This window comes from Triticum urartu, chromosome 5A (assembly GCF_056163025.1).
Source record: "Triticum urartu cultivar PI428250 chromosome 5A, HENAU_Tu73, whole genome shotgun sequence".
NCBI lineage: Eukaryota > Viridiplantae > Streptophyta > Magnoliopsida > Poales > Poaceae > Triticum > Triticum urartu.
In genome coordinates this window covers 86,143,997-86,216,085 of record NC_141877.1, presented here as the reverse complement: position 1 = coordinate 86,216,085, position 72,089 = coordinate 86,143,997, and the positions used below count along the sequence as shown (strand labels likewise).

General features: G+C 47.1%; 3 protein-coding genes across 4 annotated transcripts; 2 read left to right on the top strand and 1 right to left on the bottom strand.

Annotated features, from left to right (window-relative positions):
* Window positions 1–20,888: 20,888 nt before the first annotated feature.
* Window positions 20,889–22,747, top strand: LOC125555690 (putative FBD-associated F-box protein At5g56820). The gene is given in 4 exon segments (XM_048718557.2): window positions 20,889–21,245; window positions 21,248–21,945; window positions 22,072–22,206; window positions 22,307–22,747. Coding segments are annotated over 4 exon segments (1,419 nt in total). The 5' UTR covers window positions 20,889–21,010; the 3' UTR covers window positions 22,658–22,747.
* A 3,206-nt stretch (window positions 22,748–25,953) lies between these two features.
* Window positions 25,954–27,834, top strand: LOC125507973 (F-box/FBD/LRR-repeat protein At3g26920). The gene is made up of 3 exons (XM_048672519.2): window positions 25,954–26,967; window positions 27,083–27,217; window positions 27,308–27,834. The coding sequence occupies exons 1-3, from the start codon at window positions 26,056–26,058 to the stop codon at window positions 27,665–27,667; spliced, it is 1,407 nt and encodes a 468-aa protein (XP_048528476.1). The 5' UTR covers window positions 25,954–26,055; the 3' UTR covers window positions 27,668–27,834.
* Window positions 27,835–29,344: 1,510 nt separating this feature from the next.
* On the bottom strand, window positions 29,345–32,293 carry LOC125507972 (cation/H(+) antiporter 15). 2 transcript variants are annotated; one of them, XM_048672517.2, is made up of 2 exons: window positions 31,893–32,292; window positions 29,345–31,785 (listed from the first exon to the last, which is right to left on the bottom strand). In XM_048672517.2, exons 1-2 carry the CDS (start codon window positions 32,106–32,108, stop codon window positions 29,587–29,589), a joined length of 2,415 nt encoding a protein of 804 aa, XP_048528474.2. In that variant the 5' UTR covers window positions 32,109–32,292; the 3' UTR covers window positions 29,345–29,586. The 2 variants fall into 2 exon arrangements, with proteins under 2 accessions (XP_048528474.2, XP_048528475.2); XM_048672518.2 differs by having other exon boundaries at window positions 29,349–31,808; window positions 31,893–32,293.
* Window positions 32,294–72,089: the final 39,796 nt, after the last annotated feature.

The window sequence follows — 72,089 nt, the reverse complement described above, 5'->3', positions numbered from 1 at the left end:
GCACAACAGATCCCGCTATATGGATTGAGGATTTCCTCCTTCACATCCACATGGCTCGCGGTGACGATCTACATGCCATCAAGTACCTCCCACTAAAACTCAAAGGACTAGCTCGGCATTGGCTGAATAGCTTGCCAGCAGATTCCGTTGGCAGTTGGGAGGATTTGGAAGATGCATTTCTTGACAACTTCTAGGGCACTTATGTGCGGCCACCGGATGCTGATGACTTGAGCCACATAACCCAGCAGCCAGGGGAATCGGCCAGACAATTCTGGACACGGTTCCTGACTAAGAAAAATCAAATTGTAGACTGTCCGGATGCAGAAGCCCTAGCGGCATTCAAGCATAACATCCATGATGAGTGGCTCGCCCGCCACCTCAGCCAGGAGAAGCCGAAATCTATGGCAGCCCTCACAACACCCATGACCTGCGTTTGCACGAGCGAGGACAGTTGGCTGGCTTGCAGCAACAACACATCAAGGAATTCGGATACCTCGGATACCAAAGACGTTAACGGTAGGCAGCGTCGTAATAGACCAAAGCGCCGCAATAACGGCGATAACACCGAAGATACGACAGTCAATGCCGGATTCAGAGGCTCTAAATCCGGTCAGCGGAAAAAGCCATTTAAAAGAAATACTCCGGCTCCGTCTAGTTTGGATCGCATACTGGACCGCTCGTGTCAAATCCATGGCACCCCTAACAAGCCAGCCAACCACACCAACAGAGAATGTTGGGTGTTCAAGCAGTCCGGCAAGTTAAATGCCGAAAACAAGGACAAGGGGTTGCATAGCGATGACGAGGAGGAGCCCCGGCCGCCGAACCTAGGAGGACAGAAGGGGTTTCCCCCACAAGTGAAGACAGTGAACATGATATACGCAACCCACATTCCCAAGAGGGAGCGGAAGCGTGCACTAAGGGACGTCTACGCGATGGAGCCCGTCGCCCCGAAGTTCAACCCATGGTCTGCTTTTCTGATCACCTTCGATTGCAGGGACCACCCCACTAGCATCCGTCATGGCGGATCCGCCACACTGGTCCTAGACCCCATCATTGACGGATTTCACCTCACTCGAGTCCTTATGGATGGCGGCAACAGCCTGAACCTTCTTTATCAGGATACAATGCGAAAAATGGGTATCAATCCCTCAAGGATCAAACCCAGCAAAACCACCTTTAAAGGCGTCATCCCAGGTGTAGAGGCTCATTGCACAGGCTCAATCACACTGGAAGTGGTCTTCGGATCACCGGATAACTTCCGAAGCGAAGAGTTAATCTTCGACATCGTCCCGTTTTGTAGTGGCTATCATGCACTGCTCGGACAGACAGCATTTGCAAAATTCAACGCAGTGCCACATTACGCATACCTCAAGCTCAAGATGCCAGGACCCCGCGGGGTCATAACAGTAAATGGAAACACAGAACGCTCGCTCCGTACAGAAGAGCACACTGGGGCCCTTGCAGCAGAGGCACAAAGCAGCCTGTTCAGGTAGACCACTCATTCGGCATTACAGCCCCCGGACACCTTCAAGCGAGTCCGGAACAATCTGCAACAGGATCGCCTGGCGCGATCAACACTCGCCTAGCAATCCGGCCCCCGTCCCAGTCCTAGTGCAGCGACGAAATTCGTGCCGCGCGTACATAACTATGCATTGAAAATACCATGGACATAGGCGGGGGCACAATCAGGACACGCCCCGCATTGTGTCTTAACCACACCAGGGGTTGTATACCTTTGACATTCCTTTTCTCTTTCAGGGCCTAACTCTTCGGAAGCCCTTTCCGGCAGTCCGATTGCCGCACACATTCCGGAAGCAACAACCAAGGCGGCAGGAAGCTAGGATGAACATGGGAACCGCCAGGTGGTCTCTAGTAATACTTGATATACCTGCTTTTCACAATTTATGTGTAGCTTGCCTTGGGATAGGACATTTCAAATTGTCCTACTTTATGCTTATTGCACTACTTGTACCAGTACGCTTCGACGTATTATTCAAATAACAATGCATATTATTAATCTGTCATTGCATTATTTAAGTTTTTCTCTTTCTCTTATATGTCCATTTACGACATTCTGCACCTGCACGCTCGGGTGCAGTCAGTACGCCAGGGGCTCTCGTTTACCCCGTAATACGGCGCAAGAAGTCCGAACACTTTCGACAGTGCGGCACCCCGAACTTATAGCATTATATGCATCATCTCCGAATCATGTCTTGGGTCAAATGTTGGGTTGCCCGGGTCCCATGCTTTGGTACCTTACGTTCCGCTATATCGGCTAAGGTAGCGGTGGGAGAACTACTGTGATTGTGTCCCGATTCTTCCGGACGAGCACCTCAGTAGAGAAAGCCAAAAACTGACTGTCATGATAAGGCGAGAGATTGGTCGCTGTTCGAGAGGTCTCAAGTCCTTAAAGACTTTTTCCGCTTCGGGCGAGGAGTCGGCCTTGTCTGGCTTAGGCGTGTATAGCGCCCCAAAGTCGGCCCTCCGAATACCAGGGGCTTCGCCAAAAATTTAAAATCATAGACTTCTATGACTAAGTGAGAGTGATAAAGCATTATAGTCTGGTTGCCTGGTTCGTTGCGCTGAGCACCTCCCTTGAAGGACCCAAAATTGGGGTAAAGAGTGTTCAGATTTACCCCGAACACCCCAGTACTAGTTACATGGGGGCAGAAGCCGACGACTGGCCAACTCTCAGATTTTATAAACGGTCGCACAGAAAGTAATATTTTAAATTAAGAAAGCGTCGCATGGCGCAAAAGAACTCGTTTCATATTACAGGATCACATGGGCATGTTCATTCAAAGATTACATCCTTGGCACACTCATCTGCCACTAAGCGGGAACCCTTCGGGACGCTCTCATAGTAATTCTCGGGGCAGCGATGCTCCTTGCCCTCCAGCGGCCCCTCCTTCACAAGCTTCACGGCGTCCAGCTTCGCCCAGTGCACCTTCGCCCGGGCAAAAGCTCTGCATGCACCTTCGATGCAGACGGACCGCTTGATGACCTCAAGTCGTGGGCAGGCTTCCACCAGCCGCCTCACCAGACCAAAGTAGCTGCCGGACAGGGGCTCGCCAGGCCACAACTGGACTATAAGGCCCCTCATGGCATGTTCGGCCGCCTTGTGAAGTTTGACCAACTGCTTCAGCTGGTCGCTCAAGGACACGGGGTGTTCGGTCCCAGTATACTGAGACTAGAACAACTTCTCCGTTGAGCTCCCCTCTCAGCCCGGTAAAACTCCGCGGCATCCAGCACACTGCGGGGAAGATCTGCAAACGCTCCTGGAGAGCTCTGAACTCGGGTAAGAAAAAGGAAAGTCTCCTTCACATGCTTGCTTTGCATATTGAATGCCTTACCCGCTGCTATCTTCTTCGCCGCATCAATCTCCTGGAGGGCCTTGTGGGCTTCGGCCTTGGCGCTCCAGACGCTTTCAAGCGCCTGCGCGAGCTCGGACTCTCGCGTCTTGGAGTCAAGCTCCAAGGACCCGTGCTTTTTGGCGAGAGCCTCGAGCTCTTTCTGCACCTCGCCCACTCGGGCTTCTTGTTTCTCCCGTTCAATGCGTTCTTTGGCCGCTTTGTCTTCGGCCGCGGACAACGCCTTCCTCAGGGTCTCCACCTCGGTCGTGGCCCCTGACAAATTCATGATGATCCTATTACTTTACACCGAACTTCTTTTTAACTATATAAACTGGGGTATATCTTACCTTTGCTCTCTTTGAGCTGCCCCTTGGTAAGGTCGAGCTCGTCCTTAGACCGCTTCAGGGCCTGCTTTAGCGCAGAGACCTCCACAGTACGTGCGGCAGCGGCCAGCAGGGAAGCCTGCACATACACATAGACATACTCTAATTAGACTCCAGAGTTATCATTTGATACTATATTCGGCTTTTCTTCGCGAACGCCAAACAGAGCATCAGGGGCTACTATCTATGCGGTAATATTTTTATATTTTGAATGCTTACCTCAAAGCCTGTTAGGAGGCTGGCGCAAGCTTCGGTCAGTCCGTTCTTGGCGGACTGAACCTTCTTGACCACCGCACTCATAATAGTGCGGTGTTCTTCATCGATGGAAGCGCTGTGAAGCACTTCCAGCAAGTTGTTCGGTGCCTCTGGTTGGATAGAGGACACCGGCACGGATGGTTGGCCCCCTTAATGGGGGATCGCCTGCCAGAGTCTGGAACCATCGAAGGTTCCGGCGCAGTGTCCGGCTGGGGCCCGAACTCGAAGCCCGTAGGAGCCTCGCTCCCTTGGTACTCAGGGTCCGGGAGGTCGCCGTGAGGCGCCCCCGGGATCACCTCCCCTTGGGTCGGTGCCTTTTGAGACACCACCTCGGCGTTGTCCGTAGGGTGAGGGGTGGAAGCCGTCGGAGGAGAACCGCTGTTCATATCCGACGAGCCCAAAGAGCCGCTCGACGAGGGTACGTCGAGATGAGCTCGGGCCGGACTGCATAATCATGTTCGGCATGAGAGAAGGCAGTACAATAAAACATACCATGAAGTACTATGGTGTCCGGACACTTACGACTTCGCCAGGGGCTTGTCCCTGGGTAGCCACTCGTCACCGCTATCGGCGGACGTCGTGGCACAGTCCGGAGGGAGGGTCTTTCCCTTCTTGGACCCTTCGGCCTCCCCGGATGGGTCGGCCTTCCTTTTCTTGTCTCCCCCGACTGGGGGGAGAACTTTTCTCCTCCTTGTTTCCGTGGGAGGAGTGCGGGTCGGACTCATCGGACGATGAGTCCGATAGAGCCACCTTGCGCCGGAGACCCTTTCGGGTCCCCGCGGCCTTCTTCTTGGCCGTCTTTTCCGGCACCTTGTAAGGTGCCGGAGTCAGCATCTTCGTTAGAAGAGCGTTTGCAGGATCTTCGGGCAGGGGGGCTGGGCAGTCAAGCTGCTCCGCTGTCTTTATCCAATCCTATTAATGACATGAAAGCTTAGATCCAGCACATAACCAAACCAGGGCACATAAATACCCTGAGAGATATAAAAGCCTACCGGATGGGCGCGACGCTTTGCGCTGAGTCCGCGGTCCTCGGTGAGGGAGGGAGGCATCTCGGTGCCCTTGAATAGCACCCTCCAGACGTCCTCGTGCATCGTGTCATAGAGCTCTCGCATCATCTGGTGGTGGGCCGAGTCGAACTCCCACAAAACAAATGCCCGTCGTTGGCACGAAAGGATCCGGCGGAAGAGCATAACCTGGACCACGTTGACGAGCTTGATTTTCTTGTTCGTCATGTTTTGGATGCAGGTTTGGAGTCCGGCCAGCTGTACCGAAGAGCCCTAGGATAGGCCCTTGTTTTTCCATGAGGTGAGCCGTGTGGGGATTCCGGATCGAAATTTGGGGGCCGCCACCCAGTTGGAGTCGCGCGGCTCGGTGATGTAGAACCACCCCGATTGCCACCCCTTTATAGTATCCACGTAGGTACCCTTGAGCCAGGTGACATTAGGCATCTTGCCCACCATGGCGCCTCCACATTCTGCTTGCTAGCCACCCAGCACCTTCGGTTTGACATTGAAGGTTTTCAGCCATAGGCCGAAGTGGGGCCTGATGCGAAGCACACGACGATAAACGCCGAGATGTTGAGGATGAAGTTGGGGGCAGATCATGAAAATCCAGCCCGTAGTAGAACATGAGCCCGCGGACAAACGGGTGGAGAGGAAATCCCAGTCCGTGGACGAAATGGGTAAGAAAAACTACCCTCTCATGGGGCTTGGGCGTTGGGACGATCTGCCTCGCATTCGGCAGCCGGTGCGCGATATTCGCAGCTAGGTATCCGGCCTCCCATAACTTTTTGATGTTCTCCTCCATCATCCACTTGCCTCCTGCTCCGGACATGATTGGAGTGGTTCGAGAAGAAGAGCGCGAGCTTGGGCGCTAGAGCTCGGGTGTGCGGGAATGGGTAAGCGAGAAGGAAGAAGGCGTGGGTGAAAAAAGTAAATCTTTGTCCCTTTATAAGGGCAGAGGAGGCGATGAGTCTCCCCACTTGCCTGGCAAAACCGCTTATTCCCCAGGCGCCATAATTGATGGCGCGGTTGGGTTACCCACGTCCGTATTGATGAGAATCCCGTGATAAGGGGAACACGATCTCTGCTTTGACAAGACGTATCAAGAAAACCGCCTCGCAATATGTGCGAAGCTGGTTGAGAAAAGCGGTTCGAATAATAACTGGGCCATGAAGAGATGTCATACTATCGAAACGTGTCACCAGATTAGATTTGTGGAAGTATTATTCTCTCTACAGTGGTATGTGGAACTTATTTTGCAGGGTCGGACACTATCCTTGTATTCAAACTCTTCCGTGGTGTATTCGGAGGAGGAACCCGCCTTGAAATGCCGAAGACAACACTGCGTGCCGGACTCATCATCATTGAAGCCTGGTTCAGGGGCTACTGAGGGAGTCCTGGATTAGGGGGTCTCCAGACAGCCGGACTATATCCTTTGGCCGGACTGTTGGACTATAAAGATACAAGATTGAAGACTTCGTCCCGTGTCCGGATGGGACTATACTTGGCGTGGAAGGCAAGCTAGGAAATACGGATATGTATATCTCCTCCTTTGTAACTGATAACCCACAAGTATAGGGGATCGCAACAGCTTTCGAGGGTAGAGTATTCAACCCAAATTTATTGATTCGACACAAGGGGAGCCAAAGAATATTCTCAAGTATTAGCAGCTGAGTTGTCAATTCAACCACACCAGGAAACTTAGTATCTGCAGCAAAGTGTTTAGTAGCAAAGTAATATGATAGTAATGGTAACAGTAACAAAAGAGTAATGAAAGCAAAGTAATGTTTTTGGTATTTTGTAGTGATTGTAACAATACCAACGGGAAAGTAAATAAGCGTAAACCAGTATATGGGAAGCTCGTAGGCATCGGATCAATGATGGATAATTATGCCAGATGCGGTTCATCATGTAACAGTCATAACATAAGGTGACACATAACTAGCTCCAATTCGTTAATATAATGTAGGCATGTATTCCAAATATAGTCATACGTGCTTATGGAAAAGAACTTGCATGACATCTTTTGTCCTACCCTCCCGTGACAGCGGGGTCCTAATGGAAACTAAGGGATATTAAGGCCTCCTTTTAATAGAGAACCGGAACAAAGCATTAGCACATAGTGAATACATGAACTCCTCAAACTACGGTCATCACCGGTAAGTATCCCAATTATTGTCACTTCGGGGTTAACGGATCATAACACATAATATGTGACTATAGAATTGCAAGATAGGATCTAGAACTCTCATATATTGATGAGAACATAATAGGTTCAGATCTGAAATCATGGCACTCGGGCCCTAGTGACAAGCATTAAGCATAGCAAAGTCATAGCAACATCAATCTCAGAACATAGTGGATATTAGGGATCAAACCCTAACAAAACTAACTGATTACATGGTGAATCTCATCCAACCCATCACCGTCAAGCAAGCCTACGATGGAATTACTCACGCACGGCGGTGAGCATCATGAAATTGGTGATGGAGGATGGTTGATGATGATGACGGCGACGAAGCCCCCTCTCCGGAGCCCCGAACGGACTCCAGATCAGCCCTCCCGAGAGGTTTTAGGGCTTGGCGGCGGCTCCGTATCGTAAAACACGATGATTTCTTCTCTCCTATGTTTTTCTCTCCGAAAGCAGTTATATAGAGTTGGAGTTGGAGTCGGGGGGTCTCCAGGGGGCCCACGAGGTAGGGGGTGCGCCCGTGGGGGGGGGGGCGCCCCCCACCCTTGTGAGAAGGGTGTGGCCCCCCTGGTCTTCATCTTTGGCGGGGATTTTTATTATTTATTGTAAGGTATTCTGTGGAGTTTCAGGTCATTCCGAGAACTTTTGTTTTCTGCACATAAAACAACATCATGGCAATTCTGCTGAAAACAGCGTCAGTCCGGGTTAGTTCCATTCAAATCATACAAGTTAGAGTCCAAAACAAGGGCAAAAGTGTTTGGAAAAGTAGATATGTTGGAGACGTATCAACTCCCCCAAGCTTAAACCCTTACTTGTCCTCAAGCAATTCAGTTGACAAACTGAAAGAAATAAAGAAAAAACTTTTACAAACTCTGTTTGCTCTTGTTGTTGTAAATATGTCAAGCTAGCATTCAAGTTTTCAGCAAAGATTATAACTAACCACATTTGCAATAATTCTCAGGTCTCATGATTACCCATATCAACAGCATAATGAACTAGCAAGGCATAATAATAAATCTCGGATGACAACACTTTCTCAAAACAATCATAATATGATATAACAAGATGGTATCTCGCTAGCCCTTTCTGAGACCGCAAAACATAAATGCAGAGCACCTTTAAAGATCAAGGACTGACTAGACATTGTAATTCATGGTAAAAGAGATCCAATCATAGTCACACCCAATATAAATTAACAGTAATGAATGCAAATGACAGCTGCGCTCTCCAGCTAGTGCTTTTTAATAAGAGGGTGATGACTCAACATAAAAGTAAATAGATAGGCCCTTCGCAGAGGGAAGCGGGGATTTGTAGAGGTGCCAGAGCTCAGTTTTGAAATAGAGGTGAATAACATTTTGAGAGGTATACTTTCATTGTCAACATAACAACCAAGAGATGGCGATATCTTCCATGCTACACACATTATAGGCGGTTCCCAAACAGAATGGTAAAGTTTATACTCCCCCTCCACCAACAAACATCAATCCATGGCTTGCTCGAAACAACGAGTGCCTCCAACATACATCAGGTCCCAGGGGGAGTTTTATTTGCAATTATTTTGATTTAGTTTGCATAAAGCATGGGACTGGGCATCGCGGTGACCAGCCCTTTATCTCGTGAGTGAGGAGCGGAGTCCACTCCTCTTGAGAATAACCTGCCTAACATGGAAGATACAGACAGCATTAGTTGATATATGAGCTATTCGAGCATACAAAACATGGTGATTATTTGAAGGTTTGGAGTTTGGCACATACAAATTTACTTGGAACAGCAGGTAGATACCGCATATAGGAAGGTATAGTGGACTCATGTGGAATAACTTTGGGGTTTAAGGGATTGGATGCACAAGCAGTATTCCCGCTTAGTACAGGTGAAGGCTAGCAAAAGACTAGGAAGCGACCAACTAGAGAGTGACAATAGCCATGTACATGCATTAAAATTAATGAACATTGGATGCAAGCATGAGTAGGATATAATCCACCATGAACATAAATATCGTGAAGGCTATGTTGATTTGTTTCAACTACATGCGTGAACATGTGCCAAGTCAAGTCACTTAAATCATTCAGAGGAGGATACCACCCTATCATACCACATCATAACCATTTTAATAGCATGTTGGCACACAAGGTAAATCATTATAACTCATAGCTAATCAAGCATGGCACAAGCAACTATGATCTCTAATTGTCATTGCAAACATGTTTATTCATAACAAGCTGAATCAAGAATGATGAACTCATCATATTTACAAAAACAAAAGAGGTCGAGTTCATACCAGCTTTTCTCATCTCAGTCAGTCCATCATATATCATCATAATTGCCTTTCACTTGCACGACCGAACGATGTGAATAATAATAAGAGTGCACGTGCATTGGACTAAGCTGGAATTTGCGAGCATTCAATAAACAGGAGAAGACAATGCAATATGGGCTCTTTTTTCAGATAAACAATAATGCATATAAGAGCCACTTCAACAATTTAATCAAGGTCTTCTCCTACTAACCCCCAAAGAAAAGAAATAAAACTATTTACACGGGAAAGCTCTCAACAAGCAAAAGAAGAACAGGAAATATTTTTGGGTTTTCTTTTTAATTACTACTACAGCATGGAAAGTAAATTAATTAAAAGCTACAACTAATTTTTTGGTTTTTTCTTAAGGTTCATCAAACACACAAGAAGAAAGCATAAAAGAAAATAAACTAGCATGGATGATACAATGAAAAAGTATGAGCACCGACATCTGGCAATGACTGTGTGTGAATATAAATGTAATGTCGGTGAGAAATACGTACTCCCCCAAGCTTAGGCTTTTGGCCTAAGTTGGTCTATGGCCACGGCTGGCCTGGCTGATATCCATAATAATAGTTGGGGTCGTACTAAGATGCAGCGGCTATCGCCTCTTGAGCTGCAGCGTGGCGACGAGCGGCCTCCGCTCTCCTCTCGTACTCATCTGCCTCCTCTCTGGTAATAGTATATTCTCCTTTTGCCTGATAATCAAAGAAAGCAGGAGCAGGGAGAGTAATATGGACAGCACGGCGTCTTTCAAAGATTAGTCGGTGCTGGAGAGGTGATTCGTTCCTCTCGACAAAATGGTGGGAAACCATAGAATCAAAATCTAAATAAGCAGGAGGCAACTCCATGTCTCCTTCACGAACGTCTATCTCAAGAAATTTAGCTAAGCAGGTTGCATAAATTCCTCCAAAGAAATCTCCATTATGTCTATTATGATGCAACCTACGAGCTACAATAGCTCCCATATGATAAGATTGGTCTCCTGACACAACACTCCTGAGAATGCTAAGGTCAGGGACACACATGTGACATGCTTCATCCTTAGCATTTATGCACCTACCTATGAAGAGAGCAAAATAATGTATAGCAGGAAAGTGAATGCTCCCTATGGTAGCCTGCGTTATATCTCTAGATTCCCCTACAGTTATACTAGCAAGAAAGTTTCTAAATTCAGATTTAGGGGGATCCCTAACACTACCCCATTTTGGAAGTTTGCAAGCAAGAGTGCCTCTAGGTCCATGGTATAAGATTTATCATAAAGATCAAACATGACTGAAGGATAATTACGTGAAGATGAATACTCAAACCTCCTCACAAAAGAGCTTGTGAGCTCATGATACTGGGGGCATTTGTCTGCCTCAAAGTCCTCAAGATCGGCATTACGCAAATATGCATTAAATTCTTCTTTAATTCCCGCTTGATCCATAAAATTTTCAGAAGGCCACTCACAAGGACGCACTGGAGCGTCTCTTGGTGGCTCTTCGTCAGCATCACGCATTGCAAGCCTGGGTCCTTGCTTCTTTGAAGAACCACCTTGGAACATTTTCCTAAGCATATTTCTTCCTCTGAAAAATTCTGAAATTTTTTTAGTAACTTCAAAATAAATGTAAACCAAACTCAATAATATTGATAGCAACTACTCCTACAAGTGCCTAGGGCCTATATCATGCATCAGAACTACTTTTGACCATATAAATTTGAAATGCAAGCTCAAGAACAGGGTCACCTAAGCAACACAAATTTGCAATGAATAAAGCACTAGAACAAAAACTAATTGGACCAATGGAGGAGTCACATACCAAGGAACAATCTCCCCAAGCAGTTTGTGAGAGGTGCTTTGAGCAAGGAGATCGAAAATGGCAGCAAAACGAGCTTGGGCTCGGGTTTGAGTCGGTTTTTCGTGTTTGGGGGAGGAAGATGAAGTGTGTGGCTGGAAGAATAAGTGGAGGAGGGCCACCGTGGACCCACGAGGTAGGGGGCGCGCCCTCCACCCTCGTGGCAAGGTGGTTGGCCCCCCTGGTGTGTTCTTTGTTTCATAAATCCTCAAATATTCTAGAAAAAATCATATTTAATTTTCAGGGCATTTGGAGAACTTTTATTTTCAAGGTATTTTTATATTGCACGGATAATCAGATAACAGACAGAAAATTATTTATTTTTACTTTATTTAATATAAATAACAGAAAGTATAGAGAGGGTACAGAAGGTTGTGCTTCTAGTTTCATCCATCTCATGCTCGCCAAAAGGAATCCACTAACAAGGTTGATCAAGTCTTGTTAACAAACCCATTCCGATTAACATGAAACCGGAGAAATTTCGAATAACACTAGGTTACCTCAACAGGGATATGCACATCCCCAATAATAAGTATATCATATTTCTTCTTGACAGTAGGAAGAGGAAATTCAAAACCTCCAAATATAATCGATGGAATTTTTTCGATAGAATTGATACTATGAACTTGAGGTTGTTTCCTCGGGAAGTGTACCGTATGCTCATTACCATTAACATGAGAAGTGACATTGCCTTTGTTGCAATCAATAATAGCCCCTGCAGTATTAAGAAAAGGTCTTCCAAGAATAATAGACATACTATCGTCCTCGGGAATATCAAGAATAACAAAGTCCGTCAAAATAGTAACGTTTGCAACCACAACAGGCACATCCTCACAAATACCGACAGGTATAGCAGTTGATTTATCAGCCATTTGCAAAGATATTTCAATAGGTGTCAACTTATTCAAATCAACTCTACGATATAAAGATAGAGGCATAACACTAACACCGGCTCCAAGATCACATAAAGCAGTTTTAACATAGTTTCTTTTAATGGAGCATGGTATAGTAGGTACTCCTGGATCTCCAAGTTTCTTTGGTATTACACCCTTAAAAGTATAATTAGCAAGCATGGTGGAAATTTCAGCTTCCGGTATCTTTCTTTTATTTGTAATAATATCTTTCATGTACTTAGCATAAGGATTTGTTTTGAGTATATTAGTCAATCGCATACGTAAAAAATAGGTCTAATCATTTCAGCAAAGCGCTCAAAATCCTCATCATCCTTTTTCTTGGATGTTTTGGGAGGAAAAGGCATGGGTTTCTGAACCCAAGGTTCTCTTTCTTTACCATGTTTCCTAGCAACAAAGTCTTTCTTATCATAACGTTGATTCTTTGATTGTGGGTTATCAGGATCAACAGCAGGTTCAATTTCTATATCATTATCATTACTAGGTTGAGCATTAATATGAACATCATCATTAACATTTTCATTAGGTTCATGTTCATTACCAGATTGTGTTTCAGCATCAGACATAGAGATATCATTTGGATTATCAGGTGGTTCAGCAATAGGTTCACTAGAAGTTTGCACAGTTCTATCATTTTTCTTTTTCTTCCTTTTTGAAGAACTAGGTGCATCAATTTAATTTCTCTAAGAATCTTGCTCAATTCTCTTAGGGTGGCCTTCATGATACAAAGGTTCTTGAGTCATTCTACCAGTTCTAGTAGCCACTTTAACAACATAATCATTTTTTTACTATTCATCTCATTGAGCAATTCTTTTTGAGCTTTAAGTACTTGTTCTACATGAGTGGTAACCATAGAAGCATGTTTGCTAACAAGTTTAAGTTCACCTCTAATATTAGCCATATAATCACCCAAGTATTTAATCATATCAGCATCTTGTTTTAATTGTCTACCAAAATAAGCACTGAAGTCTTCTTGCTTAAACATAAAATTATCAAACTCATCCAAGCATTGACTAGCAATTTTAGTAGGAGGGATTTAACCTTTATCATATCTATAGAGAGAATTTACCTTTACTACCTGTGTCGGGTTATCGAGGTCTGGAGGTTCTTTAATAAATAAAGGATTAAGATCATATATTTCTTCATCAGGCGGTAAATTGAGACCATGTATTTCTTCAATAGGAGGTAAATTCTTAACATCTTTAGCTTTAATACCTTTTTCTTTCATAGATTTCTTTGCCTCTTGCATATCTTCAGGACTGAGAAATAGAACACCTCTCATCTTCGGAGTTCGTTTAGGAATAGGATCATTAATTGGAGCAGGAGCTGCCTCAGGAGCTGGCTCAGGAGGTGCCCAATTATTTTCATTCGTCAACATATTATTCAATAAGATTTCAGCTTCATCCGGTGTTCTTTCCCTGAAAAGAGAACCAGCACAACTATCCAGGTAATCTCTGGAAGCATCGGTTAGTCCATTATAAAAGATATCAAGTATTTCATTTTTCTTAAGAGGATGATCAGGCAAAGCATTAAGTAACTTGAGAAGCCTCCCTCAAGCTTGTGGGAGACTCTCTTCTTTAATTTGCACAAAGTTGTATATTTCCTTTAAAGCAGCTTGTTTCTTATGAGCAGGGAAATATTTAGCGAAGTAATAAATCATATCCTGGGGACTACGCACACAACCAGGATCAAGAGAATTAAACCATATCTTACATCACCCTTTAATCATAAAGGAAATATTTTGAGGATATATAAAAGTAGCGAGATCTCTCATCATTAGTGAACAGGGTGGCTATATCATTTAATTTAGTAAGATGTGTTACAACAGTTTCAGATTCATAGCCATGAAAAGGATCAGATTCAACCAAAGTAATTATATCAGGGTCAATAGAGAATTCATAATCCTTATCAGCAACACATATAGGTGAAGTAGCAAAAGCAGGGTCAGGTCTCATCCTAGCATTTGGAGATTGCTTATTCCATTTAGCTAATAACCTTTTGAGTTCATATCTATCTTTGTAAGCTAAAATAGCTAAGGAAGCATCTTGATCAAATAAATAACCCTCGGGAATAACAAGTGATTCTTCATCATCACTTTCATCTTCATAATCAGATTCAATATTTTCAATCTCTCTAGCCCTAGCAAGTCGTTCCTCTAGAAAATCACTAAGTGGCATAGTAGTATTAGGCATAGAGGTAGTTTCATCATAAGTATCATGCATAGCAGAAATAGCATCATCAATAACATGCGACATATCAGAACGAATAGCAGAAGCAGGTGTAGGTGTCGCAAGCTTACTCATAACAGAAGGTGAATCAAGTGCAGAGCTAGATGACAGTTCCTTACCTCCCCTCGTAGTTGAGGGATAGATCTTGGTTTTTGGATCTCTCAAGTTCTTCATAGTGTCCAGCAGATATAAATCCCAAGTGACTCAAAGAATAGAGCTATGCTCCCCGGCAACGGCGCCAGAAATTAGTCTTGATAACCCACAAGTATAGGGGATCGCAACAGCTTTCGAGGGTAGAGTATTCAACCCAAATTTATTTATTCGACACAAGGGGAGCCAAAGAATATTCTCAAGTATTAGCAGTTGAGTTGTCAATTCAACCACACCTGGAAACTTAGTATCTGCAGCAAAGTGTTTAGTAGCAAAGTAATACGATAGTAATGGTAACGGTAACAAAAGAGTAACGAAAGCAAAGTAATGTTTTTGGTATTTTGTAGTGATTGTAACAATAGCAACGGGAAAGTAAATAAGCATAAACCAGTATATGGAAAGCTCGTAGGCATCGGATCAATGATGGATAATTATGCCGGATGCGGTTCATCATGTAATAGTCATAACATAGGGTGACACAGAACTAGCTCCAATTCGTCAATGTAATGTAGGCATGTATTCCAAATATAGTCATACGTGCTTATGGAAAAGAACTTGCATGACATCTTTTGTCCTACCCTCCCATGGCAGCGGGGTCCTAATGGAAACTAAGGGATATTAAGGCCTCCTTTTAATAGAGAACCGGAACAAAGCATTAGCACATAGTGAATACATGAACTCCTCAAACTACGGTCATCACCGGTAAGTATCCCGATTATTGTCACTTCGGGGTTAACGGATCATAACACATAATAGGTGACTATAGACTTGCAAGATAGGATCTAGAACTCTCATATATTGATGAGAACATAATAGGTTCAGATCTGAACTCGTGGCACTCGGGCCCTAGTGACAAGCATTAAGCATAGCAAAGTCATAGCAACATCAATCTCAGAACATAGTGGATACTAGGGATCAAACCCTAACAAAACTAACTCGATTACATGGTGAATCTCATCCAACCCATCACCGTCAAGCAAGCCTACGATGGAATTACTCACGCACGGCGGTGAGCATCATGAAATTGGTGATGGAGGATGGTTGATGATGACGACGGCGACAAATCCCCCTCTCCGGAGCCCCGAACAGACTCCAGATCAGCCCTCCCAAGAGGTTTTAGGGCTTGGCGGCGGCTCCGTATCGTAAAACGTGATGATTTCTTCTCTCCTATTTTTTTCTCCACGAAAGCAGTTATATAGAGTTGGAGTTGGAGTCGGGGGGTCTCCAGGGGGCCCACGAGGTAGGGGGGCGCGCCCTAGGGGGGCGCCCCCCACCCTCGTGAGAAGGGTGTGGGCCCCCTGGTCTTCATCTTTGGCGAGGATTTTTTATTATTTATTGTAAGGTATTCCGTGGAGTTTCAGGTCATTTCGAGAACTTTTGTTTTCTGCACATAAAACAACATCATGGCAATTCTGTTGAAAACAGCGTCAGTCCGGGTTAGTTCCATTCAAATCATACAGGTTAGAGTCCAAAACAAGGGAAAAAGTGTTTGGAAAAGTAGATATGTTGGAGACGTATCAGTAACCGACCTTGTGTAACCCTAGCCCCCTCCGGTGTCTATATAAACCGGAGGGTTTTAGTCCGTAGGACAACAGACAATCATACCATAGGCTAACTTCTAGGGTTTAGCCTCTCTGATCTCGTGGTAGATCAACTATTGTAATACTCATATCATCAAGAATAATCAAGCAGGACGTAGGGTTTTACCTCCATCAAGAGGGCCCGAACCTGGGTAAACATCGTGTCCCCTGCCTCCTGTTACCATCCGCCTTAGATGCATAGTTCGGGACCCCCTACCTGAGATCCACCGGTTTTGACACCGACAGCGGGTACATCGCGCTTCCTGACCGGTTTGGCAGTGAACCATGGCGACGTTTTGACCTTCGTCTAGGATCCTGATGCAGCGGGACGAGGCGCCACCTAAGGGGTTGCACCACCAGCTAGTGCTCGCCGCCTCCAGTGAGGCCATGGTCACGCGCCTCGAGCCACCAGCCCCATCAGATCTAAGCGCCATTTGAGTGGATGTAATGGATTCCCATTTGATCGAGTCCATCCACAGTCGGGCGCACTCCTCCTAGGAGCGGCAGAGAGCCATGCATGCGACTATCTCCTCCTCGTCCCCGCATGGTGCAAGGTCCCAGTTGATGGATGAGAAGATCTTAAAGTTTGATCCACTGACTGACATGCAGGAGAAGTTCAGAGCTCGTCAAATAGGAGATTGGGGACAAGTTGGAGTGGCCATGGTTTCGTCCGGTGTGCGGATAGGGATGAATATATATATATATATATATGGGGTCAGGGTTGGCCATAGTGGGCCGGATCCGAAGTGGCGAATGCGTTCGAGCACATCCGGGCATCCCCATATCCGCCCCACATATGGGTCAGGTATGGGGATTATTGGTCAGCCTGGATGTTTGTGTTGCGTTTGTGGCGGCCGGTTGGATGCCTTTTTTCTGTCCAAACGGTGTTCGGGCAGGCCGTCCGAACATTTTGAACGGATATGGGGCGTCCGTTCGTAGATGCTCTTACCTAGCTAACAAGTTTTTTTCGAGGCGACCCTACTAACTAGTTTTTTTAGGTAACCCTCCTAACTAGTGATTTTGAACTTTCATTAGAGCAACTCCAATAGCACCCCTAAAAAACTTGCCATAAAACCCGTTTTACAGGAGAACAATATAATTTAGAGGAAATTGTCTCACACATACTTTTCTTAGTTTCAGTAAATATCTTCTCGCAAAATATTCCTTTTCTATTTTCAATTGAAAATAGCTTAAACTAATAGCTTACGGCCAGCAAGTCAGTGGCACGCTGGTGAAACTCGTTGTAGTGACGGTAATCGGCGACAATGGGTTTGCATCGGCGGCAATGATGTGGTAGTGATGCAAGACCGCGGCGACGTCATCACGGCGGTGTGGTGGCATGGTGTCCGACATGAAAAGTGCAAGGAGTTTTAGCCTGTCGACTTGGACAACGGTCAATTTTGGAACTTTCTGTATCATTTTGGTGGGCGGATAACCGCCCGAAACTTCACATTGCGTTGTGTCGGACCACCTCTCCCGCACGTGCCGCCACACCGCACTGCCCCGCCCTGCCGCGCTCGCCGTGATGCGCCGTTACACACTGCTGCCGCTCGATGCCACGCGCTCGCCGTCATGCCCCTGTCAATGACTTGCGGGCCCTAGGTTTTTTAATAAAAAAATAAAAAATAAAGTTTTTATGGGATGATGTTTACGAGAACTGAGAAAAGTGGTAAAAAAACTTCCTGTAAATTATACGGTCATCCTAAAAAATGACTTCTTACTGGAAGTTTTTAGGGGAGCTATTTTTTTAGACAAACTCGCAAAGCCTTTATTAACCCGTCACAATATTTACAGGGACGAAAGAAAGATTTCCCGGTTGACCTAACCAAACATGGCGGCCAACCTGGAGAGTAAGTGCATGCTTTGCGAGGTTGTGAGCTTCAAAATTGGAGCTCCTAAATTCATGAACTACGTTAAAGAAATGAAACTCTGAAGATCTATCACTAATTTCCTTGATCACCGACCCATACGCCACTGACGTGCCCTTGCTCACGTCATCTACCACCGTCTTGAAATCCGATGCGACATGGATATCTTGGACATAAAGATCTGCCGCTAGTGACAAAGCTTCCCTTATTGCCATCGCTTCAAGTGTTGCTGGATCGATGATATGCTTTACCACAATGGCCGACGCACCAAGAAAACTCCCCTGCTGATCTCTACATACTGAAGCAATAGCGCCATACTTGCTCCTCAAAGAGATAGCAGCATCTGCATAACTTTGCACAGCCCTGATGAGGAGGGAGCCAGGTTGACGGTCTTGAAACAGGCACTGTCATAGGACGTTGAGTCCTACAGCTCACTTGCTTCAATTCTGACAAATATTTCGTTATGAAGCTGTTGGTGGCGAAAGGTGATTGGAAAATATCCTCGTACACAGCTTTCCTCCGCGCACCCCATATATCCCAGGACGTAACCACCAAACGAGTGAACTCTTCCTCGTCTAATATTTCATGCAAAGCAAACAACCATGCCTTTCGGATCCTCCTCTTGGCTAGCAATGACTTTCTCCACAAATTCCTCCGGTGCAAGGGCCCAAATGCTTCTCAACATAGAACATGTCATAAGCGCATGCCTCCATGTATCTCGAGCCCCACGGATTCTGCATGTATCCTGATCAGCCATGTTTCTATGATGTAGCACGTCGCCGGTCAGCATCGACTGTCTCGCTAGCCTCCAAACAAACATCCTAAGTTTTGAGGAAACCTGTAAGTGCCAAATCGCCAACCACTTCTCACTCTCCCTTGCTGATGGACCTTCCTCTTGATAAAGCCACCTGTCCCTGCTCAACTTGGTCCGCAAGATCATCTTATATGCCGACCGGACGGTGAAAACACCCCGGTCTTCCTCATGCCACGCCCAAAAATCCATCACGTTCCTTGTGCACAAAGGTATTTTCAAAATCTCCTCTGCATCAAAAGGAGTAAAGACCGACCGCAATAGTCCCTCATTCCATTCAGCAGTAGCTGACATGATGTAGTCTGAGACTTTAGTTGGAGGGTTAGGGACTAAGGATGTAATCGGGCGTTTGAAATTTTCTCTCGGTATCCAATTGTGTGTCCACACGTCGGTCTCCTCTCCATTGCCAATCCTCCTTATAATTCCTTGGGCCAAGATATCCCTCCCATCCAAAACTGCTCGCCAAATCTGAGAAGGGTGAGTTCCCAATTTAGCTTCCAGTAAAGTACATTGAGGATAGTAAACAGATTTCAAAAATCTAGCACTCAAAGATGTCTCATCTGTCATTAGCCGCCAGGATTGTCTGGCCAAGAGTGCTAAGTTGAATATCTCCAGGTCACGAAACCCCAATCCTCCCAAGTGTTTTGGCCTAGTCATCGTATCCCATGCAACCCAGCTAGGCTTCCTCTTTATGTTCTTGCTTCCCCACCAAAACTGCCGTATGATAGAAGTAATATTCTCACATAAACCCCTTAGCAAACGGAAACATGACATGGAGAACACTGGAATAGCTTGTGCAATGGACTTGATCAACACTTCTTTACCAGCAGCTGACAGAAGCTTCTCCATCCACCCTTTAATTTTTTCCCATACACGATCTCTCAAATACTTGAAGGTGCCATTTTTTGAGTGTCCTACTTCAGTAGGCATTCCCAAATAGCATTCACTCAAAGACTCATTGTGCACATGCAAAGAATTTTTGATCTCTTCCTTCAGAATTGTGGGGCAGCACTTGCTAAAGAAGATTGAAGATTTATCATGGTTTATCCTCTGTTCTGATGCATTACAATATGTATCCAACAGGTTTGACAACTGATCCCTCCACACTAGCCTTGAACAACAACAGGCTGTCATCTGCAAATAACAGGTGGTTTATGGTGGGTGCCGTTGGGGCCACCTTAATACCTGCAATTGATGACTCAGAACTGGATTTCAAGAGGCACGAAAGGCCCTCTGCTGCAATCAAGAATAAGTAAGGGGATATTGGGTCTCCCTGCCGAATACCTCTCGTCGGCTTAAAAGATTCAAGTTTCTCTCCATTGAAAAGGACTGAGAAAGATACTGAAGAAACAAAATCCATAACTGTATTGATCCACTGATGTGAGAATCCCAGCTTAGCCATAATGCCCTTCAGATATGGCCATTCCAGTCTATCATATGCTTTCATCATATCTAATTTCAAAGCACAGGAACTGTTTGACTTTGATTTTGACTTTTTCATGAAATGCAAACATTCATAAGCACATATGATATTGTCTTTGATAAGTCTTCCAGGAACAAAAGCAGATTGCTCCTCAGAAATTATGTGAGGCAGCACTAACTTAAGTCTGTTGGCCACAACCTTAGAAGCAATTTTATATAGAACATTGCAGAGACTTATTGGACGAAGCTGTGATAACAGAGAGGGGCTGATTACCTTTGGTATTAAAACCAAAATTGTATCGTTGATTCCCTCCGGGGTTTCCTCTCCCCGTACAATACGAAGCACAATCCTCGTGACATCCTCACCACAGATATCCCAGTTGCGTTGATAGAAATGAGCAAGAAAACCATCAGGGCCCGATGCCTTTGTAGGGAACATCTGGAATAGCGCTGTTTTTACCTCCTGGGCAGTATACTCAGCGTTCAGACTTGCGTCAAAAACCTTTACTGGCAGTAAACTTTAGGGGAGCTATTTGAATTAGGCAATCTTACTCGTCAAGCTGGAAACCTCAGCGCAAGCAACATAATAAGCAGAAAGGCCCGGCCCACTGCACTGCCCTCCTTCCTCCGACAGGTGAAAGGAAAAAAGACTCAAACCGAAAGGTCGAGACCACGAGTGCGGCGGCGCTCCACCCACCTGTGCCCTAGTCCGGCCGCCGGCCAGACATGGAGGCGCGCGGTCCTATGCCGAAGAGGACGAAATTTACGGCGCCCCCCTCCGCCCACAACCAACAACCGCCGCCCGGAGCGGGCGAGGATGAAGAAAGCGCCGACCGCATCAGCAACCTCCCCGACGCCATCCTCGGCGAGATCGTCTCCCGCCTCCCCACCAACCAAGGCGCCCGCACCCAGATCCTCGCGCACCGGTGGCGCCACATCTGGAGCTCCGCGCCTCTTAGCATCACTGCGAGGGCCTCCCCGCCGATAACGAGGTACTCGCCGGCATCGTCTCGCGCACGGTTTCAACGCATCCGCCCCCCTGCCGCCGCTTCTGCGTCCCCTCGTGCTTCCTCGGCGACCGAGCCTCCACGGTGGACAAATGGCTCCGAACCCCCGCCCTGGACAACCTCCAGGAGCTGGAGTTCTGGTTCAAGCGGTACTATCGACCGCAGCCGCTGCAGCATCCGCCACCATCGTCCATGTTCCGCTTCTCGGCCACGCTCTGTGTTGCCACCATCGGAAACTGCAACCTTCCGGACAGCACCGTCCAAGGGCTTCACTTCCCCCTGCTTAAGCAGCTCGGACTTGAACTTGTCAGCATCTCGGAGTGCTCACTGCACAGCTTGATTGCCAGTTGCCCTGCTTTGGAGTGCTTGCTGATTAGCCATGGATTCGGCTTTCGCTGCCTCAGGATCAACTCCCTTACCCTTAGAAGCTTTGCTGTCAAGAACTATCGGAAAGGCAATGACCAGTTAAAGGAACTCATTGTCGAGAATGCACCTTGCCTTCAAAGGTTGCTGCATCTTGATTTTGACTATGGTCTGCATATATCGGTAGTGTCCGCGCCTAAACTGGAGAGCATAGGCTGCCTTTCGGATGGGTTTTACATTTCCAAAGAGGATGATCTCTCCAGACTCGTGTTTGGCTCCACGGTTATTCAGGTACTCGTGTTTGGCCATCCTACTTGTTGCCTTCATGAGGCTTCTCAGTTTTATCTCTGTCTGCAGGAAAAATAACACCATGTGCACTTGTCGTTGGCCTAATTTTGTCTATGATGCTTGATGAAGGGCTTGCGTGTCGATAGACTGACAAGGGTGGTGCACACAGTGAAGAATTTAGCTGTCAATATGAAGCTTCTTAGTTTGGATACAGTTATCGAGTTGATGCGATGCTTTCCATGCTTGGAGAAGATGTACATTGAGGTGAAAGTTCTTCATTTATAATTCTTTGCCTTCAAATGCTCATTTGATCTACTTGCTGAACCGAAGTGGTTGGTTTCCATTTGTCCATGTTCTTTTTCAGTCAGAGTCGAAGAAGGAAAAAAGTGTGCGCGGTCGCAGACACCGGAATCTTACCAAATGTCCTAACATCCGTCTAAAGACAATAGTATTTGAATGTTATGAGGGTATTAAGTCTGACATTGAATTTGCTTCATTCTTTGTACTGAACGCTACAGTGCTTGAGTTAATGACACTTCAGATCGGGGCCAGGGATTACAATGAAAAATTCTTGGCAGAACAACGTAGGAAGCTTCAGCTAGAAAACAAGGCTTCAAGAGGTGCTCGGTTTCATTTTACAACTGATAGATGTGCCCGTGGTGTTTGGGATGTGCATCATGTCCGTGACTTGGATTTAACTGATCCATTTGTATGAGTAAAGTGGCTCTTGTCCATTTTGGAATTGTTCTTCAATGTTAACCTATCTCAGTTATTATTCTGGCAAAACTTGATTGCTTTTGGTGTTTGCCATTGTTGTATGTTTATATTATCTGAAACCTCAAACATTTAAACTAGCTGTTTGTGTCTTATGATATAACATGTGGCAGCCTTGCAATTTATGAAGCACAGGGTAATCTGATTGTAATATTGAGGACTAACTAAGAATGGTAGGGTAGCTACAACTTATTTTGATTTCTGGTGAAACACCACCAACGTATGGGAAATCTGCCCGACCAGTGCTCATAATCTGGAGTAAAAGGATTTGAGTGCAGTTCCTTTTTATATAACATATGGCCGAATATTGTTATAATTCAAGTTTTGTGTGGTCATTTAAGTCAAAGTTGTGCTTCGAGTCTAATTTATCATGTTTTCTAATCGAAAGAGGAACATATGCATGCCCTGTGTTGTTTTGGCAAGGAAATCAATTGTCCATCAGTACTAGCGTGCTATACTTTTGCTTCTAAGAAATTTTCTTTAAATTTATTTGCTAATCTTAGCATTGACGGCCTTGTTCGGTTGGGCATCATGACTGAAAATTCATGATTGTGTGACCAGCATAGTGTTTTCATTTCGGAGTATTTTGGGACTTGACTAAATTTCAATCTTGTTTGGCAAATATTTGCCTACATCTTCTGCGCGGGGTACATCTATGTATTATGTATATCATCATTCTGCACTTCTGCACAAGCAAATGCTTGTTTACTGCCGAAATGAAAAGGAAGCTGCCTGAATCGTAGCACCATGCTTCGCTTTTGCACACTGCACACAACACAAAAGGCTTCATTACTATATTTTTTTCGAATACGCAGAGCTTGTGTGTTTCCCCATTAATAGGAGAGTGAAAAATTACAATGGTTGGTGCATCGTGCAGCACATACACGGCATGGGGTGTGCAAGATGGCCCGAGCAGAAAGAAAGGCGTTGCTCCTGAGCAGAAAAGTTATTTTTTTTGTGGCGCCGGCTTGTGTGTTTCCCCATTTCTAAATGCTTCTAAATAGCGTTGCACGACACATTTTTTTGTCTTTTTTGCACACATCACAAAAAAAGTTATTTTCCGCGAAACTTTATGCACGCACATAGAATATGAAGACGTACCAGTGCAACATTTTTCAGATTTTTTTAGCATTTAGAAATGTGTTTTTCAAAGTGGGTTCATATGTACCGGGTTCATCCATGCACTTCTTGTTGCTCAACCCCAACAATAGGAAAGATTACAGCTCCGGGAGATACTTAATCATTGTTGTGGCGCTGGCTTTGGCCCAAAAACACGCCTCATTGTGGATGTCGTGGACAAGACAAGAGAGGAAGGGTTGCTGCCCATCGAAGATGTGTCCGTCACGATGTCTCCAAATGGTCCAGGCAGGCCGTGAGCATGATATTGGAGGGGAGACCTCGACGATGCTCGGTAGGGGCAAGCGAGCAGGATGGCAGGAAGTCGCCCACCAGTCAAAGAAGCTCATCACCGGGCAAGCCAGCTTGGCCATGGATCGGCAAAGCACATCATGCCAGACCCGGCAAGAAGGTGATGCATATCCCCAGGAACCTGATCACATAGCACAAATCACTCTTCATGGGGCGAGCAAGACGGTCCGCCGTCCAACAACTGTCTTGAAAGGCGAGGAAGGTGAACACCTTGATGCGGAGAGGCACCCAAGTCTTCCAAGTGATGCGCTAGCAGGGCTTTGTGATCAAGCCTTGAAAGAGGGCAAGACAAACGATTTGGCAAAGTACGTACCGGAATTAGTCCAACGCCATCGAAGCACATCTGGCCCCTCGGTAAGCTGGAGCCTGGAGGGGGTGAAGATGCCGCCAAAGCGTCACACATTGCACCAAGGCGACATGTCCAAGAGCACCATGAATATCCTGCACCCAGGCATGATCGGTCAACCCTTGGCATATAGTGCGGTCCCCAAGCCTACGCTTAGGAACACGTGCATGGACTAGGGGTGCCATCAGATTTCCCATCAAGCCATGCATAAGTACAGAAGCGGCAAGAGTTGTCGTCCCTCGGCGACCATGGAAGCCGAAGCCCTGAAGATCCGGAGAGCCTTCGCATCAGCGAAAAGTAGGGGGTGGTGAACAGTAACATGGAAAAATAGTAAATTTTTTTCAAAAAGTACTGATTTTTTGTGTTAATGTTAGTGTTAGTGTCGCAAGTATGCTTAACAATTTTCATGCGAAGCGAAGCAACAGTGTTTAATCGGTGAAAAAAATTTAGGGCGACATCTGGGGGTAAAATTTGGTGTTCATTGTTTTTTTTGCACAGGCCAAAATATTTGATATTTTTTCTCAAAAATTTACAGGTAGCATTTAGATGTGACTCACAACACATAAATCCTTTATCTTGATCCTTTTTGGACATTCTAAAAATCATTTTTGGGCCCATATTGAATTTCCGCGTCACTACTCGTTTCACATAATATTTTCAGAAGCCCTCATTTTGGGCCCATATTTCCAACAATCAAGCCCAGCTCAAAGGAACAAAGCATCCGCAGCCTTTCGGTGAAGTTTTTCAAACGCAACCCCGATCCTTGAGGTAAAAGCACGGCAGACCCAAGAACTTATTGGGCGTGTGATGTTTTGGCCCACAAACTTGTAAAACCTCACTCCGCCATCCACAAACTTGCAGCCGACGTGCAAAAAAACCCAAAGCCAGTCCTGACACGACATCTAGCAGAGGCGGGGCTGAGGCGGGCGTCGCCCGTGTTTGCAGAAACCCCCCTAGGCTTAACAGTAATAAACCCGCACCCCACATCTCTCGTTCCCCATTCCAGCTGCAGCCAAAATCCCTAGTAATGAACTTTGGGCGTCGTCTCTATCGTGCCGCCCGTACTACTGTCAGCAAGAAGAGCCACGCAGCGACATCCTCGAGGCCAGTGGCAGCTTCCCGCAAGTGGCTGCTCCCCTCCGTCGGGCTGCAGAAGCAGAGTGCGCAGCCAGAGAGCGAGCAAGGGCAACGACAAGTTCCTAGGCCTGTTGTGCTTCTGCTGTTGGGCGATACAGAGGGAGAGACACTAGGGATTTGGCTGCCGCTGAAATGGGGAACGAGAGAGATGTGGGATGCGGGTTTATTATTGTTAAGCCCAAGGGGGTTTCTGCAAAAGCAGACAACGACCGCTTCGGCTCCGCCTCCGCCAGATGTCGTGTCAGGATTGGCTTTGGGTTATTTTGCAAATCAGCTGCAAGTTGGTGGGTGGCGGAGTAGGGTTTTGCAAATTTGTGGGCTGAAACATCACGCGCCTGACAAGTTCCTGGGCCTGCCGTGCTTTTACCTCCCGATCCTCCCCTGCTTCATTCCTCCGGACCCGCCCCGCTGCGGTGCGCATCTGAGATATGCGGCGGCGCGAGCCTCCTCCGCCACTGCCGGCGGCCGGCGGCCCTATGACCCGAAGAAGAAAGTTGGCGGAATCTGAACCGCCGGCCGAAGACACCATCAGCGACCTCCCCGACGCCGTCCTCGGCGAGATCATCTCGCTCCTCCCCACCAAGGACGGCGCCCGCACCCAGATCCTCGCGTCCCGGTGGCGCCACCTCTGGCGCTCCGCCCCTCTCAACCTCGACTGCCGCGGCCTCAACCACGGGGATGAGCTCGCTGGTGCCTTATCACGCATCATTTCTTCCCACCAAGGCCCCTGCCGCCGCCTCTGCATCCACGCCGACCTCCTTGACGCCCCATCCACTACCGTGGACTCCTTGCTCCGGTCCGACGCTCTGGGCAACCTCCAGGAGCTTGAGTTCTCATGCTTCGAGCGGCCGCCGCCGGCATCAATCTTCCGATTCTCGCCCACCCTCCGTGTTGTCACCATCGGATGTTCCAACCTCCCCGACAGCACCGTCCAAGGGATTCACTTTCCCCTGCTTCAGCAGCTCGGGCTTGAATTTGTCTGCATCTCCGAGTGCTCGCTGCATAGCCTGATTGCCAGCTGCCCCGCCCTGGAGTCCCTTCTGATTCACCGCAGTTTTGGCTTTGCCTGCATCCAAATTAACTCGCTTTCCCTTAAAAGCGTTGGTCTTGATAGTTATGCTGTTTGGGAAAATAACAAAGTCGCGTTACAGTTACAGGAACTCATCATCAACAATGCTCCTTGTCTTGAAAGGTTACTGCTTCTTCATCAGGAAACCGGTCTGCACATATCAGTAATTGCGGCACCTAAACTGGAGACCATAGGCTTCCTTTCTGATGGGTATTACGAGTGCAGTCAGGATCACCTCTACAGACTTGCGTTTGGATCCACAGTTATTCTGGTATACCATCGATCCGTCATGCTTCCAAATTGCTCAATGGCATTTCTGTATGTGCAAAAATCACATATCACCTTACTTGTGCGTGGTCTAATGTTGTCGTTCATGCTTGGTAAAGGGATTACATGTAGATAATCTGGAGATGGCGGTGTGCACGGTCAAGATTTTAGCTATCCAGATGAAAGCTCTTTGTTTGGATACGGTTATTGACTTGCTGACATGCTTTCCATGCTTGGAGAAGCTGTACATTAGGGTGATGATTCTTCATTCAAAGTTAAACTATTCATTTGATCTGTTTCTGTTTTCAAGTGGTTGATTTAGTTACTCTGTATGTTCTTTTTAGGCACGTACTTCAGAGTCAAGCAACTTGTGGCGTCGTAAACACCGGAATCTGATCAATTGTCTTGACATCCGTCTGAAGACGATAGTTCTGAAATCATATCGGGGCATCAAGTCTCAAGTTAACTTTGTTACGTTCTTTGTATTGAACGCGAGAATGCTAGAGTCCATGACACTTCAGGTTGAAACCAGTTATTACAATGAGGAGTTCTTGGTAGAACAACGTAGGAAACTTCAGCTGCAGGACAGAGTTTCAAGAGGTGCCCAGTTTCATTTTACAACTGGTATATGTATCCGCACTAACTGGGACATCAAGCATGTCCGTGATTTGGATGTAGTTGATCCATTTGTACGACGGTGCTGAAAAAACGTGGTTTGGTGGTCCATCGAGGACTTACTCTTGCCTATCTGCTTATCCCATCTTGTATTTTTGTCCTACCTTGATTAGCTTTGGTGCTTGTAGTTTCTCAAGTTTGTATTATCCTGGAACATTAGGACATCGATTTAGCTATCTATGCTGTTTGTTTGATATACCATGTGGCATGTCTAGATTTATGAAGCATATATCAATCTCTGCAATCTCACTGCAAGACTGAGGAATAATCAACGGTAGTAGATAGCTACAGCCATAGAAGATAATATCTGGAGGTGCTCATCTTGACTACCACTACAACAACACTAGGACTGCTTGATTGTTAATATTGTAGTTCAAGTTTGTCTGCCAAGTTTTCTCTACTGGGGACAAGGAACAGATGGAAACAAGGGAAAGTTCGTGTGTGCACATAGTAAATTTCCGTGTTTGTAATCTTTTTTAAGCTTTGTATTACTGTGCAACCTTGTGATTTACAAGTTACAATTGTCATTAGTTTTGTTATATACTATTGTACTTGTAATAATGGCAGAAAGTATGAAGCAAATAGTCATAATCAATGGTAGCCACAGGAAGGAAGATTGCTTGTTAAGATGCCTTTAATCTTGAACTGCGGCATCTCTCAAATGAATCCATGAACATCTTGCAGTGCCGTCTGTTGATGATAATCCAAGGGTAGGTGTTTTCTCTTGAATGACAATAAAGGGGGGGGGGGGGGGGGTCATATTAAGGATAGTAGTCGTGTTTTAAATTGGAGTGTTCAGATGGTCTTGTGCAATTTGTGCACAGGCATGTGCAATTAGACATTTTTTTGATGGAAAGGCAGGGTCGCTGATTTTCATTGCGATTAGAAGGAATAAATAGTTACAAATGTAAGATGAGAGGGGGGGGGGGGGGGGGGGGGGGGGGAGGATAGAGTGAGTAAGCTACAAATAACAGTCTGGTTCTAGAGGTCGCTCAACAAGTGCCACTGCCCGCTTATGTCCTGCGTGACCCAATCCTTCGCTTCCACTTGAATTTTCTGAAACAACGGTCTGGGGCTGCAATTGGAGACATTACCCGGTACGTTCTCCACCAGACAAGTATTCTCAAATTATTATTTTATGTGCGCTGTTTCATTACTCCGTAATCAAGTTACAGCCTCATATAGCTGTTGTCATTCATGTTTGTCGACCTAGTATCATTAATATTGTGCATGTTCTTTGCTTCAGTCATGGTACCATCGTACTCGTGATGTTATTATGTTTGCTTCAAAGTTGCAACATGGCATTTCTTGCCAAGTCAGCTGGCCTAGCAACTCCGGTATTGGGTTTAGGTCTTTTTTCTTTTTATTCGCGCTGTTCTTTGATCCATTCCTTGCTTTAACCACTGAATATTTGTTTTTTCGCGGAACTGTTATGTGAATGGTTGATCAGTCCTCAAGTAGCTCTGAAGTTACTGAACTGTATTGCCGTCTTTGATGTTTCCTTTCCCAGTTTGAGTTTTGCTCAACTTTATTGATTGTTCTGAAGATTCTGAAAACTGTTACTGGAAGAATATTGTACTCTCCAGATTGTTGCGGTCATTATTTGCTTTGAAGCGAGACATCAGAACTAATGCTTGTGGCTGAACTGGAAGTCTGCAACCTTTCTGAATGCCCATTGTCATCGGCAGCAAGACTTTTGCGATTCTGAAAACGTTTTCATCATTCTCTATTGTATATTTCGGGAATCTGGAACGTATGATGCGGATGCCATTGTGTGCCGGCCTGAATTTCTATTAGTACTGAAATCTGTGTCAAATACAGTAAGTAGGACCTAGCCTCCAAGATGTTACTACATGAGGTTAATTACGATTACAAATTTACAAACACAACTACACTCCAGGAGGTTGTACGTAGTTAAATAAATATGATTACGACTGGGGTGCTCAAATCAAACGGGGTAGAGCTCACCGGCGGCCGCCCTGGTCTGCTGCTGCACCACCAGCGTGGACAAGCGGGAGCCAAAGTCGGCGGAGGTGAGCAGGTCCCCGAGAACGCCGAGCTCCAGGTGCTCGCTCCAGTCCGATATGCCGGCCGTGAGCGGCGACTCGAGGCTGTCGGCTCGCCGGCCGACGACGAGCAGGTCGAAGGCGACGCTGGTGTTCCGGATGACGTCCACCATCTCGTGGGAGCCGCCGACGGTGTGCTGGGTGTACATGACCCGGTTGTCGTCCACCCAGCGGTCGACGAACTCCTGCGTGGCCTCGTCGTCCAGCTCGTCCTCCTCGGGGTCCAGCCGCTGCTGCCACTCTATGGGCAGCAGGAAGCGGAAGACGGTGAGGCCGATGGGCGCGTCCTCGGCCATGTAGGCCGCCAGCGCCATGGCCTCCCGGTCGTCCGGCCCGCCGAGGAAGTACATGGCGACGCGGTGTGGGAACAGGCCGTCGATGGGGTCGATGGAGGCGGTGCTGGCCACGCCGGAGAGGCTGCCGCGGTCGACGAGGATGGCGACGGAGCAGGGCGCGTAGTTGAGTATGTTGATGTTGGTGTCCTGGATGGCGCCGGCGTTGGGCGACGTGGGCTCCACGGAGCCGTCGATGGCGAGGCGCTTGTGGAAGGGCACGATGATGAGCATGGCGCGCTTGTCGAGCGCGACGGTGCACACGTCGTTGTGCATGGTGGCGTAGGGCGCGATGCACACGTACGGCAGCAGCGACGACGAGCCCTGCTGCCGCTGCTCCACGAAGAACTGGAAGGCGTTGACGACGCGATCCGACTCGGTGGCCTTGGACCCCGTCGGGACGCAGTGCCGGTCGCTGTGCTTGAAGGAGCGGAGCACGGAGCTGGTGAGCCCGGCGAGCGGCAGAAGGTGGAGGAGGTACACCGAGACGGGCGTCGTCGGCGTCGGGCTGGCCGCATCAAGCAGCGCCACCACCGGCGCCACGTCCACCTGCGAGTGCACGCACGCCAGCACCCGGAGCTCCTCGCCGACCTTCTTGCTCTCCACCGTGCGCCGCTGGTTCGCCACGTACTTCTCCTCCGGGTGGTACATGTACTTGACCGCCGCCCCTGTGGCGGCGCCGACCACCAGCACGTTCATCATGAAGGCCGCGTACGCCTCGTCGTCCAGCACCTTGGAGTCCATGAAGGCCGAGGCGTACACCACCTCCGTGATGCCCTTGAAGTTCATCATGAGGCCGACGGCCACGGACTCCCGGACCGGTATCTGGCAGTACAAGCACGGCACCATGCACGCCACAAACTTGGCGAGGATGCCGACGACCAAGAACACCTCCAGCAGGCCGCAGGTGGAGGCGTCCGTGATCATGTGGACGTTCATCCGCATCCCTCCCTGCGCGATGAGCAGCGGCGTCAGCACGCCGGCGACGAGCCGGTCCAGCCGCTCCGCCAGGGTCACACCCAGCGGGGCGCCGCCGGGGAGCATGAGCCCCAGCATGAACGGCCCGTACGTCGCGTGGAGGCCGAGGAGCTCGCCGGCGAAGCTGCACGTGATGGAGATGAGCAGCACGGCGACAAGGCGGGACTCGGAGAGGATGCCGCCCTCCGGCACGTCCCTGATCAGCCGCAGGATCACCGGCCGCGCCACCAGCCCCATGAGCGCGATGAAGATGGTGAACGAGAGCGAGGAGGCGAAGCCAATCCGCTGCAGCTTCTCCTCGGGGCTTGCCTGGAGGAGGTAGGACGTGACGCCGGCGATGGCGAAGGTGTTGGCGAAGTCTCCGATGAGGGCGGCGGACATGGCGAGGCGGCCGAGCTTGGAGGAGAGAAGGTGGAGGTCATCCAGCGTGCAGCAGACGACGATGAAGGCCGAGAGCGACCACCAGGAGTTAAGGTTGGTGAGGAGGAAGGTGTCGGTCCATTGCTTGGGGATGCGATCGCTGAGCGCGAGGGCCGTGACGTACATGGCGAGGTGCGGGGCGGCGGTGCCAAGGACGGCGATGGCGATGGCCTTCTTCCCGGACTTGACGATCATGCCGAGGTCCGTCTTGACGCCGATGGTGAAGATGTGGAGCGTGAAGGCGTAGCCGCCGACCGTGTTGATCTGCACCCAGCCCCTGGGCGTGGCGAAGATCTCGCCGACGTGCGGGAGGTAGTGGCCCAGGAACGACGGCCCCAGCAGCGCGCCGGCCTATACATAGCATGGAGATCCATCTGTGCAATTAGTAATTAACCGATCAATCAACCAGAGGCTAGCTCGATGAATCGCGGACAACAATGGCCAGGGAGCGCACGTACGAGGATCTGGGAGATGACCAGCGGGATGCCGACACGGCGGAACACGGCGTACATGGCCTGGGAGAGGATGAAGATGATGCAGATGTGGTAGAGGAGGAGGGGGAAGTAGAACTTGAGGGGGTCGTCGCCGGCGAAGACGCCGGAGGAGGTGGGCCGGGAATTGGGCTCCAAGCAGTAGAGGCTTCTGTTGACAGCGACCTCCCCCGCCAGCGACATCGGTGGCCGGCGCTCGTGGAGCAGAGGGCGAAGGAAGCAAGGCAAGTGCGGAATGGGGAATTTTCTTCCATGGCGTTCGATGCTTGCATGCAAGATGGGGGCGAGGCCAAGGCGCGGGATGGTGTGGAGTGGAAGTGGTTTGCCGGGAAACGTGGAGCACCACCGGTCGCTCAGTTTATCGGGGTCGTGCTCTCTTAATAACCACGCAAAAAGGCAAAGTGTCCTTCCACATCCGAGTTTATAGGGATGAACAATAACTCGAAAAACATTTTAAAAATATTAAAAAAATATAATTACTTTTTGTGGCAAACTTTGACAAATATTCTAAGAGCTTGAGAAATTTCAGCACGAAATCACTGGAAGTCGTGGCAAAATAAAATTAGTGCTCCAAAATGCTTTCGGAGGTAGCATTTTCAGAGTATTGATTTCCTTTTTGCCACGACTTTCACAAATGTGATTTCATGATAAAACTTTGCAAACTGTTAGAACATTTGTCAAAGTTTGCCATATATTCTTTTCAGATTTTTTTTTGGACATTTTTCATATTATTTTTTGAATTTATTGTTCATCCAAGCTCATTTGAGCTCGGGTGCAAAAACGCCTATGTTTTTTTTCATAGTTAGACTTTGTAAACTTTGGCTAGGCTTGTGGAAAGAAAATATGGATATTTACAACAAAGAAATAAATTCCATGAGGGCTCCTCATGAAAACTCATGAAATATATTTGTATACTGCATCCATTCGATAATGTAGTGCATATAATTTTTTTTTAAATCATACTAAGGGAGTCCTGCATTAGGGAGTCTCCGGACAGCCGGACTATATCCTTTGGCCGGACTGTTGGACTATGAAGATACAAGATTGAAGACTTCGTCCCGTGTCCGGATAGGACTCTCCTTGGCGTGGAAGGCAAACTAGGCAATACGGATATGAAGATCTCCTCCCTTGTAACCAACTCTGTGTAACCCTAGCCCCCTCCGGTATCTATATAAACTGGAGGGTTTAGTCCGTAGGACAACATACAATCATATCATAGGCTAGCTTTTAGGGTTTAGCCTCTACGATCTCGTGGTAGATCAACTCTTGTAATACTCATATCATCAAGAACAATCAAACAGGACGCAGGGTATTACCTCCATCAAGAGGGCCCAAACCTGGATAAACATCGTGTCCCCTGCTTCCTGTTACCATCCGCCTTAGACGCACAGTTCGGGACCCCCTACCCGAGATCCGCCAGTTTTGACATCGACATTGGTGCTTTCATTGAGAGTTCCACTGCCGTCAACATAAGGGGGGATGGCTCGTCTCGTTGTCAAGGACAACATCACTTCTGGGGGAGCCCTGACTATAGGCTAAACTCTCCGACTAGGCGGCTTTGTCATGACTGCCCGCTCGGCCGTTGCGCCGACGATGACTTCTCGGGTCATCGAAAATAGCCTCCACATCGGCTCAAAATTCGCCGAGCAGATGGACTCAATGGAGCTCTTCTCTTTGAACGAGCTCTTGGATTGCATCGCCGCTCTGGGAGTCGCTACAGACTACGATCGGATCGGGCTTAAACCCGACCAAAGGGAGATTAACTCTCCACCGGTCACCCATCAAATAGCGGTGGTGGAGGAGCAACGCGGCGGTTCTCCCTTTATCCTGAGGACGAACTATGTCTGGATTCCCGAGCTCTCCGAGCCGGATACCCGCTCACGGGAGGACATCACCCTAACCCTGAACCTAGAATCAGGTCGCATACCGAACCCGTGGAGCAACATCCCGGAGTCCGAACTTCCAAGATTGGAAACTCCCCTGCCCCGGGATCTCAGATTGGGTCAAGGTCTGGACTTAAATCCACCCACCCACCCAGATACAAACGATCTTTCCCACATTAGGCAAGCGCCCCAAGAGACAGTACATCACTATTGGGCCAGATTCCTCCTTGTAATGAACAAGCTCAAGAATTGTCGCGAGGAAGACGCAATTTCGTTCTTTTGCAACAATTGCATGGACAAGGGAATCCTTAATGCCATAAGTCGCCGTGACATAGCACATTTCACTGACTTGGCAGCCATAGTACGGAAATACTGTGCGATGGAAAGCGCCTGGAAAACCCAAACACAATTTTGGGACAATCCGGCTCTGACAAAATCCCCAGTCCGAACTAAAAGGGTGCACTCTCATAAGTCGCCCGACTCAATTACAAAGACGCAAAAGCCCACTACAGGGCGTGGAACCGTATTAGAGGGATGGCTTAACGGGCCCTTCAAAATTCATAGTACGGCGGACACCATACCAACACATAGCCTTAGAGCATGTTGGGTACTCCGGCAGGTGGCCAAGAGCGGTGAGGATCTCCTCATCCAAAACACCCCAGAACACCCTCCCGCGGATAACAATACAGTATTAACAGTCTTCGAGACCTCCGCCTCAAATAATAGGCGTAAGCGAGCACTCCGCAGCCTTGCCGAAGTCTGCCACGTAGCAGCAATAAATACATGGAGCGACATGGCCATTACTTTCAATGCCAGTGACGAACCTAAATTCCAAACAGCCCGAGCACCAGCCGCTCTGGTCCTCAGTCCAATTGTGGACGGTTTTCGGCTCACCAAAGTGCTCATGGACGGCGGCAGCGGATTAAACCTCATTTATGAGGAGACTCTTTAGAAAATGGAAGTAGACAGCAACCGTATTGAGCAAAGCACCACGACCTTCCAAGGAATCATCCCTAGTCGGGAGGCACGTTGCGCTGGAAAAATCACACTAGATGTGGTATTCGGCACTCCGGAGAATTACAGGTCCGAAGAAATCACATTCCAAGTGGCCCCGTTCAGTAGCGGATACCACGCCCTTCTAGGGCGGGAGGCATTCACGGTTTTTCAAGCCATACCCCATTATGGGTACATGAAGCTCAAAATGCCCGGACCCAATGGAATCATCACTCTAGCTAGTGATCCGGACATAGCACTCCACGCCAAGAACAAAACAGCCGCACTGACCCTCAAGGCATTATCCGAAGCCCTTGTGGTGGAGGAGTTAACCGCACTGCGCTCCACAGTGGACAGGGACGACGTGATACTAGACAAAAGATCCAAGTCCACCTCCTTTAAACCAGCGGATGAAATAGTCAAATTCCAAGTCCATCCAACGGACCCCACAAAAACAGCATCCATTGGGGCACAGTTAAACCCCGTCGTAGACACCGCACTATGGGCGTTCCTGCGTGAGAATTGAGACATATTCGCCTGGCATCCTTCAGACATGCCAGGAATCCCACGCAGGCTGGCCGAGCATAGCCTTAACATTCTAAAAGGATTCAGGTCGGTCAAGAAGACTCTTCGGCGCTTCTCCGAACCTAAGCAACAAGCCATGGGAGAGGAGTTAGCCAAATTACTGGAGGCCGGATTCATTAGAGAAATAAAGCATCCGGACTGGGTAGCAAACCTGGTGATGGTGCCAAAGAAGGACAAATCCTGGCGCCTATGCGTCGACTTCAAGGACCTTAATAAGGCTTGCCCAAAGGATCCCTTCCCCCTCCCTCGCATCGATTAAATTATCGACGCTACCGCAGGACACGACTCATTGTGCTTCCTCGACGCATACTCCGGTTACCACCAAATTAAGATGGCGGAGTCCGACCAAGCCGCAACGGCATTTATCACTCCATACGGCCCCTTCTGTTTCAACACAATGCCCTTCGGGCTCAAAAACGCTGGCGCAACGTATCAACGCATGATTCAGACATGCCTGGAAAAGCAGATCGGCAAAACAGTGGAGGCATACGTCGACGATGTGGTCATTAAAACCAGACACGTCGACTCCTTAATAGATGACTTGAGGCTCACGTTCGACAATCTCCGAACATACGACATTAAGCTCAACCCGGAAAAGTGCGTTTTCGGCGTACCCGCCGGAAAGCTCCTGGGCTTTATCGTCTCCAGCAGAGGAATTGAAGCAAATCCGACCCAAATCCGGGCTCTGTCACAGTTGGCCATCCCAACTGACCTCAAGCAAATCCAGAAGTTAACTGGATGTGTGGCGGCTTTAAGCCGCTTTATCTCCCGGCTAGGAGAAAAGGCACCCCCCTTTATCGCCTTCTTCGGCGCACCGAACACTTCGAGTGGACGGACGCAGCCACGGCTGGACTAGGAGAAATAAAAGCCATCCTGGCCACCAACCCAATCTTGGCCGCGCCAACTGTTGGTGAACCAATGCTATTATATATAGCAGCAACTCACCAAGTTGTAAGCGCAGTGCTCATCGTCGAACGAGAGATGGACGGACATAAATTCCCACTTCAAAAGCCGGTATATTATGTATCCACCGTCCTCACTCCATGCAAATCACGGTACCCACATTATCAAAAGATATCATACGTGGTATTCATGGCATCCCGGAAATTACGACACTACTTTCAAGAGTGTTCAATTACGGTGGCCTTCGAAGTACCACTCAACGACATAATAAACAACCACGATGCCACGGGCCGGATTGCCAAATGGGCTATCGAGCTCCTCCCGTTCGACATAACATATAAACCGGCAAGCCATTAAGTCGCAAGTACTGGCCGATTTCGTAGCCGAATGGACAGAAACCGAACTCCCTAAAGAGTACGGCGCATACTCCAATTGGATCATGCACTTCGACGACTCTAAAATGCTGGTTGGTCTGGGGGCTGGCGTCGTCCTGACGTCCCCCGCCGGAGATACGTGCAATACGTACTCCAAATATTATATACAAACTCCAATAACGCAGCCGAATACGAGGCCCTATTACACGGTCTCCGGATGGCAGTCTCCATGGGCATTCAATGCCTGGAGGTGCATGGGGACTCGAACCTCGCAATATCCCAAATAAATGGAGACTTCGATGCCAAGGATCCGAAAATGGCGGCATATCGCAACGCCGTCCTCAAAATGTCAGCTCGGTTCGAGGGGCTTGAATTCCACCATGTGGCTCGGGAAAACAACCAGGCGGCGGACATCCTCCCCCGTATCGGCGCTAAACGCGACCCTGTCCCACCGAACATCTTCCTGGAAAAACTGTTTAAACCATCCGTGGTATGGGAAGGGGACACCGGCAACAATAGTCCGGACCCGGCCACAACCCCAGATACCGAACACTCTGACACAATCGGAGGCTCTGCCATCGAAATAACACCTTCAGCCCACGTAATAATGGCCGTCATCGCCCCGTAGACAGAACCATTCCTGGCCTACCTAACCAGGCAGGAACTACCCGAGGACCAAAATGAGGCACGCTGCATAGTGCGGTGATCTAAAGCCTATAAGGTCCACGAGGGAGAGCTTTATAAGAAAAGCACTACCGGAGTCCTTCAAAGGTGTATCTCCAAAGAGGAAGGGCGGAAGTTTTTGGCAGAAATCCATGCCGGACTCGGCGGCCATCACGCCGCAGCCCGGGCCCTTGTAAACAAGGCCTTCTGTATAGGTTTCTATTGGCCGACGGCCCGGGTAGATGCACAGCATCTGGTCCAACATTGCGTCGGTTGCCAGCTATTTGCAAACCAAAGTCATATGCCGCCTACCGCTCTCCAAACAATCCCCATTATTTGGCCCTTTGCGGTCTGGGGGCTTGATATGGTCAGACCCCTTAAAGGGGGAGCCCATAAGAAAAATACTTACTGGTCATGGTGGATAAATTCACCAAATGGATAGAAGCCAAACCTGTCAAAATAGCTGAATCCGGGCCGGTGATAAACTTCATATCCGGGGTCGTACACTGTTATGGCGTCCCCCACAGCATCATCACTGACAACGGCACAAACTTTACAGCCGATGAGGTGAAACTTTGGTGTAGCAACATGGGCATCAAGCTCGATTATGCTTCTGTCTATCACCCACAAACTAACGGTCAAGTCGAGCGAGCGAATGGTCTTATCATGAGCGGCATTAAACCCAGATTAGTGCGGTCCTTAAAGGAGTCAAACACGCACTGGGTAGAGGAGCTCGACTCCATACTATGGGGGCTGCGGACCACGCCGAATCGCACTATAGGATACACACCGTTCTTCATGGTGTACGGCGCAGAGGCGGTTCTGCCTTGTGACATAATTCATGACTCACCTCGAGTGCGCATGTACGAAGAAAAAGAGGCCGAGCTCGATTGACAGGACAGTTTGGATGCCCTGGAGGAGGAGCGCGACATGGCAAAGGCCCGTTCCGCATTCTATCAGCAACAGGCTCGAAGGTATCAAAGCAGAGAAGTACGGCCCAAAACCTATAACGTCGGCGAACTAGTTCTACGCCTGCCGGAGAAGAAAAAGAACAAGCTCAAGCCCAAATGGGAGGGTCCCTTCATTATTGACCAGGTTCTAACCGGTGGAGCATACCGTCTGCGGGACGCATCGGATAATCGACTCGAGCCAAACCCATGGAATGCAGCCAGACTCTGAAGATTCTACGCCTAGCGCCGGACTCTATGTTCGTCTCCTCACCTCCGTCAATTTTTTGCATATCTGTCTTTTCTCTCTTTCTCCCTTTTTACTCTCTTCAAGGCCCTTCAAGGCTAGTGTCCTGGTTACACAATCTTGACGCACTAACTGCGCTCATTATACCTGGGGGCTTCTTATACAGAAGCTTAATCTAACTATTTTCCTGGGCTTTATGTCCCATACATGTGTTATTCTTCCGCATGTACCTTTTTTCGTCATTATATGCATCGATATGACTTAAGTTTTGGCCAAGCTGGGTTGCCTGGCTCTTGTATTTATGCCCTACGTTCCCATTAATTCGGCTAGGGCATAAGGGGAGCACCTCTGCGATTGTTACTGCCGGGTCATCTAGATGTGTACCTCAGACTGGGTGAAGCCGAAAGCTAGCGTTCTTAAGGGAATATTCAGTCGGTGAATAAAAGATGACTTTTATCTAATTCGAAACATGCCCCTAGATGTTTATATCCTGCATCTCTTTTTGCAGTTCAGACATGCACATTAGGGCATGCGTACCCAGGGAAAGGAACCCTTAACGGAACTATTCTCCGTGGAAGATGTTTATTACTACCCATGTAATATAACATAACTAGTTGGGTACTTGTCTGTTCAAGCACTTATGACCCCTACGCCTGGTCTCCATGCATGCCCCGGTTTTTACATAACCGAGCGGGTATTCGGATACACTCCGGACTGTCGGGTCCAGATGTTGAAGCAAAAAGGTCCGCCATGACAAATGATTTACAATCCGGCTAGGGACATTACATATGTCACTTGAATTACACAGTCGCTAAGACTGATTCAGTTCTTCTTCTATACCATCCAACCGACTGTCTAGCCTACAATCCTGTTGGGAATAATTTGCGGCTAATTCTACTTGATCATACATTAAACTAACGAGGATCTGTTTCCCATTGGGCCCCACAGGTCCGACCTCGGCCATGTGGTTTGGGTCCGCTTTGGTATATCGTGTCTTCACCATAGCCCAAGCTTCCCTTGCACCTTGTCGGTAGGCTGATATCTTCCATAATCGGAAGCGCCGCCGCGCTCCCTTAAGCTTCTCTATAAGCTCCCCCATGCCTCCTGGTGGGGACGCGGATGGCCACAAGGCTTGGGCAATACTCTGCATCACCTATCGAACTTGCTCGTGCAGTTGTGAGAGCTCTGGTAGAAGATCACTCGAAGACCCGGGCATCTCCTCCGCGGGACGACCCGTCAGCATACCTGCAGACATAACTCTGTTAGCCGGCTTCTTCGCCGAACTCCTTTAAAAGTTCGTTCAAGCACTTACTAAAAATGCCGCGCCGAAGCGGTTTATTCTCCTTCACGGAGTCCGCAAGCTGAGCTCGGACATCTTTTAGTTCCACGCCCAGCCGGATATTGGCGTCTTTGAGATCATTTTTCTCCTGCCTGACTCGCGTCAGCACGCGCTCGCCAGCATTTCGCTGTCGATCATCACGTGCCGCATCCACCTCCACGGCCTTCGGATTCGCTCCGGGGCCTCCTGCAACATCTATTATTAGATTTGCATACATGCCGCATACTACCTGGTACCCGTATTCTTTGCAAGGGAAACAAGTGTTACCAGAGGGACCCTTCTCGGACTCCTTCAATGCGGCAACAGCGGCCCCTAGCTGGGCCTTGCACTCATCCAGCTCTTGAGACAATTGGGAATTCTTCTATGTAAGAACCTGCACAAATAATGATCCTTAAATCAGTTGCGTCAACTGTTTCAAGTCTCAGGGGCTACTGATACATATAATCGTCAGATTTGCTTACCCGTATATCCCTTACATACCGGTCCGTGGCTCTGGCTAGACCATTTTGAGCGGCACGGATGTATGCGTCTCTGGAATTGAAGGCATCAAATGCCTCTCGCGAGAAACAAGCGTCATGGAGTACGGCCCGACGACGCTTGTGATTCATGGCGCTCTCCACTTCAGAATTTGTAGCAGATAGTCTGTCCGCATCCTCTGTAGGAGGATCATCCGGCGTCTGCCCCGCGTTAGCTTCCGTCTCCATGTCCGGCCCTGGAGCCCGACTGGTCGAGGCGTGATCGGCAACCTCTCTGGATATAGTCCGGCGAGCATTTTTCTGCTAAGAAACACGGACGTCATTATATTTTAAGTAAGACGACAACCATGGAGTGAGGTTTTGCGTCATACCTCTGTGCCGGCGTCTCCGTCCTGACCGCCTTCCTTTTTGGCCTACCCGGCTTCAGTGCCTCTTGTTGGCAAGTTGCTGCGGGTTCGGCACGGCGTCCCGAATGCCTTCCCTGTAAAACACCATATGTGTACAGTAGGTGAAGTGCATAAAAGGGGATCCTTTTTGGGAGTTGGGACTTTTGGTTTTTCTTACGTGCGACGCAGGGAGTAGTCCGGGATAGTCAGCCGTTATGGCCACCATGGCGTCATCACAGCTCAATTGGTAGAATTGCCTGTCTATCAGCTCCACGAATATGTCCGGATCCTCTTTGAGTCTGGGATCGAGGGCCCGGCCAGGGTCCTCTGGTTGTGGAGGTGGGCTGTTGACCTCCCTTACAGCTTTTCGCAGTTCCTGCCGTGAAATGGCAAGGTGAGTATCTACGACGAAGAATGCGGGAAGGATGGGAGTAAATAGTACAACTCACCCAGCTTGGAGGGTTGTACATGGAGAATCCATCTCGTGGCTTGATACGGATGAACTCCTCTTCCTCTCCCTTAAACAACTCGGACAGAATTTTTGCTAAAGCAGCAGCAGAGTCCGGTCCCTTATGCCCGCAACAGGGTGTGCCCTCGATATTGAAGTGGCTGCACTCCCCGCATTATGCATATTGACATAATCTTGATTATTGTCAATCCTGATTGAGCCAGCGCTTTAATCCGGTTCATGAGGTAAAGGACTTCTTTGTTGTCTTCCTCCTGGGGGCTTCGTGGATGCCAGCTTCGGCGTTTCTTCAAAGGAGCATTGTTGAACTCAGGAAGACCCCGCCGAACAGGTTCTGGAAGGGGGACGTCTTCCATGTAAAACCACTCCGAAGGCCAATCTTCGGACGTCTTCTTCGGAGTACCGGACAGGTATCCGGTGTCGGCGATGCGCAATATTTTGGTTCCGCCCACCTGATAAAGTGACCCCTTCTGTGTGCGGGGCACAAGGCAAAATAACCTTTTCCACAGCTCGAAATGAGCCTCGCAGCCCAGAAATAGCTCACAAAGGGCAACATAACCGGCAATGTGTAATATGGAAGCAGGGGTGAAATTATGCAGTTGGAGGCCGTAAAACTCCAGGAGCCCGCGGAGGAACAGATGAATTGGAAATCCGAGTCCCCTTAGTAAGTAAGGGACAAGGCATACCCGCTCCCCCTTAGAGGGACTGGGGAAGCTCTCCGCTTGCTCCCCGCCATTATAGGTGGCGAGCCCGGCTCGGACGGGGACCATATACGCTGGAGGAAGAAATCCCTGGGTCTGCAACTCTACTAATCGGCTGTGCGGGACAGAACACCTCTCCCAATCACCGGGCTTAGGGCTACGGGGCGGGAGGAGGAGCTGCGGTGGCCGGCCATGATGGAATAGATTTTTTTGAGCGCGCTCCGATGGATTCTCGCCGTGGGAGGATGGTGTGGATTGGATCTAAGAATCCCCATCCCTTTAATAGACGATTTATTTACCTGGCTAGGGGGTCAAATGTAAAAACGCCCTGGCTCCTCGCATTCGCTCGACGCGTGGAAGATGGCCCTTATTGGGCCTAGAAACCAAGAAGTCCAACATTTATGGGAGCCGAACACTACTTAGCAGATATTCAGGATTTGGAGAAGAACCCGCCTTGCAATGCCGAAGACAATACTGCGCACCGGACTCATCGTTATTGAAGCCTGGTTCAGGGGCTACTGAGGGAGTCCTGGATTAGGGGGTCTCCGGACAGCCGAACTATATCCTTTGACCGGACTGTTGGACTATGAAGATACAAGATTGAAGACTTCGTCCCGTGTCTGGATGGGACTCTCCTTGGCATGGAAGGCAAGCTAGGCAATACGGAGATGAAGATCTCCTTCCTTGTAACTGACTTTGTGTAACCCTAGCCCTCTCCGGTGTCTATATAAACCGGAGGGTTTAGTCCGTAGGACAACATACAATCATACCATAGGCTAGCTTTTAGGGTTTAGCCTCTACGATCTCGTGGTAGATCAACTCTTGTAATACTCATATCATCAAGAACAATCAAGTAGGACGTAGGGTATTACCTCCATCAAGAGGGTCCGAACCTGGGTAAACACCGTGTCCCCTGCTTCCTGTTACCATCTGCCTTAGGAGTGAAGGAAATATGCCCTAGAGGCAATAATAAAGTTATTATTTATTTCCTCATATCATGATAAATGTTTATTATTCATGCTAGAATTGTATTAACCGGAAACATAATACATGTGTGAATACATAGGCAAACAGAGTGTCACTAGTATGCCTCTACTTGACTAGCTCATTGATCGAAGATGGTTATGTTTCCTAACCATAGACATGAGTTGTCATTTGATTAACGGGATCACATCATTAGGAGAATGATGTGATTGACTTGACCCATTCCGTTAGCTTAGCACTTGATCGTTTAGTTTGTTGCTATTGCTTTCTTCATAACTTATACATGTTACTATGACTATGAGATTATGCAACTCCCGTTTACCGGAGGAACACTTTGTGTGCTACCAAACGTCACAACGTAACTGGGTGATTATAAAGGTGCTCTACAGGTGTCTCCGAAGGTACTTGTTGGGTTGGCGTATTTCAAGACTAGGATTTGTCACTCCGATTGTCGGAGAGGTATCTCTGGGCCCACTCGGTAATGCACATCACTTAAGTCTTGCAAGCATTGCAACTAATGAGTTAGTTGCGGAATGATGTATTACAGAACGAGTAAAGAGACTTGCCGGTAATGAGATTGAACTAGGTATTGGAATACCGACGATCGAATCTCGGGCAAGTAACATACCGATGACAAAGGGAACAACGTATGTTGTTATGCGGTTTGACCGATAAAGATCTTCGTAGAATATGTAGGAACCAATATGAGCATCCAGGTTCCGCTATTGGTTATTGACCGGAGACGTGTCTCGGTCATGTCTACATAGTTCTCGAACCCGTAGGGTCCACACGCTTAAAGTTCGGTGATGATCGTAATTAGGGTTTTTGTGTTTTGATGTATCGAAGGTTGTTCGGAGTCCCGAATGTGATCACGGACATGACGAGGACTCTCGAAGTGGTCGAGACATAAAGATTGATATATTGGAAGCCTATATTTGGATATCGGAATCGTTCTGGGTGAAATCGGGATTTTACCGGAGTACCGGGGGGTTACCGGAACCCCCCCGGGGGTTAATGGGCCTACATGGGCCCTAAGGGAGAATAGGAGGGCCGGCCAGGGCAGGCCCGCGCCCCCTCCCCCCTAGTCCGAATAGGACAAGGAAGGGGGGGCGGCGCCCCCCTTTCCTCTTTCCCCCTTCCCCTTTCCTTCTCCAACAAGGCAAGAGGGGGAGTCCTACTCCCGGTGGGAGTAGGACTCCTCCAGGCGCACCCCTAGGGGTCAGCCGCACCTCCCCTCTCCCTCCTTTATGTACGGGGGCAGGAGGGCACCCCATGACACACAAGTTGATCTTCATGATCGTTCCTTAGCCGTGTGCGGTGCCCCCTTCCACCATATTCCACCTCGGTCATATCGTAGCGGTGCTTAGGCGAAGCCCTGCGTCGGTAGAACATCATCACCGTCATCACGCCGTCGTGCTGACGAAACTCTCCCTCAACACTCGGCTGGATCAGAGCTCGAGGGACGTCACCGAATTGAACATGTGCAAGAACTCGGAGGTGCCGTACGTTCGGTACTTGGATCGGTCAGATCGGGAAGACGTATGACTACTTCCTCTACGTTGTGTCAACGCTTCCGTTGCCGGCCTACGAGGGTACGTAGACAACATTCTCCCCTCTCGTTGCTATGCATCACCATGATCTTGCGTGTGCATAGGAATTTTTTTGAAATTACTATGTTCCCCAACAGTGGCATCTGATCCAGGTTTTATGCGTTGATGTTATATGCACGAGTAGAACACAAGTGAGTTGTGGGCGATATAAGTCATACTGCTTACCAGCATGTCATACTTTGGTTCGGCGTTATTGTTGGATGAAGCGGCCCGGACCGACATTACGCGTACGCTTACGCGAGACAGGTTCTACCGACGTGCTTTGCACACAGGTGGCTGGCGGGTGTCAGTTTCTCCAACTTTAGTTGAATCGAGTATGGCTACGCCCGGTCCTTGCGAAGGTTAAAACAACACCAACTTGACAAACTATCGTTTTGGTTTTGATGCGTAGGTAAGAATGGTTCTTGCTAAGCCCGTAGCAGCCACGTAAAACTTGCAACAACAAAGTAGAGGACATCTAACTTGTTTTTGCAGGGCATGTTGTGATGTGATATGGTCAAGACATGATGCTATATTTTATTGTATGAGATGATCATGTTTCGTAACCAAGTTATCGGCAACTGGCAGGAGCTATATGGTTGTCGCTTTATTGTATGCAATGCAATCACGCTGTAATGCTTTACTTTATCACTAAGCGGTAGCGATAGTCGTGGAAGCATAAGATTGGCGAGACGACAACGATGCTACGATGGAGATCAAGGTGTCGCGCCGGTGACGATGGTGATCATGATGGTACTTCAGAGATGGAGATCACAAGTACAAGATGATGATGGCCATATCATATCACTTACATTGATTGCATGTGATGTTTATCTTTTATGCATCTTATCTTGCTTTGATTGACGGTAGCATTATAAGATGATCTCTCACTAAATTTCAAGATAAAAGTGTTCTCCCTGAGTATGCACCGTTGCCAAAGTTCGTCGTGCCCAGACACCACGTGATGATCGGGTGTGATAAGCTCTACGTCCATCTACAACGGGTGCAAGCCAATTTTGCACACGCAGAATACTCAGGTTAAACTTGACGAGCTTAGCATATGCAGATATGGCCTCGGAACACTGAGACCGAAAGGTCGAGCGTGAATCATATAGTAATATGATCAACATATTGATGTTCACCATTGAAAGCTACTCCATTTCATGTGATGATCGGTTATGGTTTAGTTGATTTGGATCACGTGATCACTTAGAAGATTAGAGGGATGTCTTTCTAAGAGGGAGTTCTTAAGTAATATGATTAATTGAACTTAAATTTATCATGAACTTAGTACCTGATAGTATCTTTCTTGTCTATGTTTGATTGTAGATAGATGGCCCGTGCTGTTGTTCCATTGAATTTTAATGCGTTCCTTGAGAAAGCAAAATTGAAAGATGATGGTAGCAATTACACGGACTGGGTCCATAACTTGAGGATTATCCTCATTGCTGCACAGAAGAATTACGTCCTGGAAGCACCGCTGGGTGCCAGGCCTCCTACTGGAGCAACACCAGATGTTATGAACGTCTGGCAGAGCAAAGCTGATGACTACTTGATAGTTCAGTGTGCCATGCTTTACGGCTTAGAATCGGGACTTCAACGACGTTTTGAACGTCATGGAGCATATGAGATGTTCCAGGAGTTGAAGTTAATATTTCAAGCAAATGCCCGGATTGAGAGATATGAAGTCTCCAATAAGTTCTATAGCTTCAAGATGGAGGAGAATAGTTCTGTCAGTGAACATATACTCAAAATGTCTGGGTATCATAATCACTTGACTCAACTGGGAGTTAATCTTCCTGTTGATAGTGTCATTGACAGAGTTCTTCAATCACTGCCACCAAGCTACACGAGCTTCGTGATGAACTATAACATGCAAGGGATGGATAAGACGATTCCCGAGCTCTTCGCAATGCTAAAGGCTGTGGAGGTAGAAATCCAGAAGGAGCATCAAGTGTTGATGGTCAACAAGACCGCCAGTTTCAAGAAAAAGGGCAAAGGGAAGAAGAAGGGGAACTTCAAGAAGAACAACAAGCAAGTTGCTGCTCAGGAGAAGAAACCCAAATCTGGACCTAAGCCTGAAACTGAGTGCTTCTACTGCAAGCAGACTGGACACTGGAAGCGGAACTGCCCCAAGTATTTGGCGGATAAGAAGGATGGCAAGGTGAACAAAGGTATATGTGATATACATGTTATTGATGTGTACCTTACTAGAGCTCGCAGTAGCACCTGGGTATTTAATACTGGTTTTGTTGCTAATATTTGCAACTCGAAACAGGGACTACAGATTAAGCAAACATTGGCGAAGGACGAGGTGACGATGCGCGTGGGAAATGGTTCCAAAGTCGATGTGATCGCAGTTGGCATGCTACCTCTACATCTACCTTCGGGATTAGTATTAGAGCTAAATAATTGTTATTTGGTGCCAGCGTTGAGCATGAACATTATATCTGGATCTTGTTTGATGCGAGACGGTTATTCTTTAAATCAGAGAATAATGGTTGTTCTATTTATATGAGTAATATCTTTTATGGTCATGCACCCTTGAAGAGTGGTCTATTTTTGATGAATCTCGATAGTAGTGATACACATATTCATAATGTTGAAGCCAAAAGATGCAGAGTTGATAATGGCAGTGCAACTTATTTGTGGCACTGCCGTTTAGGTCATATCGGTGTAAAGCGCATGAAGAAACTCCATACTGATGGACTTTTGGAATCACTTGATTATGAATCACTTGGTACTTGCGAACCGTGCCTCATGGGCAAGATGACTAAAACGCCATTCTCCGGTACTATGGAGAGAGCAACAAATTTGTTGGAAATCATGCATACAGATGTATGTGGTCCGATGAATGTTGAGGCTCGTGGCGGATATCGTTATTTTCTAACCTTCACAGATGATTTAAGCAGATATGGGTATATCTACTTAATGAAGCATAAGTCTGAAACATTTGAAAAGTTCAAAGAATTTTAGAGTGAAGTTGAAAATCATCGTGACAAGAAAATAAAGTTTCTACGATCTGATCGTGGAGGAGAATATTTGAGTTACGAGTTTGGTCTACATTTGAAACAATGCGGAATAGTTTCGCAACTCACGCCACCCGGAACACCACAGCGTAATGGTGTGTCCGAACGTCGTAATCGTACTTTATTAGATATGGTGCGATATATGATGTCTCTTACTGATTTACCACTATCATTTTGGGGTTATGCTTTAGAGACGACTGCATTCACGTTAAATAGGGCACCATCGAAATCCGTTGAAACGACGCCTTATGAACTGTGGTTTGGCAAGAAACCAAAGTTGTCGTTTCTAAAAGTTTGGAGCTGCGATGCTTATGTGAAAAAGCTTCAACCTGATAAGCTCGAACCCAAATCGGAGAAATGTGTCTTCATAGGATACCCAAAGGAGACTGTTGGGTACACCTTCTATCACAGATCCGAAGGCAAGACATTTGTTGCTAACAATGGATCCTTTCTAGACAAGGAGTTTCTCTCGAAAGAAGTGAGTGGGAGGAAAGTAGAACTTGATGAGGTAACTGTACCTGCTCCCTTATTGGAAAGTAGTACATCACAGAAACCGGTTTCTGTGACACCTATACCAATTAGTGAGGAAGCTAATGATAATGATCATGAAACTTTAGATCAAGTTACTACCGAACCTCGTAGATAAACCAGAGTAAGATCCGCACCACAGTGGTACGGTAATCCTGTTCTGGAAGTCATGCTACTAGATCATGATGAACCTACGAACTATGAAGAAGCGATGGTGAGCCTAGATTCCGCAAAATGGCTAGAAGCCATGAAATCTGAGATGGGATCCATGTATGAGAACAAAGTGTGTACTTTGGTTGACTTGCCCGTTGATCGGCAAGCAATTGAGAATAAATGGATCTTCAAGAAGAAGACTGACGCTGACGGTAATGTTATTGTCTACAAAGCTCGACTTGTTGCGAAAGGTTTTCGACAAGTTCAAGGGATTGACTACGATGAGACCTTCTCACCTGTAGCGATGCTTAAGTCTGTCCAAATCATGTTAGCGATTGCCGCATTTTATGATTATGAAATTTGGCAGATGGATGTCAAAACTGCATTCCTAAATGGATTTCTGGAAGAAGAGTTGTATATGATGCAACCAGAAGGTTTTGTCGATCCAAAGGGAGCTAATAAAGTGTGCAAGCTCCAGCGATCCATTTATGGACTGGTGCAAGCCTCTCGGAGTTGGAATAAACGCTTTGATAGTGTGATCAAAGCATTTGGTTTTGTACAGACTTTTGGAGAAGCCTGTATTTACAAGAAAGTGAGTGGGAGCTCTGTAGCGTTTCTGATATTATATGTGGATGACATATTACTGATTGGAAATGATATAGAATTTCTGGATAGCATAAAGGGATACTTGAATAAGAGTTTTTCAATGAAAGACCTCGGTGAAGCTGCTTACATATTGGGCATTAAGATCTATAGAGATAGATCAAGACGCTTGAGGGAGTCCTGGATTAGGGGGTGTCCGGATGGCCGGACTATACCTTCAGCCGGACTCCTGGACTATGAAGATACAAGATTGAAGACTTCGTCCCGTGTCCGGAAGGGATTTTCCTTGGCGTGGAAGGCAAGCTTGGCGATACGGATATGTGGACCTCCTACCATTGTAACCGACTTTGTGTAACCCTAACCCTCTCCGGTGTCTATATAAACCGGAGGGTTTTAGTCCGTAGGACAACATACAGAACAACAATCATACCATAGGCTAGCTTCTAGGGTTTAGCCTCTCCGATCTCGTGGTAGATCTACTCTTGTACTACCCATATCATCAATATTAATCAAGCATGACATAGGGTTTTACCTCCATCAAGAGGGCCCGAACCTGGGTAAAACTTCGTGTCCCTTGCCTCCTGTTACCATCCGGCCTAGACGCACAGTTCGGGACCCCCTACCCGAGATCCGCCGGTTTTGACACCGACATTGGTGCTTTCATTGAGAGTTCCTCTGTGTCGTCGCCGTCAGGCTTGATGGCTCCTACGATCATCAATAGCGATGTAGTCCAGGGTGAGACCTTCCTCCCCGGACAGATCTTTGTCTTTGGCGGCTTCGCACTGCGGGCCAATTCACTTGGCCATCTAGAGTAGATCGAAAGCTATGCCCTTGGCTGTCAGGTCAGATTTGGAAGTTTAAACTACACGGCTGACATCCGCGGGGACTTGATCTTCGACGGATTCGAGCCACTGCTGAGTGCGCCGCACTGTCACGACGAGCATGATCTAGCTCTGCCGCCGAACAGTGCCCTGGAGGCCGCACCCGCATCGGCTTCGACCCTTAATTCGGAGCCAACTGCACCGATCGAGGATGGGTGGTTGGACGCCGCCTCGGGGGCTGTGATCCCAGCCCCGCACTCTGCGAGACTCGGGACTCCAAGGAGCCGGACTCCTCTCCGGACTCCGAACCCTCCGCGCCCCTGCCGATCGAATCCGATTGGGCGCCGATCATGGAGTTTACTGCCGCGGACATCTTTCAGCACTCGCCTTTCGGCGATATTCTGAAGACACTAAAGTCTCTCTCTTTATCAGGAGAGCCCTGGCCGGACTACGGTCAGCAAGGTTGGGATACGGACGATGAAGAAATTCAAAGCCCACCCACCACCCACTTTGTAGCCACTGTCGACGATTTAACCGGCATGCTCGACTTCGACTCCGAAGACATCGACGGTATGGACGCCGATGCAGGAGACGATGAAGAACCAGCGCCTATTGGGCCCTAGAAAGCCACCTCATCATATGACATATACATGGTGGACACCCCAAAAGAAGGAGATGGCGATGGAACAGCGAAGGATGACCCCTCCAAGAAACATCCTAAGCGCCGGCGTCAGCGGCGCCGCTCAAAATCCCGCCAAAGCAAATATGGTGATTCCAGCATGGGAGATAATAATACTTCGGAGAGTGCCGAAGAAAACCCCCTCCAGCAAGCACAGGAGGATGGAGAAGCCAGCCCTCATGAGAGAGCGGCAGACAGAGAGGTCGAGGATGATAATTATATGCCTCCCTCCGAAGACGAGGCAAGCCTCGACGACGACGAATTCGTCGTGCCAGAGGATCCCGTCGAGCAAGAGCGTTTTCAACGCAGGCTTATGGCCACGGCAAGAAGCCTCAAGAAAAAATAGCAACAGCTTAAAGCTGATCAAGATTTGCTAGTCGATAGGTGGACTGAAGTCCTTGCGGCCGAAGAGCATAAACTCGAACGCCCCTCCAAGAGCTACCCAAAGCGCAGGTTGCTACCCCGATTAGAGGAGGAAGCACTTAAACCTACATCACCAGCACTTGATACGGCCGACCGGCGACCCCGTGGCCGTGACAGAGAGGCCTCTCGGCCCTCCACTCAAGCCGCACCCCGTACCAAGGCACGGGAAAATGCGCCTGACCTGCGAGATATGTTGGAGGACAAGGCAAGGCAAACAAGATCGATCTACAGATCGCGTGGGCGCCCCACGACTCGAAACGGTAACCGTCACGCCGGACACAAATCCGGTAGGGCCGAACACAGTAGACAAAGCTCATTGGAGCTACGTCATGATATAGCCCAGTACAGAGGCGCCGCACACCCACTATGCTTCACAGACGAAGTAATGGATCATCAAATCCCCGAGGGTTTCAAACCCGTAAACATCGAATCATATGATGGCACAACAGATCCTGCGGTATGGATCGAGGATTATCTCCTTCATATCCACATGGCCCGCGGCGATGATCTCCACGCCATCAAATACCTCCCACTCAAGCTTAAAGGACCAGCTCGGCATTGGCTTAACAGCTTGCCAGGAGGATCAATCAGTTGTTGGGAGGACCTGGAAGCCGCATTCCTCGACAATTTCCAGGGCACTTATGTGCGACCACCAGACGCTGATGACCTAAGCCACGTAATTCAGCAGCCAGAGGAATCGGCCAGGCAATTCTGGACACGGTTCCTAACAAAGAAAAATCAAATAGTCGACTGTCCGGACGCATAGGCCCTAGCAGCCTTCAAGCACAATATCCGTGACGAGTGGCTTGCCCGGCACCTTGGACAGGAAAAGCCGAAATCTATGGCAGCACTCACGACACTCATGACCCGCTTTTGCGCGGGAGAAGACAGCTGGCTTGCTCATAGCAACAATATGACCAAGAACCCTGGTAATTCGGATACCAGGGACAGTAGTGGCAGGTCGCGTCGCAACAAGCAGAAGCGCCGCATTAACGGCGACAATGCTGAGGATACGACAGTTAATGCCGGATTCAGAGGCTATAAATCCGGTCAGCGGAAAAAGCCATTCAAAAGAAATCCTAGGGGCTTGTCCAGTTTGGACCGAATACTCGACTACTTGTGCCAGATACATGGCACCCCCGAGAAGCCGGCCAATCACACCAACATGGATTGTTGGGTGTTCAAGCAAGTAAGCAAGTTAAATGCCGAAAATACCGACAAGGGGCTGCATAGCGATGACGACGAAGAGCCCCGGCCGCCGAACAACAGTGGACAGAAGGGTTTTCCCCCACAAGTGCGGACGGTGAACATGATATACGCAACCCACATCCCCAAGAGGGAGCGGAAGCGCGCGTTAAGGGACGTATACGCGGTAGAGCCAGTCGCCCCAAAGTTCAACCCATGGTCCTCCTGCCCGATCACCTTTGATCGAAGGGACCATCCCACTAGCACCTGTCATGGCGGATTCGCTGCATTGGTTCTAGACCCAATTATTGACGGATTTCATCTCACTAGAGTCCTTATGGACGGCGGCAGCAGCTTGAACCTGCTTTACCAGGATACAGTGCGGAAAATGGGCATAGATCCCTCGAGGATTAAGCCCACCAAAACGACCTTTAAAGGCGTAATACCAGGTGTAGAGGCCAACTGTGCAGGCTCAGTCACACTTGAAGTGGTCTTCGGATCTCTGGATAATTTCCGAAGCGAGGAGTTAATCTTCGACATAGTCCCATTCCGCAGTGGCTATCACGCACTGCTCGGGCGAACCGCATTCGCCAAGTTCAATGCGGTACCGCACTACACATACCTTAAGCTCAAGATGCCAGGCCCTCGAGGAGTAATTACGGTCAATGGAAACACCAAACGCTCTCTCCGAACGGAGGAGCACACGGCGGCCCTTGCAGCGGAAGTACAAAGCAGCCTCTCCAGGCAGTTCTCCAGTCCGGCCATTAAACGTCCGGACACCATCAAGCGCGCCCGGAATAACCTACAACAAGACCGCCTGGCACGTTCCGACCAGGCGTAGCAATGCGGCCCCAACCCCAGCCCTCGCAAAAATGCGACACCAGTGCTTCGCGTACATAACTACGCTCTACAAATACCATGGGTACAGGGGGAGAGGCACCATCACGGCACGCCCGAAACACGGCTTAAACCGCACCAGGGGCTGCCGATTTTTTAATTTTCTCTTACTTTCAGGACTCCACTCTTCGGAAGGCCTATTCGGCAGTTCAATTGCCGCACAAACGATGCAAGAACCAGGGAAGCAGACAAGACATGCCGCATTACGGAACTCCCAGGTGGTCTCTATCACGAGCAGTATACCTGTTTCGCATACCATTCCGCAGCCTGCCCCTGGAACAGACATGTTAAATAGTCCAACCTTTTGCTTATCGCATTATTTGTATCGTTCTGCTATGATCACAGCCCTTTTTAATAAACAATGCATAGCTTTTGTCTATTTTTGCATTACTCTTTTTTTACAAATATATGTTCCTTAACGACATGTTGCACCCGTACACTTTGGTACGGCCAAAATACGCCAGGGGCTTTAGTACCCCTCAATATGGTGTGAGAAGTCCGAACACTTTAATAAGTGCGGCACCCGAACTTATAGCAGTATATGCATCGGCTCCGAATCATGTCTTGGGTCAATAGTTGGGTTTGACCGGCTCCTATGTTTTGGTGCCTTACGTTCCGCTATGTCGGCTAAGGTAGCACTAGGAGAACTACTGTGATTGTGCCCCAGTTGAGCTGGGTTGAGCACCTCAGTAGAGAAAGCTAAAACTGACTGTCATGATGAAGCGAGAGCTGGTCGCTGTTCGAGAGGTTTTTCGAGTCCCTAAATACTTATGCCGCTTAGAGCGAGGAGTCGGCTCTGTCCGGCCAAGGCGTGGATAGCGCCCCGAACTCGGTCTTCTGAATATCAGGGGCTTCGCCGAAATTTAAAATTATAGAATTCTATGGCTAAGTGAGAGTGTTCACGCATTTAGTCCGATTGCCTTGTTCGTTGTGCTAAGCGCCTCCCTCGAAGGACCCAAACATGGGAAAAAGAGCGCTCAGGTTTATCCCCGAACACCCCAGCACTAGCGGCACGGGGGCAGAAGCCGACGACTCGCCATCTCTCAGAATTGATAAACAGCCGCACAGAAGGTAATATTTTAAATTCCAACAGCATTGCTTAGCGCATATGAACAAGTTTTCAGCGCACAGGACAAAACGAGCGAGTTTTACTCAAAAATTACATCCCTGGAACATTCATCCGCCACAAGGCGGGCACCCTTCAGAACATCCGTATAATAATTCTCGGGCTTGCGATGCTCTTTCCCCGGCGGTGGCCCGTCCTTCACAAGCTTCTCAGCATCCAGCTTTCCCCAGTGCACCTTAGCACGGGCAAGGGCCCTACGGGCACCTTCAATGCAGACGGAGCGCTTGATGACTTCGAGCCTTGGATATGCCCCCACCAGCCGCCGCACCAGCCCGAAATAGCTCCCAGGCAGAGCCTCTCCAGGCCACAGCCGAACTATGAGGCCCTTCATGGCCTGTTCGGCCGCCTTGTGGAGCTCGGCCAGTTGCTTCAGCTGGTCGCTCAGGGGCACGGGGTGTCCGGCCTCAGCATACTGAGACCAGAACACCTTCTCTGTCAAGCTGCCCTCCTCGGCTCGATAGAATGCGGCGGCATCGGACACGCTACGGGGAAGATCTGCGAATGCTCCTGGAGAGCTCCGGATTCGGGTAAGTAACAAGTAACTCACGTTTATGTGTTTGCTTTGCATAAAGAATGCCTTACCCGCCGCTATCTTTTTCACCGCATCCAACTCCTGGAGGGTCTTCTGGGATTCAGCCTTGGCAAACTTGGCATTTTCAATAGCCATCGCGAGCTCGGACGCTCGCGTCTTTGAGTCAAGCTCCAAACTCTCATGTTTTTTCATGAGAGCCTGGAGCTCTTGCCGCACCTTGCCAACCTGGGCCTCATACTTCTCCCGCTCGGTGCGCTCCGTGGCCGCCCTCTTCTCGGCCTCGACCAGCGCTTGCTTAAGGGTCGCCACCTCAGACGTGGCCCCTACAATAGCCATGATAATCCTGTCATTTTTTGCAATTGCACCTTTTTTATATATATTTAAACAAGGTATTTCTTACCTTCCTGGTCCTCGAGCTGCTTCTTGGCACGCCCGATCTCTTGCTCGGACTGCTCGAGGTTCTGCTTTAGCGTGTCCACTTCCGCAGTCAGTGCGGCGGACGCCAGCAGAGAAGCCTGCATACGCATATTGACTCCTTTTTGTTAGACTCCTGCGAATTTTATTTGATCTTCTATTCGGCTTTTCTTCCTGAACGCCAAACAGAGCATCAGGGGCTACTGTCTATGCGGTAATATTATTTACACATTCTTTACTTACCTCAAAGCCTGTTAAAAGGCTAGCACAAGCTTCAGTTAGTCCATTCTTGGCGGACTGAACCTTCTGGACCACCGCACTCATAATGGTGCGGTGCTCCTCGTCGATGGAGGCGCCTTTGAGCACCTCCAACAGATTGTCCGGCGCCTCCGGTTGGACGGGGGTCACCAGCACGGCGGGCTTGCTCCTCTTGGAAGGAGGTCGCCCGTCGGACTCTGGAACCTTTGAAGGTTCTGGAGCGGTGTCCGGCCTAGGGCCGGACTTGGAGCCCTGGGGGGTTTTATCCTCTTTACTCCTGGAGTCCGGGAGGTCGCCTTGCGGCGCCTCCAGGACCACCTCCTCCTGGCTTGGAACCTGTTGGGACAACACTTCGGCGTCGTCCATAGGATGGGGGGAGGTAGCCATCGGAAGCGAATTCACATCCGACGAGTCCAGTGAACCGCTCGACGACGCGTCGAGCCGGTCTTTGGGTGGGCTGCATAATCATATTCGACATAAGGGAAAGCTATGCAATAAAGGAACACTATGAATCACTCTGGTATCCGGATACTTACGATTTCTCCAGGGGCTTGGCCCTGAGCGGCCACTCCTCTCCGCCATCGTCGGCGTCGGTGGAGTAGTCCAGAGGAAGGGTTTTCCCCTTCTTGGACCCTTCGGCCTCCCCTGTGAGGGCGACCTTCCTTTTCTTCTCTCCTCGTGCTGGAGGGGGAGAGGTCTCTTCTTCCTCCTCCTTGTCTTCATGGGAGGAATGCGCCTTGGAGCCATCGGATGATGAACCCGACACCTCCTGGCGCCGGGCACTTTTTCGAGTCCCCGTGGCCTTCTTCGTGGCCTTCTTCTCCGGCACCACATAGGGTGCCGGAACCAGCAGCTTCGCCAAGCGGGCATCGGCTGGGTCTTCGGGCAAAGGAGCCGGACAGTCGATCTGTCCGGACTTCGCCCGCCAAACCTGTCAAAGGTAAGGGAGCTTAGATCCCGCATAGAGTTAAACTATGAAAAACTAATACCCTGTAAAAGGTACAAACAACTTACCGCGCTAGCGTGACGCTGCGCGCTGAATCCGCGATCCTCGGTAGCGGATGCGGGAGCCTTGGCGCCCTTGAAAAGCACCTTCCAGGCATCTTCGTACGTCGTGTCGAAGAGCCTGCTCAGACTTCGGTGCTGCGCCGGGTTGAACTCCCACAGATTGAAGGCCCGTTGTTGACACGGGAGGATCTGGCGGATGAGCATAACCTGGACTACGTTGACAAGCTTGAGCTGCTTGTCCACCAGGGTTTGGACGCATGTTTGCAGTCCAGTCACCTCTCCTTTGCTGCCCCACGACAGGCCCGTCTCTTTTCAGGATGTGAGCTGCGTTGGGGGTCCGGACCGGAACTCGGGGGCTGCGACCCACTCAGGGTCGCGCGGCTCGGTGATGTAAAACCACCCCGATTGCCACCCCTTCAGGGTCTCCACAAAGGAGCCCTCGAGCCATAAGACGTTGGGCATCTTGCCCACCATGGCGCCTCCGCACTCCGCCTGGTTGCCGTGCACCACCTTCGGCTTGACATTGAAAGTCTTGAGCCATAGGCCGAAATGGGGGCGGATGCAGAGGAAAGCCTCGCACACGACGATAAACACCGAGATGTTGGGGATGAAGTTCGGGGCCAGATCATGGAAATCCAGGCCGTAGTAGAACATGAGTCCCCGGACGAATGGGTGGATAGGAAAGCCCAGTCCGCGGAGGAAGTGGGGAAGGAACACTACCCTCTCATGGGGCCTTGGGGTGGGGAGGAGATGCCCCTCTTCGGGAAGCCGGTACGCAATGTCGTTAGACAAGTATCCGGCCTTCCTCAGTTTTTTGATGTGTCCCTCCGTGACGGAGGAGACCATCCACTTGCCTCCCGCTCCGGACATGGCTGGAAAAGGTTGAGGTGGGGAGTGCGGACTTGGGCGCTGGAGCTCGAGTGCGCGAAAATGGATAGGCAAAGAAGGAAGAAGGCGTAGGTGAAAAGGTGGATCCTTAAACCCTTATATGGGTGGACGCAACTGCGTGTCCCCACCAGCCTGGTAAAACTTGCTTATCTCCAAGCGCCGTGATCAACGGCACGGTTGGGTTACCCACGCCCGTATTGATGAGAATCCCGGAATAAGGGGACATGATCTCTGCTTCGACGAGATGTGCCAAGGAAACCGCCTCGCATGACACGCTGAGGTGGGACAATAAAACGATTCGAATAAAGGCTTGGCCGTGGTGCGATGTCACACTACGGAATACGTCAGCAGATTAGATTTGTGTAAATATTATTCTCTCTATGGCAATATGTGGAAACTTATTTTGCAGAGCCGGACACTACTTTGTGTTCAAAATCTTCTATGAAGTACTTGGAGGATGAACCCGCCTTGCAATGCCGAAGACAATCTGCGCGCCGGACTCGTCGTCATTGAAGCCTGGTTCAGGGGCTACTGAGGGAGTCCTGGATTAGGGGGTGTCCGGATGGCCGGACTATACCTTCAGCCAGACTCCTGGACTATGAAGATACAAGATTGAAGACTTCGTCCCGTGTCCGGAAGGGACTTTCCTTGGCGTGGAAGGCAAGCTTGACGATACGGATATGTGGATCTCCTACCATCGTAACCGACTTTGTGTAACCCTAACCCTCTCCGGTGTCTATATAAACCGGAGGGTTTTAGTCCGTAGGACAACATACAGAACAACAATCATACCATAGGCTAGCTTCTAGGGTTTAGCCTCTCCGATCTCGTGGTAGATCTACTCTTGTACTACCCATATCATCAATATTAATCAAGCAGGACGTAGGGTTTTACCTCCATCAAGAGGGCCCAGACCTGGGTAAAACTTCGTGTCCCTTGCCTCCTGTTACCATCCGGCCTAGACGCACAGTTCGGGACCCCCTACCCGAGATCCACCGGTTTTGACACCGACAACGCTTAATTGGACTTTCACAAAGCACATACCTTGACGAAGTTTTGAAGAAGTTCAAAATGGATCAAGCAAAGAAAGGGTTCTTGCCTGTGTTACAAGGTGTGAAGTTGAGTAAGACTCAATGTCTGACCACCGCAGAAGATAGAGAGAAAATGAAAGATGTTCCCTATGCTTCAGCCATAGGCTCTATCATGTATGCAATGCTGTGTACCAGACCTGATGTGTGCCTTGCTATAAGTCTAGCAGGGAGGCACCAAAGTAATCAGGAGTGGATCATTGGACATCGGTCAAGAACATCCTGAAGTACCTGAAAAGGACTAAGGATATGTTTCTCGTATATGGAGGTGACAAAGAGCTCATCGTAAATGGTTACGTTGATGCAAGCTTTGACACTGATCCGGACGATTCTAAATCGCAAACCGGATACGTGTTTATACTGAACGGTGGAGCTGTCAGTTGGTGCAGTTCTAAACAAAGCGTCGTGGCGGGATCTACATGTGAAGCGGAGCACATAGCTGCTTCGGAAGCAGCAAATGAAGGAGTCTGGATGAAGGAGTTCATATCCTATCTAGGTGTCATACCTAGTGTATCGGGTCCAATGAAAATCTTTTGTGACAATACTGGTGCAATTGCCTTGGCGAAGGAATCCAGATTTCACAAGAGAACCAAGCACATCAAGAGATGCTTCAATTCCATTCGGGATTTAGTCCAAGTGGGAGACATAGAAATTTGCAAGATACATACGGATCTGAATGTTGCAGACCCACTGACTAAGCCTCTTCCACAAGCAAAACATGATCAGCACCAGGGCTCCATGGGTGTTCGAATCGTTACTGTGTAATCTAGATTATTGACTCTAGTGCAAGTGGGAGACTGAAGGAAATATGCCCTAGAGGCAATAATAAAGTTATTATTTATTTCCTTATATCATGATAAATGTTTATTATTCATGCTAGAATTGTATTAACCGGAAACATAATACATGTGTGAATGCATAGACAAACAGAGTGTCACTAGTATGCCTCTACTTGACTAGCTCGTTGATCGAAGATGGTTATGTTTCCTAACCATAGACATGAGTTGTCATTTGATTAACGGGATCACATCATTAGGAGAATGATGTGATTGACTTGACCCATTCCGTTAGCTTAGCACTTGATCGTTTAGTTTGTTGCTATTGCTTTCTTCATAACTTATACATGTTCCTATGACTATGAGGTTATGCAACTCCCGTTTACCGGAGGAACACTTTGTGTGCTACCAAACGTCACAACGTAACTGGGTGATTATAAAGGTGCTCTACAGGTGTCTCCGAAGGTACTTGTTGGGTTGGCGTATTTCAAGATTAGGATTTGTCACTCCGATTGTCGGAGAGGTATCTCTGGGCCCACTCGGTAATGCACATCACTTAAGTCTTGCAAGCATTGCAACTAATGAGTTAGTTGCAGAATGATGTATTACAGAACGAGTAAAGAGACTTGCCGGTAACGAGATTGAACTAGGTATTGGAATACCGACGATCGAATCTCGGGCAAGTAACATACCGATGACAAAGGGAACAACGTATGTTGTTATGCGGTTTGACCGATAAAGATCTTCGTAGAATATGTAGGAACCAATATGAGCATCCAGGTTCCGTTATTGGTTATTGACCGGAGACGTGTCTCAGTCATGTCTACATAGTTCTCGAACCCGTAGGGTCCGCACGCTTAAAGTTTGGTGACGATCGTAATTAGGGTTTTGTGTTTTGATGTACCGAAGGTTGTTCGGAGTCCCGGATGTGATCACGGACATGACGAGGAGTCTCGAAATGGTCGAGACATAAAGATTGATATATTGGAAGCCTATATTTGGATATCGGAATCGTTCTGGGTGAAATCGGGATTTTATCGGAGTACCGGGGGATTACCGGAACCCCCCCGGGGGTTAATGGGCTTACATGGGCCCTAAGGGAGAAGAGGAGGGCCGGCCAGGGTAGGCTGCGTGCCCCCTCCCCCCTAGTCCGAATAGGACAAGGAAGGGGGGGGGCGACGCTCCCCTTTCCTCTTTCCCCCTTCCCCTTTCCTTCTCCAACAAGGCAAGAGGGGGGAGTCCTACTCCCGGTGGGAGTAGGTCTCCTCCAGGCTCACCCCTAGGGGCCGGCCGCACCTCCCCACTCCCTTCTTTATATACGGGGGCAGGAGGGCACCCCATGACACACAAGTTGATCTTTGTGATCGTTCCTTAGCCATGTGCGGTGCCCCCTTCCACCATATTCCACCTCGGTCATATCGTAGCGGTGCTTAGGCGAAGCCTTGCGTCGGTAGAACATCATCACCGTCATCACGCCGTCGTGCTGACGAAACTCTTCCTCAACACTCGGCTGGATCAGAGCTCGAGGGATGTCACCGAGTTGAACGTGTGCAAGAACTCGGAGGTGCCGTACGTTCGGTACTTGGATCGGTCGGATCGGGAAGACGTATGATTACTTCCTCTATGTTGTGTCAACGCTTCCGTTGCCGGTCTACGAGGGTACGTAGACAACACTCTCCCCTCTCGTTGCTATGCATCACCATGATCTTGCGTGTGCGTAGGATTTTTTTTTGAAATTACTACGTTCCCCAACAAGACGCACAGTTCGGGACCCCCTACCTGATATCCGCCGGTTTTGACACCGACACATACCTTTCAAAATTTGACCAAGTTTGTGAAGAAAAGTATTTACACTTAGAATGTCATACATATATTATTAGATTCATCACGAGGTGTAGTTTCAGATATTTCTGAACATTTTTTTAATAACTTTCAAATTTACTGTTCACCCAAGCTCATTTGAGCTCGGGTGCAAAAACTTCACGTCCCCCAAAAGGAGGTTTTTGCCTACGTTTTTTCCATAGTCAGACTTTGTAAACTTTGGCAAGGCTTGTAGAAAAAATATATGGATATTTAAACAAAGAAATAAATTCCATGAGGGCTCCTCATGAAATATATTTGTATATTGACTCCATTTCATAATGTAGTGCATATTGATTTTTTCAAAAGTCAAACCTTTCAAAATTATACCAAGTTTGTGAAGGAAAGTATTTACATTTAGAATGTCATACATATATCATTAGATTCATCACAAGGTGTAGTTTCATATCCTGCACATTTGGTATTGTAGATGTAAATAGTTTTATCTATAAACTTGGTGAAAGTTTACAAACTTTGACTTAAAAAAATCTATATGCACTATATTATGAAACGAAGGGAGTATGATTTACATCTAGTATTTAAAATGTTCATGTTTTTTCTATAAACTTGCCGGAAGTTTACAATATTTGACTTTAGAGAAAAAACACACTATAATGTGGCAAAGGAGGGAATAATTTATTCCAAATTTTCGCGAACCAGAAATATAGGAGACAGACGATTATTTTTTGGCTCTTAGGGACGTGTGACCCCACCTTTGTGCTACGAGATGGTTAAAGTTTACGGATTTGCTATTTCACATTTAGATGTGAAATAACTATCTCACATCTAAGCCCCCCAGTGTTGAATTTGTTCTGTCTTTAAAATTCGTGCGCACTTGATCTGGCGATTAATCTCGCGATCTGTCTCCGTTCGAGCCGGAGGAGAGCTCCTCCTCAGGGGAACTCCTATGTGACGCATTCTGCGTCAACTAGGTGTGGCTTCGCACAGGAGCAGCTGACTGGCGGGCTTTGTGGGCCGCGAGGCGCGCGTTTCCCTGGTTTTGAACTGTTTCTACCGCTTCGTTGATTCTGCTTCGCGAAGCTGTTCCACTGATTGTTGTCCCTGTTGTTTTCCACTGTTTCTTCTGTTTCTACTGTTTCTTCTGTTTTCCTTGTATAAACTAAACAATGGTACAGTTTCAACTGTTTCCCAAAGAAACATGAAAGACAAAAACCTTGAATTTACTAAACAATGGTTGTAGGTTCCATTTTTATGAAACCAGGTGCTGTTCCTATTGATTCAACTAGTTTTTAATTATAAAAAACATGAAATTTCATTTTACATTTATTACAAAGTGGTACTTCTAAAACTGTCATAAAAGTGGTAAGCTTACATCTTGATGAAATTGAGTGATGATAGTATCACCAAGGCGTCATGAAAGACAAAAAAAATGTACATGTCTTACTGCTCGTTTTCATAACTGTTTCAGCTGTTTTCGGACATTGTTTACAGTTGAAGGTCTTGGAAGAAACTATCACTAGATCAGCAAGAGAGAAAAAAAGATAGCTCTATCGGTAAGGAAACATTTTTCCCATGAAAGTATTCCTTTGAGTTGAATCTTGCAGTGCACTTCCCTTGAAGGTGACAGTATTAATGAGACCCTTGAGAATAGAAAGAAGAATTAGAAGAAACATATACGCGATTAGAAGAAATTAATTTCACTGTTCGGTATGAAAGAACAGGCTCTAAGAAAATAACATCTCTTTTGTTTCCATAGGAGAGAAAAAGAATAGAGAACTTACATGTCTCTGCAGGAAAGAAGTTACTAACGGCAGCTGAATTTCATTGTCCTTGCATGTTACAATCTCAAAAAGAAATTTCTGACGTAGAGCTTGTAAATCATCCTATAGTATTTTAACATGTGAACAAATTTTTGGAATATTTTTTGACATAGAGCTTGTAAATTTCATTGTTCACATATTTTTTGGAATATGTGATCAAATTTCGGAAACAAGAACAATTTTTTGAATTAGTAAAAAAATAAACATGTGGACAATTTTTTGAATTTGTAAACAAATTTGGAAACATGAACATTTTTTGAACATGTGAACAAATTTTATGAAAACCGAAAAGTTTGAATTTCCCAAACATTTTTCGGAAATTGAACATTTTTGGAGTTTGTGAACATTTTTATGAAGCATGGACGATTTTTGAATCTTGAGAACAAATTTGGAAGCGCGGATTATTTTTTGAAGCACGAACATTTTTTGAACCTTGAGAACAAGTTTTGAAACGAAGAACAATTTTGAAAAATCCTGAACAAATTTGGAAGCATGAACAATTTTGTAAAGCACGAACATTTTTTGTTTCTTGAGAACATATTTTAAAATAGAGAACAATTTTAAAAAATTCCAAACAAATTTGGAAGTGCGAACATTTTTGAGAAACGTTATTTTTGAGAAAAAAACATGAAGGTTGTATGAAACAGCAAACACTTTTAGAAATTGAGAACAAAATTTGTAAAAACTCAACAATTCGAAAAATGCAAACAATTTTTGGAAATGGGAACATTTTTGTAAAGTCTCCCAAAACCCGAACATTTTTCAAATTCAAAAACAAATTTTGGATACTTGAACATTTTTTAAAACTTGGAACATTTTTTGAAACTCCCGAACAAAACTTGAACACATGAACAGTTTTTAAAACTTGCGTACATTTTTTCGAAACTCCCGAACAAAAATTGAAGCATGAACATTTTTTGCAATTTGCGAACAATTTATTAAATGGAAACATTTATGGAAACTCGCAGCAAAATTTGAAAACATGAACATTTTTTGAATTTGGTGAACAAATTTTGAAATTGGATTATTGTTTGAAACTCCCAAACATAACTTGAAACATGAACAAAAAGAAAATAAAAAGAAAAGAAAAAGGAATTGAAAGATGAAATAAAGAAACAGAAAAACAAAGAAAGAAAAAACTATAAAGAAAAAGCAAACAGAAAAAATCAGTAAAAACCCGGTTCAAGAACCTTCCAGAAGGTTCCCAAAACCGTTCAGGAACCCTCCAGAAGGTTCCCAAAACCGGGACGTTGCAGCCCCTGTGCTATCTCGTGACTGGGCCGGCCCATCTTGATCGCTAGTCGCTCGCTTCTCTGTGCGAAGCCTCGACAACTGGACGCAGCGAGCGTCCAATAGGGTTTTCCCCTCCTCAGCGCCTATAGCGGCGCCAGGAGAGGAAGCTGGCGCTCACGCACTATTAAAGTGGGCCGTGGCCCATTAAGCGCTCCTCTTCCAGCCTGTACTTCGCTCGCTCGCTAGGCTCGTCGGTGTTCGCTCAGGTCTTCGTGGTTGACTGGCCTGTTGACTTTCTGACATTTTTTTTCAAAAAAATAAAATAAAAAGATCGCAATAAACAAAAAAAGTTCACCGAATTTGAAGAAAGTTGGAAAATTTGAAAAAGGTTCATCAATTTTTAAGAAATTCCACGAATTTGAAAAAAAGTCCATTGATTTTGAAGAAAAGTTCACAAATTTGAAAACAAGTTCATGGAGTTTGAAAAAAAGTTCACCGAGTTTCAAAAAAGTTCATTGAGCTTCAATAAATTTCATCGAGTTTGAAAAAAGTTCATCGAATTTGAGAAAAAAGTGCATCGAGTTTGAAAAAGTTCATTGAGATTGAAAAAAAGTTCACCGAGTTTGAAAAAAGTTCATGGAATTTGAGAAAAAAGTGCATCGAGTTTAAAAAAAGTTCATCAAGATTGAAAAAAAGTTCATCGAGTTTGAAGAAAGTTCATCGATTTTGAGAAAAAGTTCACCAAATTTGAAATATACCTTTCATCAAATTTGAGAAAAAGTTCATCGTTTTTGCATCAAGCCGGGAAGAAAGAAAAAAGAAAAAGGAAAGAATAAAAATGGAAAAATGGGAAAAGGAAAAAGGAAAAGTACAAGAAGAAAATAACGAGAAAGATGAATGTAACCACATTCGGCGTGGTGGCTAGTGCGGTGTACTGCGAAGCAGGAGGTTGCGTCTTGGAATTTCACCCGTTTTTATTTTGCTTCGCGTTTTCAAAATCAGAAAGAAGGTAAAAAGGCCGGCCCATATAGCATCGACGGAGACCGGGGGTATGCGCCCTGTACGAAATGGCCTATATTCGGCGCTTAAGGCGCCGAATAGGATTTGGCGAGCCGGAGCGTGTGCTCGCGCAGCCCCGCACGGGACGTGCATGCAGCGTGCCAGTATGGGCTGGCCCTGTGTGTGCTAGAGTGGGCTGTGTTTGCCCGTTTTTTTTGTCTATTTGTTGTACCGTCTCAATTCGATGCAGCCGGTGCAGTTTGTGAGCTTTTTTTGTATTTTTTTCATTTCTTTTTTCCTTCCCCTTTGCGATACTATGATAGGTGTATATATCATATGTTGTGTGCATGCATCTCCTTTGTGCATGTATATACCGTATGATCATTCATGTATGTTTTTTTTTGTCGTCGTTTTGATTTTGTATTCATCTATGTGACATGTCCATGGAATAATAAATCATGTATTGGAGTTGCTAAAACATTTATAGATGAGTGTGATGTCTCGTCTAAAGTTTCAGTCCATTTGATCCATGGCTATAAATTTCGTGTGATTCTTTGATCGGGGTTGTTTTGTCCCGCACGTCTGTTGCCGCTCGTCATTGTTCATTTTGTGGCCCATCGCACCTTGTGTCTTTCTTTTTGGGGCATTTTTTGTGGTTTATTTTTTTATGCATCGTAGTTGAAGAGAAGAGTTGTATGTATAAGTCGAAGAGACAAGCTGACCGTTGGCAGGTCAATTTTGTTCTTCTCTCTCTCTCTCAATCACATTGCTCTTTGTCTTTGGAGTAGAGACAACCCGACCAAATTTCTAAACGGTACAATCATGGGCAACGGCCCATTTCTTGTTTTTATTTTTGTTTACAAGTCTAACCCTAATATGTAAGAAACTCGTCTTTTTTTCCTTGTTCTAGTTGCAAGTCGATCACCAACATGCATCTTGGTCCAGAATTTTTGATCTTTCCTGCAAGTGTACTCCTAACTGAGGTCTCCCTTTTTTATTTTTTTTATCCTAGTTGCAAGTCGACCATCGACATGCAAATTGGTGCCCATATCTTTTATTTTTATTGTCACAATTGCAAGTAAACCACCGACATGCAACTCGGCCCGACATATTTTGGTCTCGGTTGCAAGTCTAGCCTCGACTCGGCACTGCAGGCCAACATTTTTTGTCCTAGTTGCATGTCCACCTCCGAATCACAACTCAGACTTTTTTTATCCCAGTTGCAAGTCCACACTTGACTCGCAAGTGGGGTTCGACATTTTTCTCTCAGTTGCAAGTCCACCCTCGACTCGCATATGGGGGTCGACCTTTCTATTAGTTGCAAGTCCATACTCAACTCATAGCTAGAGCCCGATTTTTTTTCCTCAACTGCAATCCCACCCTCGACTTGCAACTAGGGCCCGACCCATCCCCCCCACTTGCGAGTCCACCCTCCACTCGCAACTGGGAGCCGACCTTTTTTGTCCTGGTTGCAAGTCCACCTTTGACTCACAAATGGAACTGTAGTTTGTTTCATCCCAGTTGCAGGTCAACCCTTGACTCGCAACTGGGCTCATAGTTTTGTACTTGTCCTAGTTATAGGTTCACTTCGCAATTGGGCTGATAGTTCTGCCAGTTGCAAGCCCACCAATGACTTGTAACTAGGCATGTGTTTTATTTTTCATCCCAGTTGCAAGTCCACCCTTGATTCGCATCTAGGACCATATTTTGATTCATCCCGGTTGCAAGTCCACCATTGACTCGCAACTGGGTCAATGTTCCGTAGTAGTCTTAATTGCAAGTACAACATTGACTCGCAATTGGGGTCATAGTTTGTTGTTGTCCTAGTTACAAGTCCACCCTCGACTCACAACCGGGCCTATAGTTTGTTGTTGTCTCAGTTGCAAGTCCACCCTCCACTTACAACCGGGATGTGTTTTATTTTGGTAATATCACTACATGTTTTCTCTATACACGGGGAACATTTTTTAACATACACTGAACATTTTTTCAAATACATGATGACTATTATTTCAAATACAGGCCCACGCATTTTTAGAATCAAAGGTAAACATATTTCAAATTCCTACTGTTAATTTTTTAGATGGTATGGCACTTTTTCAAAAAACTATGCGAACATTTTATTTACATTGCATAAAAAATCTAGAAAATGTCGTGTGTGTTTTTAAACGCTTGAAGCTTCTTTTAAAAATTGTCACAAACATTCTTTGAATGTTAAGATTCTTTTCCATTGTATATAATATATTTTTTGAACATCACAAAACATTCTTTTGAAATGCATGAACATTTTTAAAATGTAAACGTTTATTAAACAATGCAAAAGATATTGAAATTTTATTATCAAAATAAAGATAGAATAAATTTAGTCTTATTTATCAAAAAATGTTTGGAATCTTCAAAAGTGTCCATACTCTAAAAACTGCTCAAGGATTTTCGAAGATATCCATGTCTTCAAAATTTGTCTGAGAAGAAATTGTTCAGAATACCAAATTTTGTTCTTACTTTTCAAAAATAAAATCAGAATTATAAAGTTTATCCAAATTTTCAAATTGTTTGTGTTTTAGAAAAATATTCGACATTTAAAAAAATCACAATATGTAAAAAAGGTTTAATTTTGTTTCAAACATGTCCACTAATCTTGACGCTGTGTTATGTTCTTATAGATTTTCCGTTTGCCTTATGTTAGTATTATTCATTGGCTTGGGTGGTAGGAGATATCATTGTTGTGCACAATGTCCTGAGTTCAATTTCTACTTAGAGCATTTGTTTTTTTTTCGTAGTCCAGTTGAAAGAAAAAACAAATAAACGCTTTGCATAAAAAAACAAATAAACAACTTAGATGTGAGATATCTCACATCTAGATGTTATATAGACAGACTCTAAACTTTATGATTTGCAAACAAAGCAGCATTTTAAAACGTAAATAGTGAAATTGGAATCAAACATGTACTATGGAAGCGTAAGATCAAGTTGACTGGAATTATCTTAAGCAAACGGATGCAAAAGCTTGGGTTATCAATTGGACAATTGGATAATGTCGTGTGTGACCTCGGTGAGATATTCCGTAAATTCAATGGAATTATCTAGGGTTCTTTTAATCCGTTGCGTGTGCTACAACAAGGTGGTCCGCTCTCCCAATATTAAGTTTACTTGTCACTGATAACAATGGGGTGTAATCACTAATCTTTTTTTTGCGGGTGGTGTAATCACTAATCACGTGAAGTATCTCCCATCAAGGTGTGCTTGAGGCTCTCCTGGAATCTCGGACCTACGATTAGCTGGAGATACCGTCTTGTTGTTTGAAGGTAATGAGAGCGAAGCTAAGCACGTGAAATGCATTTGGAGCACATACGCTAAAAAATGTATTAAAAAATCCAATTTTTGTATGATAAACTTTGGCAAATGTTCTAAGAGCTTGAAAAATTTCAGCACAAAATCACTCGAAGTCGTGGCAAAAATAAAATAAAATTAGTGCTCCAAAATGCTTTAGAAAGTGGCATTTTCAGAGTATCGATTTTTTTGCCACGACTTCCACAAATGTGATTTCATGATAGAACATTTGTCAAAGTTTGCCATAGAAAATTTTCAGATTTTTTGAACATTTTTTGAATTTACTGTTCACCCGAGCTCATTTAAGCTCGGGTGCAAAAACTTCACGTCCGGCAAAAGGAGGTTTTTTCCTATGTTTTTTTCATAGTCAGACTTTGTAAACTTTGGCTAGGCTTGTAGAAAAAATTATGGATGTTTACAACAAAGAAGTAAATTCCATGAGTGTCGGTGTCAAAACCGGCAGGCCTCGGGTAGGGGTTCGAGTTGTTAGATCGGACCGATGGGTAACAAGGACAGAGGACACACCGCGTTTATCCAGGTTGGGGCCCTCTCTAAGGAGGTAAAACCCTATGTCCTTCTCTTGCTCATATTATGAGAGTACCAAAGTACAGAGTTGATCTACCTCGAGATCGTGAGTTGTGGTCTAAAGCCTAGGGGTATGATGATGATGATGATTGTATGAATGTATCAATGATCCTCTACGGACTAAACCCTTTGGTTTATATGGGCACCAAGGGTATCTAGGGTTACGCATGGTCGGTTGCCATCTAGGGATTACATGTCGAATCTAACAGATATAATTGAGGTACACGCCAAGTCTTGGGGCGAGGCAGATTGAAGGCCTCCGAAGTCTCTCCTCCTTGATGGGCTGGCAGTCCGGCCCATGTATTAGTCCAAACAGGTTAGGACTCCCTAGTTCAGGATACTGTTAGTAGCCCCCGAACTTGTCAGCAAAGCCAAGGTCGGTGATCTTCGTCGGATAATGTCTTCAGCCAGATTAGTCTTCGACTTGATAAGCGAGTTCCTATTCCATCATCGGAGTCTTCAGTTCGGATGCAGAGCCATCTTCAGCCCCGGTTCCATAGCGCGCCGTTTCAAGCATTGTGCAGCCTAGGGGATCGTGCCGCCTTTATGATCGTACGTTGAAGCGTCGCTTTTCCTAGCTTTATTTAACAAGTACCTGGCCCAAATACACGACCAAGCGCATCTTAGCTCTCCCCATCTCACCACCCAACACCATCCTTTCCTCCAAAGTTGAGTTTGAGGAGTTCCAACAATGGCGGATGACGTAGGCTCTTCCAAGCGCCCCGTCACGCGCCTACAACTGAATCGGCTCTCCACCCAGGGGTACCTACCGGATCCAAACTTGGCTTCAACCAATCCGGGCCTAATATTCGTGGACGGGCAGACACACGCCGATAGCCATCCAACCCTCATGGGGTTGAGTGGTGACGGTGTCCTGGATTGGGGGTGCTAGCCTAGCCACCCCATGATCCTTGGATTGGGCCGGCGGGCCCTCATTCATGGTCAAGATGGCCTCCGGAGGCCGTATGTAGGAGGCGTGATCGAGACTACCTCCACCGAAGACTTGACGTATACTCCAAGATCTCTCCTACCACCTTGCTCCTAGATACCGACCTTGTAACCCTAGATACCCTACCTGGCGTGTATATAAGCCATAGGGTTTAGCCCGTAGAGGGGACATCACCACAATATCATTCACCTAGCCCTAGAGTTAAACCACATATTACGATCTTAAGGTAGATGAACTCTTACTCAATACATCTCCATTAATATAAACAAGATCAGGATGTAGGGTTTTACCTCCATCAAGAGGGCCCGAACCTGTGTAAAACATCACCTCTCTCTTCCTGTTACCATCTGTCCGAGATCCACAGCTCAAGACCCCCTACCCTGAGGTCTGCTTGTTTTGACACCGACACTGGTGTTTTCATGGAAGGTAGACCACATTGGAAGCCAACTGACCAAATTTCATGAATTTCAGAGTATTATTGCTATATTTCCAAGATTTACTGCATTAAAAGTTAATTATGAGATTTTCCTCAAATTTGAACTACAAGTGTGATGTAGTTTGGGACAGAAATTTGGCAAAATCATTTTATACTCCCATGTTGATGGTACATCCACTTGGGACAATCAAAGTTGAAATTCTGAACCATTTCATACCAAAGTTCTACATTTCAAGTTTTACAATGCTGGTATAATAAGAACTAGCATGCAGATCACTGGAAATGTTGCGTTTGATTAAACGATATCATGGTGATAATATGAAGGGGTTTACTAAAAATATTGCTATTAAGGTTTTTGATTTCCTATTCATTAAAATGTCGGTTTTGGCATCGCTAGGAATTTGGAGGTTAAGTTTTTGGGGGAACGTTGCATGGAAAACAAAAAAAATCTATGCACATGCAAGGTCTATCCATGGAGATGCATATCTATGAGAGGGGGAGAGCATCTACATACCCTTGTAGATCGCTAAGCGGAAGCTTTTATCAACGTGGTTGATGTAGTCGTAGACCTTCACGATTCGTCCCGATCAAGTACCGAACGTATGACATCTCCGCGCTCAGCACACGTTCAGCTCGATGGCGTCCTCTCCTTCTCGATCCAACAAGAGAGGCGAAGTAGTAGATGAGTTCCGACAACATGACATCATGGTGATGGTGGTGGTGAAACTATCCGCAGGGCTTCGCCAAGCACAACAAACGTGGGCGGAGGAGGAACTAGAACTAGAGGGAGACGGGGCGCCGCACACGGCTTGGGGATCATGGTGTGTGTTGCCCCTCTCCCTCCTCACATATATATAGGTGGAGGGGGAGGGGAGGCAGCCTAGGGCGCCCCTAAAGGGGCCGGCGGCCAGCCCTAGGGCCTGCCCTGGCCGCACCCCCTTCCTTCTTTGGCGCATGGAGGAAAGGAAAGGGGGATGGCCGCCTTAGGGCGCCCCCTTTCCCTTTCTCTCTTTCGTGGAGAATGGCGGGAGGGCGCTAGCCCCTCCCTTTCCTTTACAAGGCCGACAGATAGGTTGGGGGCACGCCAGCCCCTTGTGGGCTGGTGTGCTCCCCTTCCCTTGGCACCTTAGGCCCAGTAACTTCCCGTGGCCTCCCGGAACCCCTTCAGGTGATCCGATAAATACCCGGTGCATTCTGAAACCTTTCCGAAGACCAAATACTATCATCCTATATATCCATCTTTACCTCCGGACCATTCCAGAGCTCCTCGTCATGTCCGTGATCTCATACGGGACTCCGAACAACATTCAGTCACCAACTCACATAACTCATATAATACTATATCGTCAACGAACATTAAACGTGCGGACCCTGCGGGTTCGAGAATGATGTAGACATGACCGATACGCTTCTCCAGTCAATAACCAATAGCAGGACCTGGATTCCCATATTGGTTCATACATATTCTACGAAGATCTTTACTGGTCAAACATTTATGACAACATACGTAGTTCCCTTTGTCTGTCGGTATGTTACTTGCCCGAGATTCGATCGTCGGTATCTCCATACCTAGTTCAATCTCGTTACCGCCAAGTCTCTTTACTCGTTCTGTAATACATCATCTCATAACTAACTCCTTAGTCACTTTGCTTGCAAGCTTCTTGTGATGTTGTATTAACGAGAGGGCCCAGAGATACCTCTCCCATACATGGAGTGAGAAATCCCAATCTCGACCCATGCCAACTCAACAGACACCTTGGGAGATAACTGTCGAGCATCTTTATGATCACCCAGTTACGTTGTGATGTTTGATAACACACAAGGTATTCCTCCGGTATCCGGGAGTTGCATGATCTCATGGTCGAAGGAATATGTGTTTGACATTAAGAAAGCAGTAGCATTAAAATGAACGATCATATGCTAAGCTAACGGATGGGTCTTGCCCATCACATCGTTCTCCTAATGATGTGATCCCGTTATCAAGTGACGACACATGTCTATGGTTAGGAAACCTTAACCATCATTTGATCAACAAGCTAGTCTAGTA

Bases quoted from the DNA above. Each gene is read 5' to 3' on its own strand.
- LOC125507973 (XM_048672519.2), top strand. From the start codon at position 26,056: ATGCGGCGGCGCGAGCCTCCTCCGCCACTGCCGGCGGCCGGCGGCCCT. The intron at 26,968-27,082 runs GTATACCATCGA...TGCTTGGTAAAG, and splicing joins TTGGATCCACAGTTATTCTG to GGATTACATGTAGATAATCT. The intron at 27,218-27,307 runs GTGATGATTCTT...TGTTCTTTTTAG, and splicing joins TGGAGAAGCTGTACATTAGG to GCACGTACTTCAGAGTCAAG.
- LOC125507972 (XM_048672517.2), bottom strand. From the start codon at position 32,108: ATGTCGCTGGCGGGGGAGGTCGCTGTCAACAGAAGCCTCTACTGCTTG. The intron at 31,786-31,892 runs GTACGTGCGCTC...TGCTATGTATAG, and splicing joins TGGTCATCTCCCAGATCCTC to GCCGGCGCGCTGCTGGGGCC.